The following is a 52,836-nucleotide window of genomic DNA, read 5'->3' on the forward strand; positions in this document are numbered from 1 at the left end:
TGATGATATGGAGCTTTTCCACCATCTCTTTCCACAGATGTGGTCAGTTTGATTCCTGGATATGCCATCTGGTGAGGTTTATGTGGATAGTTGTTTTTATGTTGTTTAATAAAGGCATTTGCAATTGACAAATCATTAGTCTTGCAAAATCCTAACATGCAATCTCCAGCGTTGTTTCTATTACCAAGGCCATATTTTCCAGCTACTGATCCTTCTTTTTGTTTCCAACCTTTGCATTCAAGTCACCAGTAATTATCAATACATCTTGATTGCATGCTTCACCAATTTCAGACTGAAGAAGTTAGTAGATTCTTCTATTTCATCCTCACTGGCTTTACTGGTTGGTGCATAAATTTGAATAAGAATGGTATTACTTGATCTTCCTTGTAGACATATGGATATTATCCTATCATAGACAGCATTGTGCTTCAAGATAGACATTGAAATGTTCTTTTTGATGATGAATGCGATGCCATTCCTCTTCATTCAAATTTTCATTCCTGGCACAATAAACCAAATGAAAGTCAGATTCAAAATGGCCAATACTAGTCCATTTCAGCTCATTAATGCCTGAGATATCAAACTTTCTTTGTTCCATTTCATTTTTGACAACCTCCAATTTTCCTACTATCGTACTATTTACATTCCATGTTCCGATTATTAATGGACAGTTACAGATATTTCTCTTCATTTTGAGTTGTGTCCCATCAGCAAATGAAGATGAGAAAGCTTTAATCCATTTGAGTCATCATGGTCAACTCTACTTTGAGGAGGCAGCTCTTTCCCTGTCATATTTGAGTGTCTTCCAACCTGAGGAGCTCATCTTCCAGTTCTGTATCTTGACAATATTCTGGTGCTATTCATCATGTTTCAATATTCAATATTCTGGTGTTATCTGACAGTGCTTCAGTGCTATTGTTAAGATTTTCAGTGGCTGAACATTTGAAAGCAGTCTGCCTCTCCTTCTTCCTAATCTGTTGTCATCTGGAAGCTCAGCTGAAACCTGTCCTTCTTGGAGGTACCCTGCTGGTATTGAAAATACCAGTGGCATAGCTTTCATCATCACAACAACGTGCAAGTCACTACAGTATGAGAAACTGATAAAAGAGTGATGGAGTGAAACTGATATATGTAAATGTAAGTTTGTATCAAGGAAACGGCTCACAGTTGTAGAGGTGGGAGAGTACCAAGTCCAGGTCAGATGAACTAAGTACGATCAACAGGTAGGCAGGTCTGACGGGCAGGCAGGTCCAGCAGACAGGCAGGCCTCTGAAGGCTCCCAGGATCAGCAGGTAATAGAACAGGCCATTGACTCAAATCCAAAGAACTGAAGGTTGGAAGACAAGCCAGATGCAAGATTCAGACTCAGCAGAAAGCATATAAGCTTTGCTTGAGTGTCCAATAGATTAGAAGCAAGCCACATCCTTGAGGAAACTTCCTTTCAGTTGATTGTCTGCTCATAACCAATCATCACAGAGTTAACTACACCTGCTCATAGACAATCATCATAGTGTTAACTACAATTATGCCAGGGAATAGCCACACTATGGAGTCCTGGGGTGGCACTGTGGGTTAATGCACCAAACTGCAAAGCCATTTGAACTGCAAGGTCGGCGGTTCAAGTCACCAGCTGCTTCTTGGAAACCCTTTACACGGTCACTATGGGTCAGAATCGACTCGATGGCACTTAACAACAACAAACCACACTATGGTGGTGGTGGTTATGTGCCTTAGGGTTAATTCTGACTCTAGGTTGTGAACTATGAGAAAAGAAAAACCTGTTCTTTCAAATCACCCTTTTACAATATATTTCTGTTATAACAGCACTAAGAAACTAAGACGTATGTAGTCCATAAAAGTACCATAAATAAAACAGACCCCTATTTGAAGAAATTAGAAAGTGACACAAGAGAATAAAATGATATAAACTCACTACCATCGAGTTGATTCTGACTCATAGTGACCCTGTATACGGTTTCTCAGGCTATAAATCTTTACAGGAGCAGAAAGCCTCATCTTTCTCCCACAGAACTGCTGGTAGTTTCGAACTTCTGACCTTGAGATTAGCAGCCCGACTCGTAACTACTACACTACCAGAGCTCCTTAATCACACTATAGGATTATGCTTGTTATACCATTGGAGTAACCACATGTCCACTGCCAAACCACTGGCATTTCTGACCAGGCCATTGTTACTCAAGTCTGAAGGGCTTTGAAATAGTTCTAAACTGGCTGGGATCATATCACGTGATACTGTGTCCCAGGATTCCTGTTAGTGGAAAGTGAATTAATGTTCCCCAAAGACCATGATAGGCCTAAGAAGGGGAGTCTAGGACAGCAGTGTGGGAGAGGAAGAAATTTGAGTGGTGATCATTTGAACATATTATCAAAATCTTTATTCCTAACACAAAATCTAAATGATGCAATCCTGATTCGTTTTGCAAAGAAACCAGTTTCATCCAACTCTTCCAGGCTTCCTGGGAGAGTTGAGAAAACCTCAGATGGGGTGGGGAGTAGGAGAAGAAAACAGTGATAACATCCTAAAGCCATACTGCAAAGGAAATCTCTCAGGCCAACTACAAAGATTTCATAGTATTTTAAGTGGGGATAAAGCAGATTAGCCCTATACTTAGATTAAGAAAAAAATGTTTCCATATGTTATAGGAAATCATCAATCGTATGACCAATGAGTATGTATCCACTGGAAATAATGTTGTAAAAGTCTAAGTAATGGCTCAGGAAAAGTCCCTGCTAACCTAGTTTCTCAATCTTGGTACTATGGATATTTTGGACCAAATAATTCTTTATTATGGAGGACTGTCCTGTGCATTGTAAGATGCTTGGCAGCATCCCTGGCTTCTATCTACTAGATACCAGTAGCATCTCCAGACACTGCTGAATGTACCATAGGGTGCAATATCACCCTAGCTGAGATTCACTGCAGTAGAATGCTGTGGTCCATTTGGGTTAAACAAATTGTTTAAAATGAACTATCGACTATAATTGTCTTAATCACTGTTAACTGTGCAACTGTTATATGCCAGACATTGTACTAAAGGCATTATAAACAGGCTCTGGCTTATTGTGGCTGGTGCTTCTGTTTTCTTCTTTGATCATCAGGAACACATAAGACAAGCAATGCTTGTAGTATCTTTTAGGTTCTTTATTTAGTTTGCAGGGGCTTCCTCTGCCTCCCACCCAATCCAACAAGGGGGAGAGACAGTTTGGACGGGGAAAAGGCATGATAGTGCTTCTACTTCTTAGGGATGTGCATTTGGACATGCTTGTTAACACTTCCAAGCCTCAGACTCCCTATTTATAAAATGAAGATGATAACTACTTTGTAAGGCTGTGAACCTTGGAAACAAGATCTGTGATAAGAGGGTTCATGCCTGCTTTGCTTACCACTATATCCTCAGAAGTATGGCTGGATTGCTCCTTAGAAGTAAGGATGGGGAGACTTTGTCTCTCAAACTTGGAACATGTTCAGGAAGGACCAGTGCCTGGAGAAGAACATCATGCTTGGAAATGTAGAGAGTCTGAGAACAAGAGGAAGCCCTTCAATGAAACGATGGGCATGGTGGCAGTAGCAGTGGGCTCAAGTGTAACAATTGTGAGGATCATGCAGGATCAGGCAGGGTTTTGTTCTGTTGTGCATAGGGTCGCTCTGAGTTGAAACTGACTCAATAGCGCCTAGCAACAGCAACAACATATCCTCAATGCCTGGCCACAGGACCTAGTTTATAGTAGATGCTCAATAAACGCTCCTTGGACGAACAGGTTGATGAAGAAATAAGTCTGCCATTGTACACATGTACTGGCACCAATTATGAGATCAATGAACAGTTGCTGGCTGACTGAGTGTCTTCAATGCAGGCAGACAAGGGTGAGAGATACCTGCAGACACTGGATGTGACAGGATTCAGGATAGCATTGCCTGTGCCCTTGTGGAGGTTATGGTCCAGGAGGATGGGAACAAAAATGAGCAATAATTACAACTCATTAGGTAATTGTAACTGTGAAAAGTACTGCAAAGCAGAGGTTCTGAGTCACCAGGTACTCATGTTCATACATATGCACAGTCTCATGCTCATGTGATCATGTGAGACCACTTGCCCAGCACCCTGGCCTGTCAGGTTGAGTTTATTCCAAAGACCCATGCTCTAGAGAAGTTTAAGGAAGGTTTTCATGGCCTTTTAAGCTTAAAACTATAAACTTGGATAAAGAAAACATTTCTATTGAGTGTTTAAACACTTCATTGGAGTTAAAAGCAACGAGCTTTAATGAAAGAGTTCGTTTTGTTCTAATTCAATAAGTGCTTTCTTTTAATAGCTCCATTGTCCTTTAAGATTTGGATTAAGGTTTGACTGCATTTGGAAAAGGTCACATTTGCCCATTGAATGATGGCCACATTCAGAAAAGCAGCTCCTTGCCCTGGAGAACTGGGCATTCAAACCCTGTCTGATTGGATACTTTCTGGTTGGATGCTTTCTTCCATTCTCATTTTAAGGCTCAATTTACTTATTTGTAAAATGGGGGTATCATTTCTACTGTGCAAGGTTCTGGTGAGAGGTATGAGGGGGAAGTTGTGTATACAAAGCACTCCCCTTTCTGAATCCTATTCATTCTGTAAAACTCAGCTCAGACAATTGTGTTGTGGGATGACTTTCCACGCTGGGCTGGGCTAGGATCTGTCCTCTGGATCTGTGTTCCCACATTCCTGGGCATGCTCTCTATCTGGCTCACTTGTAATGGCCTGAGTCACTCACCTATGTGTCCACTGTGCCATTTGGTCTGAGACCACTCCTCTCCCTTTTATTGTCAGCATTACATTACAGGTAACTACATTTCCCAGGATTCCTGGTAGTAGGCTTCAGACTGGGTTCCACAGATGGGCATTGGGGATCAAAAGTGGGAAGAAAGGGTGTTCATTTGCCTCTTCCTCGCTTTTCTGTTTTGGGTGTACTTTGGCAATGGCTACTTCTCCTCTGCCGGCTTCTCCCTCCAGGATCCAACCCTGCCTGGCAATACTGGGTTCTGGGCTCTGGTAAACCCATTTACTTTCTGTGTACCTCTCTCCCTAATGGAACTGACAGAATATTGCTGTTGTTAAGCTTTGAGCTGCTTTGCTGTCTCCTATTGGCTTCTCAACTTTCCTACCTTCTTATGTATCCAGTTCCCTGTATTAATTTCCCTCCATGTGAAGTGCCTAGCATAGTTTCTGTTTCCCTAACAAGACTCATACTGATGCCTTTTCTGTCACCAGCCTGACACAGGAACTCACCCAGAACAGGATTTCAGGAAAGTCTCTTTGGCCGAGTACAGTTTTGATTCTAATACTCTGAAAGAGTTGGAATTTTGCTCACTTTTTCCAGGTCTTCCCTCAATCTCTCCTCACTTTGCATAATCAGAGCATCCACAGCATGAGGAGTAACTAACATGAGGACCAGTCCCAGAAAATCCATGACCAGATCTTTGAAGTTTGGGAGAATTTGTCTATTTCATTTTCTCAAGCCCAGCTTCCAACTGTATCCATTTATATAACAAGTGTAATCAGTGAGCCAAAATTAAATATCCCCAACCTCTGCCCTGCTAATCAATCATAAATCATGAGTGAAAAGAGTAGGTTCAAGTAGAAAAATCAGCTCCCAGAGGCCCACTCTGTCCATCCGCACTGCAATGGTTGTTTCCACAGAAGCAGCAACTGGATCCCCAAGCCATGAGGATAGCAAAGGAGTCGCTTCTAATATATCCTATCTGCAACAGAATTAATCTTGAAGGAGGCTTCAAGTCAGTGCTGATTGAAGTAGAATTAAGTCTGATTTCAAAGGACTGAGAAGGAATGAGTCAGGGGTCTGGAGCCTGCTGGGCATGTCTGTGTGTCCAGGAATGGGGAAGGCAGTTTTTTCTCTGTCAGGGACCCCCTAGCTCAGCCTCTGGAGACAGACCCGCCTTGGCTCATGCTTGCTCCTTTTCAGCTCTGGGATCTTGAGTAAGTGATTGACCCAGTCTGAGTCTCAGTTTCCTCATCTGTGAAATGGCCACCTACACAATAGTGCTATGACGAGGAAAGCGTTCATATAAGGACAGAGGAGATGTTTAATGAAGACTCAGACCTATTACTCTGACAGTGTTCTTTGCCTTGAACATGAAATAAGCCCCCTTGAGTGTTTGTGTCTGCACTTCCTCTGCCTTTTCTGAATTGTTGCTGTTGTTGATAAGTGCCCTTGAGTTGGTTCCAACTCATAGCGACCTTGTATAGTGTCTCTGACTGGTGTATCTGAGCTGCCGACCTTGTTTCAGTCAGTGCTGATCCTACAACATCACACCAGGAATCCTTCTTTTGACTTAATTGTATTTAAACACACTGTCAACTTGATAGGCACTGGTGGCATAATGAATTAAGCCTTAGTCTGATAACCTAAAAGTGAGTTGTTCAAATCCACTAGCCAGCTGCTCAGTGGGAGAAAGATGCAGCACTTTGCTTCTGGGAAGATGTACAACCTTGAAAAGCCTATGAAGCTATTCTATTCTGTCCTAGAGGGTTATGATGAGTCGGAATCGACTCAACAGCAGTGGGTTTTATAATTATTTTTCAGTGCTTTAGAAATATAAAAAAGAAATGAGAGAGAGCCCCCGGAGTCAGCCTTAGTTGCCGCTACTCTGGCTGCGGTGGGCTCCTTTTTCCTGCTCTCTTCCTGAGGAGCAGAGTGTCAACAAGTCTCTCCTCCTCTCCACTCCTCTCCTATCTCAGCTCTGGCGTTTTCTTCTCCCTCTCTCCCTTCCCTCTCCACCTCTTTCCTACTCTCTCATCTCTCTGCTCCCTCCTCTTCTTCTTCCTTCTTCCCACCTTCTCCTTTCCTTGCCTCTAGTCACCTCATTGCCCCCAGGCCTCTCTGGTTGTCAGCTCTGGCCCCAGTTCCCTTCTTCTCTGCTCCCCAGCTACTAGAGGCTAGGAGATTCATACAGGAGTAACAGGCAGCCATTGAAGAGTGGTAGGGAGATGACAGATCCTGTGCCCCTCCACCTTTGGGCAGCAGGCCTACCCCAACCCCACCATCTTCCTTCTGCATCCCCATGCCTCCTGCCAATGCAGAGCTGTGTGGCCAACTCTTCTTTTCACCCTTCCCCAAACTCAATACTGCCTTGATCTCACCTCATCCATTGCCAGGCCCCTCTCATATTCCTCCTTTCCTTTCTATCACCACGCCTCAACCCTGATGGTTCTGCTCTGAATCACAACGTCCTCTGAACATGTGAACCTGAGTCTGCCCTGCCACATATCACTGTATGCTCAGAAGCCTGCATTGGCTACCCAGAACTTCAACTGGGGCCTAGCAAGGTGCTCACAACCCTCTCTCGTCTGAAACAACAACCTTCCCAGCTCTAACCCTCCTCCCTCCCACTATGTTGTTGTTGTTGTTATGTACCACGAAGTCGGTTCCGACTCAGCGACCCTGCATAGGGTTTCCGGGGCTATAAATCTTTACGGAGCAGAAAGCCTCATCTTTCTCCCGCGGAACAGCCGGTAGTTTCAAATTGCTGACCATGAGATTAGCAGCCCGATTCGTAAACACTCCGCTACCAGAGCCCCTCCCACCGTACACATGCCTAATTCCCAACTATCCCAGCATCCTTTGCCTCCATCTTTGCTCAAGCCGGTTCCTTTTTCAACTGTGCCCTCTGCCCACCATCCACTGATATCCTCCAGGGGCTAAATGGGACATCGCTTTCTTTGAGCTGCCTTGCTTTCATGTCTGAACTTGCCTTCAGGGTTCATCCGACGCAGGCAAGGGCCCTATACAGCATTAACCAGAAAGATGGTGAGGGGACAGGGGGATGCACACATGGGGTCTCCATGAGCTGGAATGGACTAGGACAACTAACAACAACTACCCCCTAGGAAGTATAGTCTTTATGCCTCAGTTTACAGATGAGGAACATGCAGTCTCAGAGATGGAAAGTAACTGCTACATAGTTACACAGCTGAAGAATGGTAGATGAACCAAGGACTAATGCCAAAGTCCCTGATGGAGCCATTCTGCAATGTTGATTATTTGTGAGCCTGGGTTTTCATATATTTCTTTAATTTTAAAGATCATGCTCCTGGGTTGAAAGCTTAACTCCAACCCTTTTCATGATCCCACCTGGAGATGGGGGTCTGAGGCTCTGGGAGTCCTTCCCACCAGCCACCTCTTCTTCCTGAAGAAGTACTAAAAAGTGAGGTCTTTGGCTCTATTTCCAGTCAGGCTTGTCAATGCTGTGTCATGGTTTGGTTCTGAAATGGGTTGAAGGAAACGAGGTATGAGGCAGGTGACTTGACCAACCTTATCCACAGTGAAGGCAGGAGTGGAAGGCGAGCTCTGGCTTTGAATACACACATCCATTGCCATGCAGTCAATTCTGACTTACAGCTACTCTACAGCCAGCTCAGAGTCCTGTTGCACTGTGGGCTAGGCAATGGGCTGCTAACCACAAGGTTAGTGGTTCAAATCCACTAGCCACTCTGAGGGAGAAAGATGAGGCTGTCTGCTCCCATAAAGATCTAGTCTTGGAAACCTGATCAAGCATCACTATAAGTAGAATTGACTTAATGGTAGTGTGTTTGGTTTTTATGTTGTTGTTGTTTAGTGTCCTTGAGTCAGTTTCAACTCACCTTGACCGTTTATCGTGTTTCTGAGGAGTGGCTAGTGAATTTGAACTGCCAGCCTTGCAGTTCAAACCAACCCTGCAGTACAGTGCTTATCCTAGAGTGCCACACCAGGGCTCCAACAGCACAGAGTAAAATTGTCCCGCAGGTTTTTAAAGCTATGCATCTTTATAGAAGCAGGCTGCCATATCTTCCTCACCAGGAGTGACTGCGGTTCAAACCATGAACCTTTCGATTAACACTGAACACTTTAACCATTGTGCCACCGGGTTTCCTTCTGGCTTTGAATAAGTATCTCCCATTCCCCTACTTCCCAGTTCATATGTATGTATCTTTGAAGAACCATCGGTAGGAGAGTGAGCATAGTCATGTCACGTCTTTGATACTACGTTGTTGTTGTTAAGTTCCATCAAGTCAGTTCTGACTCATAACGACCCTCTATAGGGTTTCTGAGGAGAAGTTGGTGGCTTTGAACCACTGACCTTGTGGTTAACAGTCCAGTGAGTATCCTATAGCACCATACCAGGACTCAGAAATCAAATCGTTTTGTGGACAAAACTTACTGAGAATATCCTACTTTGGAAATGGAAGTCTTAAGTTATACTGTTTATCCATACTCGATAAAGTACTCTTTGTGGGTAAGAAATTAGTGTGGTGTTTCCCAAACACTCTACAGACATGCAGCCCCCTGGTGGTGTTATAGGATAAGTACTGAATTGCTAACGATAAGGTTGACAGGTCAAATCCCCAGCTGCTCTGTGGGAGAAAATGAGGCTTACTGCTCCTGTAAAGATTTGTTGTTGTTGTTAAGTGCCGTCAAATCTATTCTGACCCACAGAAACCCTGTATAGGGTTTCCGAGGAGCAGCTGGTGAGCCTGAACCATCAACCTTGCAGACTAGTGCATTAACTCACAGTCTCGGAAACCCTATACAGGGTGGTTATGAGTGGGAACTGACTTCCTGACAGTGGGTTTGATTTTATTTTTCTCTGCAGACATGAACTTCTGTTGGGCGAAAAGGGATCCTGTGGGTTAAGTCAGGCTTCTTTGCTGCAGGATTTTTCAGAGCTTTAAAAACATGAATTATCATCATGAATTTCTAAGAAGAGGATAAAGTTCTCAACATTTTGAAAGTTCATTTGGCCATTCACCTTTTCACAGGATCTCTAAGGACTAACATCCCGTAGAATACATTTTGCAAAACCCAGGATCAAGCATTACTAATAAATACTAACGCCTTACGTCACTATAGTGCTTTACAGTTCGATCCTTAAAGACATCTAAGATCTGATCTCATTTCATAGTATTTTCTTGTGGGACAAAGGAGCAGATCATTGAGATTGGTGGGCAGGGATGGTGGGAGGAGCAGCAGGTGGAAGTCGGGTTCCTGGAGCAGCTTTGGGAAAAGGTGGGACAAAGGAACCCCTTCATTAGTTCCTCAGCTCAGCACCCCAGTCTGCCTCAGGAGATGGGGCCTGCATCTTCTAAGGAGTCTCCCGATCTTCCTCACTGCCTCTCACTGGCTTGACCTGAGAGTCCCCTAAGTCTCAGCTGGCACGAGGCTCCAGCCAGGCACTTTCTTAGACTTATTGGGCCAGGAACATAGGCATGGTTGTTGGGGGCCACAGCTTACGAGGTGGTCCTCGGAATGGCTTGAGCCAAGGCTAACCTGGCCACCGGGCTGGATTGCAGAAATTCTGTCATCTCCTAATTCCATTTAGGATGTCCAAGATCAGTGAAAGTGTGCCAGGCCTATGTGCCACTCTTCTCAGGGTAGAAGAGTGCTCTTAAAGGTGGTATTTATCTGATGATGGGATTCCAGGTCCCCTGCAGAGGTGTAAAGGAGATGGTTTTAACCTACAGTGTCTTCCCTGCACCCCAGCAAGTGCTCCACCATAAGTCTGTCCCCATTAAGTGCTCTGCCCTTCTAGGGGAATTACCTCCTTGTGTATCCAGCAGGAAATAACAATTCTGTTCAGAATAAGGAAGCTAATGTTCTGAAAGCACCGGGAGGCCTTAGAAGTATTAACCTGCTGCTACTTAGCATCTGCTCACCTGAATCCCTGCAACTGTAGAGGAAGTGACTCTGCATAATAAGCAGAGCTAGCAGGTCTTGAGCCTTTGCCCATGATCCAGGCTCGGCTCCAAGCACTTGATTTGTCTTAACTTGCTCAGTTTTCACAATGACCCAGTGGAGAAGATGCTCTTTCTGTTTTCCTCATTTTCTACAAGGGGAAAACTAGGACTGGGAAGTCCATAGTAATGCAGCTAAGAAGTGGAATGACAGGACTTGAACTCAGTCCACATGGCTCCAGAGTCGACAGAAATCTGCATGGGGCAGTGATGGAGAAAATATATCGAGGTCTCTGCAATGCAGCCAGTCTGCCCAGTGCTAAAGGCAAATGGCCTGCCTGGGCCAAGAGCAGCTGGCACGGCACAGCTGCCAGAGGTCTTCATGGACCCATAAGGCAAGTGTGGATTCTAAGGCATATGCTCCTTAAAAGAGAAACTTAGAGAAATGAATGCATTACTCAACAGAATAAATCTCAAATTGGGGATGTTCAAGAAACTGAAAACAAAGGGGAAGAAGTGGAGGAAGGGATGTTACATTGTGGGGTTATAATCAATGGCATGAAACACGATGTCTGTAAATTGTTGAATGGGAAACATGATTTGCTCTTTAAAGCTTCACTTGATACACTTAAAAAAAAGAATTTGTGGGGGATGCTGTGTGGGCCAAAGACTGTTTTCTAGGTATAACAACCTCCCAAACAAACATACTAACACAACACAAATAAAACAAATAAACAAACAACAGATAAACCATATAAAAGGTCAACATGCAATCAAGTCACCTCTTCTGCCTGTGGGTAGAACTGACATTGAACTCTAGAAATGTTGTTGATGTTGTTAAGTGCCATCAACTTGGTTCCGACTCATAGCGACTCTGTATAGGGTTTCTGAGGAATGGCTGGTGGGTTTGCACCACTGACTTTGTGGTTAGCAGTCCACTGCTTATCCTGCAGCACCACATCAGGACTCCTTAAACAATATTACTGTTAAGTGCCATTAAGTGGATTCTGACTCACAGTGACCCTATATAGGGTTTCTGACCTTGAACCACCGATCTTGTGGTATAAATCGACCTTGGATTCCAGTGCATTAACCCACAATGCCATACCAAGACTCCAGCTCTAGAAATAAAAGGCGGTATATCAGAGGGAGGGAGCCCTGATGGAGTACACAACTACGTGCCACTGCAGTTTGAACTCACCTAGTACAGTTCTGGTGTGGCACTATGGGCTAATGCACTGGGCTGCAAAGTCATTTGAACCACAAGGTTGGTGGTTCAAGCTCGCCAGATGATCCTTGGAAACGCTATACAGGGTTGCTTTGGGTCTGAACCAACTCGCCAGCACTTGACAACAACAGTGACTCTGTGGGAGTCCTGGTGTGGTGCTGTGGGATAAGCTCTTGACTGCTAACCATGAAGTCAGTGGTTCAAACCCACCAGCTTCTCCTTTGAAACCCTGTACAAAAGGACTTAGAAAGTCAGAACTGACTTGATGGCAATGAACAACAACAATTGTTCTTCAGGAGAAAGACCTTGCAGTGGGACCCTATAAAGATTAAGGTCAAGAAACCCCATGGGGCAGTGTTACTGTCATATGGGGTAACTATGAGTTGAAAGAATTTGGTGATGCACACCACCACCAATAGTTATAAAGGACTCCAAAATATAGGAGTGTTTTCTGTTTCTTTATATCTAATTTAATGACATCTTTCAAAGAAGGAAGACTATGTTTACCATGTTACATACATATCTATGTTGAAAATTTATTCAGACACTGTGATGGGGCCCAGGGTTGGGAGGGTCTCCATGTCTCCTTCCTGAAGTCGATAGAGAACTCTGAGTGGAACATGTGTTCAGCCAGCTTCCTGTGTGACATCACTTCTTCTTGAACACTTGACGACACACCTGGCCACTGCAGGTCAGCTCCTGTAATATTAAGAAAGCGGTGTGAGTAGGCAGTGGGCCTGGCCTTCCTTCTGCCTAGCCCCCTGTCCCCTTGGTGTCTGTGAGTGGGCTGGTGGGGGTGGCCAGATTAGAGGACGCTTAGTTATTCTGGGCAAAGTGTATTTTACAGATCCCATCAACTGACATGCCCTACAGGTAGCAGTAATTTGGTTTTGACATTTGAATTGAGCCTGAACAACTATAAACATGAAAATTGCTAAGGAATTACCCTCTTGGGTGGGATTTCACCTAGTCCTGTGATTAAAGTATGACCTAATTTATAATAAGCCATGAAGAGGGTTTGGTAGGAAAAGCATTTGAAAGTCAAGGGCTTGGGAAGATGCTGACTAGTGATCCATCCTCTACCCTGTGGGTTGTGTGGCCTCCAGGATTATTGGTGACTGAACCACAAAGACAGGGTCTGAGCTACTGCCAGTGTAAGACCAAGTCTTAATCAGATAGAGGAAACCATCTGTCTCATCAGCACCTCCTTATCAGTGGTCCTTTGAAGGAGGAGAGAAAAACGTGAGTGTGGGGACGCGCACCACGATCATGACAGGTGGCTATGAATCCATTGTCGCAGCCACGGAAACCAATGGCATTTGTACTGCAATTTAAAAAATCCATCATCTCAACCAGAGGAGCTAGGGAACAGCTTCAGTGGAGAACCACAGGGAATGTCTCACGTTTGTCACCAGGTGACATTACTTCTGAAAATAAGGACCTCAGGTACAGCATGGCTGGCTCTGAAGGGCACCATGGTGACCTGAAGACTGACATTGGAGTCTGACTCCACAGGTGAATGAGTGAATGACGATCCATTTACGAAGGAGCCATCCATTAAGTGAATAAGAAACTTAAGGCACGCATGAATGAATGCGTTTTCACTCTTTGAATGCGGGGTTCATAATTTGCCTTGAAGACTGAAGAATGAAAAATTAAGTTGTCTAGCTAGATGTCATTTATTTAAGGATACCAGCAATTGTTCCTACTGCTGTGTTTTACTACTAAATTTACCTAAACTATTTAGGGGTCCTGTGGACATACCTTATGATGAGAAGTCAATACCTGTGGTCTACACGTAATTCCAGACCCAGATGCTCCCTCCCTAGCCCATCCCTCCTCTCTTCCAGGCTCCCACAATTGTGAGAAGGCTGGGGTACTCTCTAAGGTGTCTTAGCTCTGGGTTCCTATTTCTCCCCAGCTGGTCTTTAGCAGGTTACCTGCATTTCTTCTTGGACCTTAGCTTCCTAACTCAGCATTTTGAATTTTCCTTTTAATTGCAGCTATTCACAGAAACAACCATATAGATTTCTTCCTGCAGAGCCCAGAGCCAGATGAAAATGGTTTTCTACCTGTATGACCACACTTTTGGTTGGAGCTCAGTGGAAAAAAGCAGGGCCATTTTTCTTGTCACAGAGTTTAGTGAGGTGAGCACAGTAGTTTGTTTGAGCACAGTGGGTAGGAGCTGGGTGGACCCTGGAACTTACCAGGTACAGCTTGTCCCCCTCGACCCACTGCTTCCAACCACGGTTCTCCTTCTCCCCCTTCTGCACACACACGAGGACATCACCTTCCCAGGTCACCAGGGACTGCAGCGACAGATCCACAGGCAAATCAAACAGATGTTTTGCAGTGCTGAACAAACCCCAACCTGTAGCTAGCTGCAATTCCGGCTGCCGTGCCAGGACTCCTGCTGGCCCAGGGGACAGGGTCTCAGCCTGGGCCAAGCCATGACCTTCCCAGTCTCATTCCACCTCACCCTCCATTCCAGCCACATGTAGGACTCCTTGGCTCCTCTGTGAGGAATCCTGAATTCCATTATTTTAAAAGGAATTCTACTCTTCTATTTTGTGGAGTCCTGGTGTGGCATTGTAGAAGAAGCACCGGATTGCTAACCGCAAGGTCAGCAGTTCAAACCAACAAGTGACTCCCTGGGAGCCTTATACAGGGTCACTATGAGTGGATGAAAATTAACAGTAATGCTTCATTTTACCATGTGGGTAAAAAGATAGCATTTCAAATCAGTGGTGGGTAAGATAATAAATTTGACTACGTGGCAATGTAAAATTTCTGGGAGGGAGAAAGTACCACAAAACCAGTAGGTAAATAATAATCTGGAAATAAAATCTGATTTCCTTATATCTAAAACTCAAACCCAAGCCCTCTGCCACCGAGTTGATTCTAACTTCTGGTGGTGGTTATATGCCATGGAGTCGGTTCTGACTCATAGCGACCCTATACAGGGTTTCCGAGGCTGTAAATCTTTACAGGAGCAGAAAGCCTCATCTTTCTCCCATGGAACAGCTGGTAGTTTCGAACTACTGACCTTGCAGTTCACAGGCCAATTCGTAACCACTATGCTACCAGAGCTCCTTAATTCTAACTCATAGGGACCCTGAATAGGACAGAATCGAGCTGTTCCTAAGGACTCCAGTGAACCAATAAGGAAAATCAATGAAGGACATGAACCAGTGGTTTACTGAGAGGACAAAACAACAACCAAGTGTGACAGATGACTTTTAAGTATAAGAAAGGATAGTTAACATCACTTTTAAAAAGAGAAATGCAAATTAAGACTTTGTTTTTCAGATGCAATTAGTTAAGTGACTAAAGATCAAAATGTTTGGTAATACATTGAGTTGCAGAGTGTTGAGAAACAAGCATTCTCCTACTTGTCTAGAAAAAGTACAATAAGCTGGTATCCATTTTTTGAAGGGTGTTGTTGTTAGGTGCCACCGAGCCCATACAGACTCATAGCAACCTTATACACAGCAGAACAAACCACTGCCCGGTCCTGGGCCCACACTTGAGCCCATTTGAAGGGTTGTTGTTGTTAAGTACTGTGGCGTTGGTTCCCACTCATAGTGACCCTGCACAGGGTTTCCAAGGCTGCAGATCTTTATGGGAGCAGAAAGACTCAACTCTCTCCTGTGGAACAGCTGGTAGTTTTGAACTGCTGACCTTGAGATTCGCAGCCTGATTCGTAACCAAGGAGAGGGTTTAAAGAAGTTGGTGGAAAACTGGAATGAAAAGATAATGGGATTTTCCCACAAAACTTTGAAGCCCTCTCATATCTACTCTTTGACTTAGAAATTCCACTTCTGAGAATTTAACGTCAGGAAGCACATTGTGAGGACTGTCCACTGCAGACAGTAAGAGAGGCAGGGAAGCTGCCCAGCTACGCAGGATAAAGTGGGTCTTCTCCTGGTCCCTGGCTTCCTCTGGGCGGTGATGCCAACTGCTTAGCAGCATAGAGGAAGCAGTAGAGATGCTGAGTCCATGTCCATGGGGTACAATGTACAAGCAGGCTGAGCTGGCCAGCAGGTTGGAGAAGCCACATTCCTACTGAACCCCATGAACACTCAAATTCATGCGCATGTTTTCACAAATTATATAATTCCTCGAAGTCTTCCTATTTCTTACTTCTCTCTCTCAGCATCTGCCTAAGGTCCCTGGGTGGCGCAGTTTACAGTTGAAACACTGGAATGACTGTAGGATAAGCAGTGGAGTACTAACCACAAGGTCAACATTTCAAACCCACCAGCCACTCCTCAGAGATCCTATATTGTTAAGTGCAGTCAAGTCAATTTCAATTCATACCAACCCCGTACAGAGTTTCCAAGGAGCGGCTGATGAGTTTGAACTGCTGACATTGTGGTTCAAATCGGCCTTGTGGTCCAGTGTTTATCTTACAGTGCTATACCAGGATTGTTATGAGTTGGAATCAACTTGACGGTGCTTAACAACTAATGTAGAGGTTGGGGTTTGAACACATACAGCAATACAACAGAAGAAAGGCCTGGTGATTTGCATCTGTAAATATTACTGTCAAGACCATCCTATGGGACAGTTATACTCTGTGCCGCATGGGATCAACATGAGTCAGAACTGACTGGATGATACTGGGTTTTGTGCTTGCCTTGGAGTCTATTGTTGTTGTTGTTGTTGTTAAGTGCCGTGGAGTCGGTTCCAACTCATAGTGACCCTGTACAGGGTTTCCGAGGCTGTAAATCTTTACAGGAGCAGAAAGCCTCATCTTTCTCCCACAAAACAGCTGGTAGTTTCGAACTGCTGACCCTGATGTTCGCAGCCCAATTCATAACCACTACGCTACCAGAGCTATAGGGGTTGCAAATAATTGATTAGCTCAGCTGTTAGCCAAATAGTTAGACGTTTGAGTCCACCCAAACACAAACAAACCAAATCTACTGCAACAGAGTCAATTCTGACTCACAGCAACCCCAAATAGGGTTTCTGAAACTGTGAATCTTTACGGGAGCAGAGCGCCCCATACTGCCCACCTTGTGCTTAGCGGCTCGGTCCGTGCTGCCCTTTCTCGAGGCTGACCCTGGCACTAGTTGATTTTCTTCCTAGTCTGTGCAAAGCATATTCCACCTCTATGAACAATATTATGCTACGGGCCAATTGTTTCCTTTCCTCTAGATCTTATAAACCCAACAATTTGTGATAAACTAGCCTATGTGTATCCTTTAGGTTTTTTGTTTTTTGTAGAAGCCTGTTTCCTACAGATTGTTAAATCTACCTATTTCTAACATAATATTTGACCTTGGCAGCATTTTATATTTTTTATGTACAATTTATTCCTTCTCATTTTACTCCCCGATGCATCGCAGCATTGTTGTTACAGCAGAGGACTGGAAGCCTCATAAATTCTGTCAGTGGGTGGCTGATTAAATATGGTGTGGTTCATCCTTGCGAGTCAGCCATTGCAAGGAGACAGCAGTTCTCCACTTATGGAGAAGAGCAGTCTCCATGGTGTATTGTTCATAAAAACAGGGAGCAGGGCCATGTGCACAATGCAAGAAAACAAGGACAGGGCAGGGGCTGGGGAGGGGGGAGGCTACATGTATGTTTGTATATGTAGGCAAGAGAAATACTTAACAACAGAGATCTTCAGAGAAGGAACTGAGGGAGTAGGGACAAGGATGGGAAGGAAACTTCGGATTTTACCGCTTTGATTGTTTTTAGACCATTTGTGTGTGTGTATCATTGTTGTTAGTTGCCATCGAATTGGCTCTGACTCACGGTGACCCATGGGATGCTTCCTGCTCCCACACCATCCTCATGGTCACCAGCATGCTTGAGTTCAAGGTAGTCTTCTGACCCAGGGGGCTCATCTTCTAGCACTATATTGGACAATATTCTGTTGTCATTGGTAACAGTGTGTTGACTGACGTATTTTTGAAAGTAGATCGCCAGGTCTTTCTTTCTAGCCTGTGTAAGTCTGAAAGCTCTCTTGAAACCTGTCCACCTTGGGTGATCCTACTAGTACAGATAGACCTCAACTTAAAAAGGGGTGCCATTCTGGTAATTTCATTATAAGTTAATTCTGATATCAGTTGCATCTCTCTCTCTCTCTTTCTAAAAAATTTTTTTCATTATTATTGGCATTTACAATCAGTATCGTTCTAAATCTGATATCTTAACATCTGAGTCGCTAGTGACCCATAGCAACCTGTATAGGATTTCCGAGGAGCAGCTGGTGAGAATAAACCACCTGTCTTGCAGTTCAAATCAACTTTGCAGTCCAGGGCAATAGCCCGTAGTGCCACATCAGAATGCCACACCAGAACTCTGAGAATGATCACATTAGTAAATTGCATGCTGTAATATTGTATGTAGTACATATTACTAATGCTCCTGCTGTTGTTAAGTGCTATCAAGTTGGTTCTGACTCATAGTGACCCTATGTAGGGTTTCTGAGGCTGTACATCTTTATGGAAGCAGAAATCCTCATCTTTCTCATGTAGAGTGGCTGGTGGATTCAAACTGCTAACCTTACTATTAGCAGCCTAACACATAACCCACTACATCCCAGGGCTCCTTTACCAATGATAAAATATGCCAAAAAACAACAACAGATGGTCATAAGTATGGTTCATCATAATTTGAGTAAGTCATAAATCGAGACTGGCTGAATTTGAACTACTGGTGGCATAGCTTCCAGCATCACGGCAACATGCAATGTGCCACAACAGGACAAACTGTCAGGCAGGTGGAAGCTGCGTGGATTACGATCCACCAAATTAATTTTCAAATAAAATTACACATGTTTTCAAAAGAAAAAATAAGTCTCCTCCTTCGGGGCCATTCTTTTTTCTTTGAATGCCTATAAGAAGCTCGATTCAAAGACTATACTTGCTCCTCTGGGAGAGAGATGTTGTCTGGAATATTCCCTGATGTTTTCCAGCATCAGTCTTGGACTCTGACCCAGTTCCCTCCCAAATAGATGAGAAAGCCTGGATGACAAGGATTTCTATCCACCCCCCAACCCTTATAGACTTACAGATCAGGAATTTCTACTCCCCCAACCCCGTATAGACTTACAGATCATGGATTTCTAGTCTCCCATCCCCAACCTCATATAGACTTACAGATCACAGAATATATGTTGATTGGATTAAAGTCTGACTCCCCCAATAAGCTGTTATTGTTGTTAAATGCTGTGGAGTCAGTTCCAACTCGTAGTGACTCTATATAGGGTTTCCAAGGAGCAGCTGGTGGATTTGAACTGCTGACTTCATAGTTAGAATCTAGTGCCTATCTTACAGTACAACACCAGGGCTTCCAGTTAGATCTATGAAAGAAGAGGCCATGTCAGTTGTTCTCGGTGCTTCCTCACACTCGGAACAGTGCCCCACATATACAAGGTGCTACTGAGTGTTGCTGAGTGAATCCATGATTGAAACAGAATCTTAAGGTAAATCCACAGAAGGAAATAAAGGAGCATGTGTCTTCTTCAATAATAATCATTGCTGATGCTATAGCCAGGCTCCTTGCCTTTGTTTCTGTGCATTCACCAGAGGGCATGCCCATCTAGCTGTGTGGACACTATGTGACAATTGTCCATCTACATGGCTATCCTCCCACAAGTGACTCATCATTTTATGTCTTGCTCCTGACATAGGCTTGGCATGTGCTAAGGGCGTAGTGACTTTTGTTGAAGGGAGGAAGGAGAAAAATGTTCGTGTGCAGGGGCCAGACCTCATCTTCTATTTTAATAATCCATACTGAGTAGCAAGATGAAAAGTTATTCTGACCCCAGAGTAAATTGGTTATCAATGAATCATGAAAATTCCTACCATAGTACAGCCTTGCTCCTCCATAAATAGACAGTGAGAAGCAGAGAGAAGAGACTTGCACAATTCAATTTGCTTTTCGTCGATGCCCTTCATCCCTGTATCAGAGGAGGCTTTAAAGAGGCTCAGTTGCCTTAAAGGATCCTGAGGTTGAGGATATGGATATAAGGAGGAAAGCCATGGCTTCTGAGTTGTGGATGAAGAGGAGAACAGCCCAGGGATGAATGGGCTTGCACACAGTTACAGAAGGAATTTGAGCCCACACTGGCATGTGTGGAATACCAGGAAACACTTCACTCTCCTGTCACAATGTCCATGATTAAAAACAGCTCTTTGTGGTAAATTGGATATGAATTTATCGACATCAATTTTATAGAAGTTGTTAACTGAGCTTTAGGGACAGGAATGGGGGTGGTGGTGGTTATGTGCCGTGGAGTTGGTTCTGACTCATAGCGACTCTGTACAGGGTTTCTGAGGCTGTAAATCTTTACAGGAGCAGAAAGCTTCATCTTTCTCCCATGGAACAGCTGGTAGTTTCGAACTGCTGACCTTAAGGTTCACAGCCTGATTCATAACCACTACACTACCAGACAGACTACCCTAATTCTTAGAAAATACATTCTAAATTATGTACGTGTTAAAATAACAAATTGCCCAGACAATAAATATACTCCTCCCCCTACACACACACTTATGTATCAGACAGAGCATGTGCAAATGATAGAACAAATAGTGTAAGATGTTAACAATAAGTAATTCTGGATAAAGGGCTATGGGTATTCTTTGTTATATGCTTGTGACATTTCTGTAAATTTAGAATCACTCCCAAATAAGATTTTTCTTTTTTTAAAAAAGGAAGATTGTTGTTAAGTGCCGTCAACTCACAGTCCCTATAAGAGTCCCTATATAGGGTTTCTGAGGAGCAGCTGGTGGGTTTGAATCACTTACTTTGAGGTTCAAACTGACCTTGTGGTCTAGTGCTTTATCCTACAGTGCCACACCAGGACAGTCCTTTGAATTAAGAGCATTGGGGGACACTATTCTGGTTGCCACAGAGTCAATTCCAATTCATAATGACCCTATATAACAAAGTAAGGTTTCCAAGGCAGACTGATGTATCTGTCTCCCACGGAGAGGCTGGTGGGTTTGAAACACCAGTTTTTTTGGCTATTAGCTGAGCACTTAACCACTGCCCCACTAGGGTTCTCTGGAGGATGCTATGAGCTTGTTGCTTAGTAGACAGTGAGTAAGGCAAGACTTACTCCTCCTGCCTCAGTGCCCTCGTTCTCCAGCGAACCATGAGTGCTTCCCCTCCTGCAGTCTCACCTGACTCCCTGGACGCTTCCTCTGGACTCCCATGTCTCTTCTGGACATCACACTGACATTTTTGGCTCTAACTGCCAAATTCTATATCTGCTTTTCCCCACCTTTACTCTCTTCCTCGCTCTCAATTACTTACAACTGACCTTTGAACAACATGGGGGTTAGAGGCACTGGTACCCAGAATAGTCGGAGAGTCTATGAATAACTTTTGATTCTTTGAAATGACTGCTAATCGCCTACTGCTGACTGCCAGCCTTACTGATAAGACAATGAATTATCATGTATTTTTCATGTTATATGTATTATGGGCTGCACCCACACAATAGCTGCATTTTCCATATGAGATGAACAAGTATTTCACAAAAAGTGCAAGGTTTTCACGCCTGCTGGTATAGCTGCGGCGATGGCTACGCAAATTTCCTTTTCCTTTTTACCATGGCTCCTTACAATGGGTTCATTTCTCCTGAAATGGCAGCTGCAGACCTCAATCTACAGTACGTATCAAGCAATTCCACTTTTTATTGCAAGGTCATGACTTTCTTCTGCTTCTTGAGATCACTTGCAGCATCACTAGTGACACTTCTTATGGTTCCCATGGTGATATTTAAGGTTTATGGTATTAACATTGAACACGATGAAAAACTGTGAGAGCCAGGAAAGATCACTTTTTACTGTGATGTGCAGTTTGCTGGAGAGATGTCCTGCTCTCGCAGAGATGATTAGCTTCACACAGTGTTTGGGTTTTTTAAAATTAGTGTATAAGTGGACCTACACAGCTCAAGCCTTTGTTGTTCAGGGATCGACTGTATTTTTAAAATAGAGATATAATTCAAATACCATAAAGTTCACCCTTGGAGAGTGTATAATTTAGTAGTTGCCCTTATATTTATAAGATTGTACAACCATCACTACAATTTAATTCTAGAACGTTTTCATCACCCCCCAAAGAAACCCTGTATTCCTTATTAGCCTCTCCTCCAGCCCCTGGCAACCACTAATCTACTCTCTGTCTCTATGGATTTGTTTTCTTGAACATTTCGTATAATGGAAACATACAATATGAGTCTGGCTTCCTCTACTTAGCATAATGTTTTCACGGTTCATCCACAGAGTAGCATGAATCAGTATTTCATTTCTTTTTATTGCTGGGTAATATTTTACTGTATGGATAGCAACTACTATCTTTTACTTTACTTTGGGGTAGTCTGAGTATTTAAAAAAAAACCTATGGAACAGTTCAGGGAGTGTGGCGGTTCTGTAGGATAAGCACTGGACAGAGAACCACAAGGTCAGCGGTTCAAGTTCACCAGCCACTCCTCGGGAGAAAGATGAAACTTTCTGCTCCCACAAAGATTTATAACCTTGGAAATTTCATACAGGATTGCTCTGAGTTGGAATGGACTCGCCAGCAACATGGCGCAGTTCTGCCTCTGACCCATAGGGGACCGCCGTGAGTCAGAATTGACTCAATAGCATTGGGTTTTGGTTTTGCATAGTTTGAAAAAGGCTTTACATCGTTTTCGTAAGAAGTCCGGATAGGAAGTTAGGGATGCGTATGAAATGCAGGAAGACAGAAAGGGGTTCCCAGGCCCCACAGTGTGGTTCCGTTCCAGCTTTACACCTAGCAGAGAACAGGGCACTGCTGGGCCCTGTTAAGTCTCTGCTACACACCCACCCAACACCTACCTCTCCTCCAAACTAACTGAGAATTTTAGAGCGGTTTCTGAGAGTGACCAAGAACTGAGAACCCTGGAGAACCAGAGTGTAAGGAGGCCTCCACAGGCATGCAGGTCAGGATTGACAATAGAAATGAGTCAGGAAGACAGACTCACCCACCCTCTGGCATCTTCTTCCAGCTGAAGAGGTGGCAGGAAGTAGGTAGAACCAAGGGACCCTGCTCTATTGAGAACCAGCCCTTTGTGGAGTCTGGGGAATCTCTGCCTGGGTATCACAGCCTCCACTACTGTTGTGTACATGTGACCGTGTATTTTTATTGACCTTGGCTTTTTGCTGCAGGCAAAGCAGAGACAAGATATGGACAACGGGACTCGTCTCTCTGTGGAGTTAACAGTTGGTCATAGATAGAGGACCAGTCTCAGGGGGAAGGATTGTGGAGAGGCAAAGGAAGAGTTGTTGTTGTTAAGTGCCATAGAGACTCAGTTATGACCCATAGAGACCCTGTATAGCTTTTTCTACGAGTGACTGGTAAGATTGAATCACCAGCCTTGCAGTTCAAAACAACTTTGCAGTCCAGCACATTAACCCACAGTGCCACACCAGGACACCTAGGTGTTATTAAAGAGTAGGTGTTATCAGACAGACTCCTTTAAGGGCCAGGAAGGGTTGGAAGGACATGATGTATTTCACACAAGTAAGTTCTCAACCATGAAAGATGATCAAAGGACAAGTCAGAATGGACCAATCTGCTTTTAAAGAGCATTCTGCCCCCCCCCCCCGCCCCAACACACACACACTGAAGTGCGAGGAGAGATGAATCATGTTGAACTGATTCAGTTAGGACAGCAAAGTGATGCAAAAATTCCGAGACAAATTTTCCAATCACTGCTGGTGTCTGATAGATCAGTCTTTCAGCTGCACAGTTGAGAAAAGCCCCACCTATCCATCATCCCCTTGGAGAAGGATGCTACGAGTGGATGGTATAGCCTGGTAACCTTATGTTCTCACTCCAAGACTGCTCTGATGAAAGAATTTCCAGTGCTTCACATATCCTCACTTTAGCCAAAAACACTCAGTGTAACTCAGCCTTGACTTGATGGCTGAGATTATCGATGTTTCAGAACAACTTGATTGAAACGTAAACTATGTCCCGCTCTCTTAGCTTTAGAGTCATCACCACACAATGAAAACAGCTTTCCCTCCCCATCCTGGGACTATAGCCAGCACACATGCTTCCAGCTTTGGGGGAGAGTTGAGAGCGCTTGTTTTGAGACATCTCCTGGAAGCACAGAGTTCTGCAGGTGGAGACAGTGGGCTTATGGGAGATGGAAGAGAGGGAGAGTGGAGGGCTTTTGGGTGGGTGTATCTATACCTGCTTCCTAGTGATGTCCCAAGTGGCTGACCCTTGCCTCCCTCAGTCTGGGAATCGACCTGGTTGCTGAGTTTGGCACAGAGGGAGTAGATGCTATGAATGTTTGAACTGCCTAAGCATTCCTCAACGGACAGTGAGAGATCAGTGGCAACCACAATCAATGAGAAGCTGGAAACCCTTCTAGTTTCTGAACCGTGCAATCCCTGCAATTGTTGCTGATGTGAAGGGTGTTGCTGCTGTTGTCAAGTTGACTCCTAGTAACCCTGTATAGAGTTTCCAAGGAACGACTGGTGGATTTGAACCACCCACCTTGCAGTTAGCTAGCGGTTAGCAGTCCAGTGCTTATCCTACAGATTCTGACATCATTTAGACAGGAGTCCCTGGGTAGCGCAAACATTTGATGAGTTTGGCTATTAACCAAAAGGTTGGAGGTTTTAATTCACTCAGAGGTGATTTGGAAGAAAAGCCTGGTCTACTTCTGAAAAAAATCACCCATTGCCTGTGGAGCACTGTTCTACTCTGACACACATGCAGTGTCCATGAATTGGAGTTGACTATGACGACGGTTTCATGTAGTCATTGACTGTTTTTGTTTGGTTTCCATTAAGCCAAGCCAAACCAAGTCCATTGCTATTGCATGGATTCTGAGTCACAGTGATCCTACAGAACAGGGGTAGAGCTGTCTCACAGGGTTATAGAAGGAGACGGCCACATCTTTCTTCCCCAGAAGGATTGGTGGGTTTGAACTGCTGACCTTTTAGTTAGCACCACCAGGTCTCCTTTTGGTTTGCTGGCATTTAAAAAAATCTTAAATCAATTGACATCATCTAAAATTTGAGATATCGCACATAAGAATCTCTCATTTCTCCTGAAAAGATGAAAAGCGGCATTATGAGGCTCTCATTCCTGCATGGCAATACTTGGCAGCAGCCGAGAAGTGCTGTTCCCTTTAAATGAAGCTATCTTATCCACTCCACACTTCTTGTACTAGCACATCTTGTCCTTGTCACTTTGCCTGCCTAGCCCATGTCAGTATATGAATTTGAATTCCCTGTTCTGGGGGAGCAGTGCTTAAGTGCTCAGCTGCTGCCTGAAAAGTCAGTCGTTCGAACCCACCGTTAGTTCCACAGGTGAAAAATGTGACAGTTTGCTTCCGAAAAAATGACAGCCTTGAAACTCCTGTGGCACAGTGTCTTATAGGGTCGCTATGAGTCAGACCCCATGTCAGTGGGTTTGCTTTGCTTTGGTTGGTCTTAGACAACCCTTTCATCCCTCCTTTGCTTATAAGCTCAGTGTAAAGCCATTTGGCCTCTTCTTACTAAACCTTCAATAATTGTTTGTTGTCAACATCATTAAGGAGCTCTGTGGCACTATGGGATAAGCATTGGACTGCTAACTGCAAGGTGGGCAGTTCAAACCCACTAGTCACTCCTTGGGAGAAAGATGAGATTGTCTACTACTACTCCTGTGAAGATGACTAGTCCTGGAAACCTGGGAGTCAGAGTCGACTTGATGGCAGTGGGTTTGATTGATTTGATCACCATTAAGTCTATTCTGGTTCCCCTTTCATGACCCCTGTCAGGTTATTTCTGTCATGTATTCCGTTGTAAAGCAAAATAGCCTTCCCTGCCCACAGAGCGTCTGAGTGACAATGCCAGCCCGTGTCAGTACCTTCACGTGACGGTTGTCCAGGCCCTTTGTGTGTTCATCAAACTCAACTCCAACAGTGAAATCCAAGTCATAGTTGCGGAACGTGCTGTTGGTTTTTGTCTTAAAGTTATCACCATTTTGATCAATGATCTTTGTCTGAGTCAGGCGTACTGCAATCTTGCGGGTGGCAAAATCAATATCTGTTGGCAAAGGGAGTTGTGGAGGTTATGATGTGCTCAGTCAGCCTCATTCATTTCTTTAACAAGGGCTGAACATTCAAGGACCACAGACACAGATAACAGGCAGTCCACATATCTTTGCTCAAGTGGGAGACAAAGGTTGTCTTACACAGGACTGATAAGGGTGTCTCCATCCATTGCATGGACACCTAAGAGTCTCCAGGAACCTCTTCCGGAGTGTCCCATAGTGAAGATAGTGGACAGGGCTCACTCCTGAGCTGTGTGTGACCTTCCATCACACACACACAGACCCACTCCCACACACAGACATACTCACATATACACATAAACACACACATTCACACACAATACATATACTCACATATACCGTAAAACATATCCATACCCACACACAGACACAAAGACACTCATACACATATATAAATTCACACACAAACATGCACACTCATACTCACAGTCAAACACACACAAACACACACATACACACTTCCACCCCAGTTACTCCATTGTCTTTGACATATTGGACTTCCCCCTATGACTTCATTCAACAACAACAACAAAATTAATGGTTTGTTTGGAAACCGTCAATCTAGGTAGGCCATGTTGTTGTTGTTAAATGCCCTTGAGTCAATTCTGACTCTTAATGATTCTGTATGGTGACTGGTGAGTTTGAACCACCACCATGTAATTCAAATTGACCTTGTGGTTCAGTGCTTATCTTACAGCACCACACTTTTGTTAATGACCACAGAAGGGAAGAATGGTTACAAACCTTCATTTCTAAAGCAGATTGAGGGTTTACTTTGATAAACTGGTCTGCATCACTTACTGCCTCTAATACATAATTTGGTAAATAACTGATCAGTAATTTATTTTGTAGTCTTTAAGGAAAAGATCAATAATTGTTTGGTGTTATTATGAAAACTTTTAAACAAACAAAAGTAGAGAGAAAATTACAATGAATTCCACATAGCCATCACCCAGATAAGACAATTACCAACATTTCCACATTTACTCTATTCACATTTTTTTTTTTTTTACTTTGATTGTTTTAAAGCAACTTTTACTAGTTTCCTAGATACTATTTGTAAGAGAAAAAAGAGCGCCCTTTTAACAAGAATGTCTGCCTTTTGCAATAAGCAGCTAAGTGTTACGTCCACCTACATGCTAACTTCCGATTGTGCTTAGATGTCCCTCAAACCAAACGGCCAAGGTCCTGTTGAATAGCTCTCAAGACAGGACAATTCTAGCTTTGTTAAGTTTCTGTCCTACTAGGAACATCATCACCAAGCTCTAGGTCTTTAGTCAAATCATATTCCTCACTTGTATGCCTGAATTCTCCAGCTCTCTTTGGATGCCAGTTTGAATCTTTACAATTTGTTTCCAAAGTCCATTTGACAAGTTGCTTTCAAACTCTGAGATTGATTCTATTACAATCCGAGGGATAATAATGACCTCAAGAGTAAGCACGCTGGTGTTCATTGAGTGCTGTTTCTCTGGGAATTTCATCTCATTTCTGTGCTAGGTGACTGAACTTCACAGTGTGCTGTCTGGCAGAGAGTAGGGGACAAGAGAGACTGGAGAGTGAAGTTTTTGCTGCCTGTGTTGCCTTCTGTTGCCTTCATCCTTTCATCCCACTTTCTCTCTGCTTCTTTCCTCCTCTCTTTGGTCATTATCACTTCTAAGAGGACCAAGGAAAGGTCTGAGCTGGCCACTTGAATCTCACTTTGGACCAGTAGTTTCACCACGGATGGGAACCTACAACAGAATCATGTTTGCATGGTGAAGAGTCCTGGCTGGTCTTTGGATCCTAAACTATATAAAGTCAGTTTTGAGCATAAGAGAATAATTTTAAATAACTTTAGCTAGACCCGGAAGTACAAGGATTATGTACTTTTATCCTAAGTTGAAAAATGAGTGCAAGCTGGCATCAACTGGTGTGTGAATGGCTGTTCCTCATTCTCCTATTTGCGAAGCACCTGCCATGTAAGGATTTACCAATGCGTCCCAAAGTTAACTGTGCATCAGGGTCACCTGAGATGTTATAAACTACAGATTTCTGGGTCTTGACCCAGATCTAGAATCTGTGGATGTAGAGCCCATTTGGGTTAAATCCTAGACTTCCTCTTAGTGGACTGTTTGTAGAAAAAGTTCCATGGTATGAAGAAATTGAAAACCACTGTTTAAGCACCTAATTTTCAATTACATAGAAGATGAAAGAGGGTCCGGAGAGGTTAAGTGATTTATCTAAGCATACACAGTGGAGGTAGTAGTAACAAAGTTTTGACAATTAGGTGGATCATTTGGAAGGAGATACCATGGTTTTGAGTTTGTGGGACGAAGGTGAGAACCAGAGATGTAAAACAGAGAACTAATTTTATGGAAAAGGTAGTGAGCTGAGTTTTAGGTAAAGTAAATAATGGGCACCCTTAATAATACTTAGGGTGACAATTAAGATGTTTCTTGGCATAGACTAGGAATGCTGCTTCATTAGTGGAACTTCCCTTGGGAAACGCCACTCATTTCATCCTCCCAACAAACCTACAAGGTACATACTAGATTCTCTCCATTTATCGTTGTGGAAACTGGTTCACAGAAATTGCACCATTTGTCCTGAGTTATATAGTGAGGAAGCAGTAGAGATGGTATTTGAACCCTGGACAGTGACTCAGCACTGTGTTCCACCAGTTCTGTGCTGACACCTCTCTTCAGAAAGTCAGACTGCACCCCAGTTTACCTACATACCATGGCTAGTAGCTTCTGACTTTTCTCTACCTTTCCCCTGGAGCCACTGAGAGTTTTAGATCCAGTTGGATAAGTTGTCCCTGTTTGGGGCAGTTTATGCTTGCTCTTATAAACTGCACCCACTAAGCAGCAATTGTTTTCTAGGCCCAGGGCTCTATAAATATGTTAGGGCTGGAACAATCATACTCAACTCTTTATATTCTTTGACAGCTCATTTGGCTTCACCTCTGTGACTTATGGAATTGTGCATGAGCACATCCAAGCCACCAGCCTGCAGGCCATGGGTGGTGAAATCAAGGCCCTCTTTCTCCCTACTGCCGTGTTGTCTCCTGAGAATACTTCCAAGCTTCTCAGCTGGTGTTCACAGAGTCCGGGTCTCCCCCAGTGTATTGACCACTCCATATTCTGTTTGGTAGCCAAAAGAGTGAGCTTGTGATAGGTTTTTCTGTTGTCAATGAGTGCCGTTGAGTCGGTTCCGACTCATAGCGACCTTGTATAGGGTTTCCAAGGAGTGACTGGTGTACGTGAATTGCCGACCTTGCGGTCCAGCGCATTAACTCCTGGCACCAGAAATGTGGAATTAAGCTAAGAGAAATTGTTTTCTACCCGGAGCCTTTAACATAGGAAAGATGTTTTGTAACTCCAAGACACAGCTTTTTACAATCTTGTGTGGCCCCAGAAACTGTCTGTGAAGGGACACCCAAATGGCTGAGTTTTCCATGATACACAATATGGAAAGGGCTTACGACCTCCCCCCACCCCCCAATCCCCGCGGCTTTGATCACAGCCACTTCGAGCCTGAAATCATGGAGATGTTTTCTCCTTCATCTTTCCCTCCTCACACAACTGGTAACCTGTGTGGAGGGAAAAATCTAGAATGTGGTCAGGTATTTCTGACTTAAAAATAGATCTTTCCCTAAAAGTGCCGTTGTTAGCTGCTGTGGAGTCTATGACATTCCAGCGTCGGTCCACGGAATTCTCCTGGCTTCTTTCTTTCTGAAAGTATATTGCCAGGTCTACCGCAATGTAGTTCGAAACTACCAGCTGTTGTTCCTTGGGAGAAAGATGAGGTTTTCTGCTCCTGTAAAGGTTTATAGCCTCAGAAACCCTACACAGGGTTGTAGGTTATTAGTCAGAACCAACGCCATGGCACACCCCACCACCACCACTACTTTCTGCAGTAGTTCTGGGTGGGTTTGAACTGCCAATCTTCAGCTTAGTGTTGTTGTTGCTAAGCACTGTCTGGTTGGTTCTGACTCATAGTGATGCTGTATAGGGTTTCTGAGGAGCGACTGGTGGGTTTACACCACTGACCTTTCAGTTAAAACCAATCTTATGGTCCAGTGTATAGTACAAATGATTTGTGACGTCTAACTAAACCAAATCCTCTGCTATTAAGTCAATTTCGACTCATAGCAACCCTTACTATTTCCAAGCTGTGATCTTTACAGAAGCAGACTGCCACATCTTCCTCCCATGGAGCAGCTGTTGAGTTCAAAACATCTGCCTTTCAGCTAGTAGCTTCATGCTTAACCCACTGCAATACCAGGCCTCCTTTTGTGCCATCTTGTTGTTAAATGATGCTGAGGCAGTTCCAACTCAAAGCAACCCTGTATAGGGTTTCCGAGGAGCATCTGATGGGTTTGCACCACCAACCTTGCAGGTTAGCAGTCCAGTGCTTATCCTACAGTACCATAAAAGCCACTAAAGAATGTCAGTATAAACACATGCCTGTGGCAGGTATAGGAACTAGACAGAAGCTAACCTGTTACACTTTGACTTATGTCTTTCCCAGAGACACAGGTTAGCCACAAGTGAGGTGGCATGTGTAAGTCTAACTTTGGTCCCACCACTGGCTGCTCAGATTTAGTCTAGCAGCAGCAGCGCTCACAGACCTTAAGTGGAGCTATTATTAAGCACATCAGCCTGTTGTGAGGATTACATTTGATGGTGTTTCTATAGAGCTTTGTCCAGTGACTGGCGGCTTGTGGCAATTGCTCTGTAATGGTAGCTGCCATCTTTATTATCATCATTATGGTCTCTGCTCTCAAAGGCCGCTTTCCTTGGAATGGTGTGCATTTTCTCAGATACTCACTTTACATTTGTTCCCTAAGTCTTTCCCCCAATCTCATAAGGCTCAGCTCCAGTCTAGCCTCCTTTGTCACCAGCTATCCAGACCACAGAAGACACGACCTACTATTTCCTCCTATTTTTGTGAGGGTATTGTTTCATTCAAAATCTCACTTCTGTGAGGACAAAGACAACGCTGGCTCCTTGCTCTGTGCCCCGCTGTGGAACCAGGCCCAATACAGTCTGTACTGAGAGATGCCTACGGATTGCTGGTGGATGCAGCATAGTCTAAAACAAGTCTTTTCAAGGTGAGGTTCCTAGACCAAAAGCCTCAGCAGCTCCTGGGAATCAGCTGTTGTTGTTAAGTGTGTTCAATTGGTTCCAATTCAGAGATCCTATATCAGATTTTTGAGGAGCAGCTGGTGGGTTTGAACTGTTGACCTTATTATCAGTCCAGTACTTATCCTACAGTGCTACACCAAGAATCCTAGAAATGCAAATTCTGGGGCCTACTCCAGACCTACAGAATCAGAAGCTCCAGGCCCTGCTTGTTTTTACAAGCCTTCATAATAATTCTGTACAAGAGTCCTGGTGTGAACCTCAAGGTCGATTTGAACCGCAAGGTGGCAGTTCAAACCCACCAGTCACTCCATGGAAACCCTACTGTTGTTGTTAAGTGCCGTCGAGTCAATTCTGAACCATAGTAACCCTGTATAGGGTTTCCGAGGAGCAGCTGGTGAGCTTGAACCACCGACTTTGCAGTTCAAATGGCGTGGCAGTCTGGTGCATTAACCCACAGCACCACACCAGGAAACCCTATAGAGGGTCTCTATGAGTTGAACATTGAAGATCAAAGAGCACAGCCTTCAGTATGGATTATATCTCAATGTAAAGAAAACAAAAATCCTCACCACTGGACCAATAAACAACATTCTTATCAACGGAGAAAAGATTGAAGTTGTCAAGGACTTCGTTCTTCTTGGATCAACTATCAACACTCACAGTAGCAGCAGTCAAGAATCAAATGATGTATTGCACTAGGCAAATCTGCTGCACAAGACCTTTTTAAAGTGTTGAAGAGCAAAGATGTCAGCTTGAGGACTAAGGTGTGCCTGACCCAAGCCATGGTATTTTCAATAACCTCATATACATGCAAAAGCTAGACAGTGAATAAGGAAGACTGATGCTTTTGAGTTATGGTATTTAAGGAGAATATAGAAAGTGTCATGGATTGCCAAAAGAACCAATAGATCCATTTTGGAAGAAGTGCCGCCAGAGTGCTCCTTGGAGGCCAAGATGGCCAAACTTCATCTCTCATACTTTGGACATATTGTCAGGAGGGACCAGCCGCTGGCGAAGGATATCATGTTTGGAAAGGTGGAGGGTCAGAGAAAAAGAGGAAATCCCCCAGCGAGATGGATTGGCCAAGTGACAGCATCGATGGACTTAAGCGTAGCAACAGTAGTGAGGTTGACCTAGGATCGGGCAGTGTTTCGTTCTGCTGTGTGTAAGGTAGCTATGAGTTGATACCGACTCGATGGCACCTAATAACAACAACATGAGTCAAAATTGATGCATTGCCACCCTGTATAAGGGTTTCAAGGAGTGGCTGGTGAGTTTGAACCACTAACCTTTTGTTTCAAAGTCCGATGCTGATTCTACAGAGCCACATGGAAATAAAATAAGGGTGAAGGGCAGAGGAAAAACCTTGTCTCTGAATTTCCCAGGTAGGTGACTTTGGAAAGTCACTTCCCTTTTCGGATTCTGCTTTTTCATGGTAAAATCAGGGGAAGAGTGGAAATGCTCACTTCACAGGGTTATTTATGGTGAGGGTTTAGTGGCAATAGTTGTAAAATGCTTTACACGGTGCCAAGGACCTTGTACTTTGGTCTGTACCCTTTGGCTGGCCTTGAATCTGAATTAGAGACCAGAGCAGCATTCATATCAGGTGAAACATTCAGGTCATATTTATACATCTCTCCAGCCATCTGTCACTCCATGCAGTCCAAGGGACTTGGGCAATGAAGGTACAGTCTGAGTAGCAGCTAAGTCCCTCAGTCTTAAGGACGTGGTTGGTCACATGGGTGTGTTAGCCTGCTCAGTGAAACAGTTCTTTGCATTGACCAGCTTTCTCACTTCACAGTTGGGCTGATGGGCAGAAATAACATTAGCTCTTGCTATAGCCTCCTGTGGAGTCCTGGTGTAGCACTGTAATATAAGCACTGGATTACTGACCACAAGGTCAGCAGTTCAAAACCACCAGCTGCTCCTTGGAAACACTCTAAAAGGTCATTATGAGTTAGAACAGACTCGACAGCACTTAGCCAATAACAACCCCTGTGCTGAGCCCTGTTGTTGTTGTTGTTAAGTGCCTGTGGAGTCAGTTCCAACTCATAGCGACCCTGTATAGGCTTTCTGAGGAGTGGATGGTGACTGAACTGCCGACCTTTCAGTTCAAACCGACCTTGCAGTTGAGTGCTTATCCTATAGAGCCACACAGGACTCCAGCTATGCTAAACCCTTCTGCTGCTGAAATCATACTTAGGTCAGGGGTATCACGGGGATTGGTGCCACCCGCTCCCTGTACCAGACCTGACAGAATCCTTCCTCAGGGTTATTAACAATTTTAATCATAGAATAATATGTGAAATAATTATACACTGCTGAAATGTAGTATTTCTTAGATTATCTGAATACCAACAACAAAATGGTTTTGTTAAATCTTTCTACATTGAATTCCAACATTATTATTTACAACATTATTGGTAACTCAGCAGAAGCCTGTTTTGTTTTTGTTTTTGTTTTTCTCTTCTTTTTCCTTACTTACTACTTCATTCCTTAAAAAGTTATTGATATAGGCTTACAAATTCTAATGATATCAATATTGTAGTTAAAATCCAGGAAATGTGACAAAATCAGTTGGTATAAAGACACCAGAGGCAATGCAAACAGCAGCTCGGTCTTGTAGTGCATGCAAATGAACCCATTGAGTTAAAGCACTTTTATAATTGGGTAACATTGACAGATCTGACCCTCTGGAGCACGTCCATTCTGTCCTCTGGTGTCACTATGAGTCAGAACCGACTTGATGGCAGGGTTGTTTTTTGGCTTTGCCTTGTGGGTGGATTGATGCATGTAGGCAGGGCTTATGAAAAATATTGTGTGTTTGCATTTGTGTGTGTATCTATGCTCTTTTTGGGGTAGGGGATAGGTAGGAGTGAGCAGTGAGGATTAAGATTAGGACTATGACTAGGTCTAGGCTAGGCCTGTTGTTGTTAAGTGCCATTGAGTCAGTAATGACCATAACGACCCTGTATAGGGTTTTCAAGGAGAAACTGGTTGGTTTGAACTGCCAGCCTTGAGGTTTGGAGTCCAGTGCTTTAGCTTTATCCTACAGCACCACACCAGACCTCTGGGCTAGGCCTAGGACTTCATTTAGTATTAGGGTTATGGTTAGAACTAGAGTTGGACCTTGGGGTTAGCAACCTGAGGGCATCTAGTAACACGATGAAGCAAAGGGGAGGGATCCAGGTAAAACTACTAAGGAAGAATTGGAAAAGACAGAGAAACTAGAACAAAAGCATCCCTCAGAGAACTAGTCTATTTTCACTCTACGGTTGTGAAAATAGAAGCCAAGAGAAGTTAAATGGTGGATTCAGTCATCCAGGTAGGCTAGGGCTCCCAAGGATTTCTCTACACATACGTTCTGTCTGTCACTCACAACTAAAGCTCCCCTAATACAAATTTCTGCTTGTCCCTGGTTCCTTAGAAAGGTAGAACACAGCTTAAAATGTATATTGCTGAGAGAACTGGTTTGTTCTGAAAATGCTAGCCCTAGTCAATCTTTCTGACCAGTGCTGGGGGAATCTTATTAGAAGTGCTATGCAAATGGAGTCAAGTATTGCTTCTCTTCCGGATTGAAAAATGGCTTGCCCTCTTGGCCACCCTTTAGCATTTGCACAGGTCAGTTAATCATGTCACTTCTGCTGCACCCCAGGGAAGAGAGCCAAATGTTCTCTTGGTGGATTCGTGATATTCCTAATCAAAAGGAAGGGTTTAACTGCAACTATAGAGCACACATACACATATAGATTACAAAAAGACTTCCTCTTTGTACTTTGCTGAGAAAACTATTTTCCTGATATGATATTTTAACTCCAGGGTTATCAAGTATGTTTTAACTGCTTTTCTGGATTAAAGGTATCTCACAGTCTGATTTACAGCCAGGTAAAATGAATTTCTATCTTGGATAAGAGGGTCTAAAGGCAAACTGTTTCTGAATAATGTATTTGCCTTGTAGCTGCTGCAGGGAAGCAAAAAAAATAACAACACTGAGTGACTTTATTAAAACACACTTTTCATAACAGCATTTTGAACAAAGCAAGCCATAAAGTTGAAATATGAGTATGCTACCCACCATTAAAATGTTGTGTAATGTGCTTGTGAAAAAAATAAAAAGCTAAAGTTGCAGGCTGTAAGGGCAGGCGCTCTTTGTAAATTAAAGAGCAGAGATGCACACACATATCCATTATAAGACATTTGAGATCCACTCCAAGTGCAGCTCCGATGGGCTTCGAACCTGGTCTCCTTAATTTTCGGTCCCTCGGTGTTCTTAGGCCATTGTGAGAAGCAGAGTGGAAGAACAAGCTTTTCCTTTATTACAGGCTGAGTCTCCCTCCAGACACCACAGGGAGAGAGGAATTAGAATGACACCCTGCCCACCTCCTCCTCTCACTCTCTAATGTTGTTGTTGTTATGTGCCGTGGAGTCGGTTCCGACTCATAGCGACCCTACACAGGGTTTCCAAGGCTGTAAATCTTTACGGGAGCAGACCGCCTCATCTTTCTCCCGCGGAACCGCTAGTAGTTTCGAACTGCTGACCTTGTAGCTCACAGCCCGATTCATAACCACTACGCTAATGGATACCCCCAATTATGTTTAAAACTACCCCTAGTCACCAGAGGCAGGTTGGAGGCCCAGGGTTTTGCCTCCCCATCCTACAGTGTAGGACTCATCACTGGGTGTCAGGGTGGAAGTGCTGACAATGCAAGCAAGGGGAGATCTGTGGGTAGAGATCATTAACGGGTCCGCTGCCACACCCCAGTGCTTTTCTCACTCAAAAGTCGCACCCCAGGCGCCACGGGCTTCAAGGAAAGACAGGCATCACGCATAACTGCGCTGGGTTGAGAGCACCAGCAGGAACCCAGATTTTATGAAGCCAATTCCTCCTTGGGTCGCTGGGTAATTTTTTTTCCTTTCTTTCCTTTCTGAGGGTCCTGCCTGTCTGCTCCAGATGTCCCCATCCTGACAAACCTTGCTCAGAATGGAGTGCATCCTTCCCTACTTCAGTGCTTCCTACCCCCAACTAGAACAGCGTCATGAGAAGAGCTAGAAACAAATGGACTGAGCTCCTGTGTAAGTTCCATCATTTCCCAGCCACTAGTAGCATAGTGGTTATGAATCGGGCTGCTAATCTCATGGTCAGCAGTTGGACACTACCAGCTGTTCTGCAGGAGAAAGATTAGGCTTTCTGCTCCTGTAAAGATTTACAGCCTCGGAAACCCTGTACAGGGTCGCTATGAGTCGGAACCGACTCCATGGCACATAACAACAACGACAAATGATCCCAAACAATCCCTTCTACCTCTCTTGGTTTCAGATTCCTTACCCCATAATATGGAAAGGATTTCTCCTGTGTCATCCCTGACCACACCCTGAGCTCTCGATTTTATAGCAACAGGACTATTTTAATCCTCCACTTGAATATGTAATGGGCATCTGAAACCACAATATGCAAAGCACAATTCTTAATTCATTCCCCTCTGACAGCATCGACCCCTCAACAACCTCTCCCCATATCTTCTCTGTTTCAGACGATGGGATCACCATGTTTTCAGTTACTCAGGCTAAAACCTAGGGAGTATTGCTGACTCCTCCGTTTCCTCTTACTTTGTATTTAATTCATCTGCATGCTCTGTTGGCTTTATCTCCAAAACATGCTGAATCCATCGTCTCTTCTCCAGCCTCCTGGGTACCACCCTAGCCCAAGTCATGACCCTTTGTTGCCTGGATAACACAGCAGACTCCTATTGGGCTTCCCTGATTCCAGTCTTGAATTCCTATGGTTCATTCTCCATACCATAACCTTGCTGTTGTTGTGTTAACTGCTGTCGAGTTGGTTCTAGCCCATAGTGACTCTGTATAGGGTTTCCATGAAGTGGTGGGTGAGCTTGAACCGCCAACCTTGTGGTTCAAACCAACTTTGCAGTCAGCGTATTAGCCCACAGTGCTACACCAGGACCACAGCTTTAGTAATCCTTAAAGAATATGTATGCTGTTGTTGTTATTGGTAAGTGCTATTGAGTCAGTTTTGACTCACAGTGATCCTCTATAGGGTTTCCAAGGAACAGCTGGTGGGTTTCAACCACTGACCTTGTGGTTAACAATCCAGTGCTAATGCTACAGTGCCACACCAGGACTCCAAAGAATATATATGTAAGATAGACTAAGTCTTCTCATCATCAGGCCCTGCGTGGTCTGAGCTTGGCTTACATTCCCACCCTCATTCTGTTTGTCTCCTTGCCTATTCACCACACCAAACACAACCAGCTGTGTTGTTTTGCTCAAAGCTGCTACACTTGCTGTCCCCTGTGCCCAGGTAACATTTATCAGCACTGAAACCTCAGCTCAAATGTCACCTCCTCAGACAGCCTACCCTGACCAACCACCCTCGACTTCATTCTTCTTTTTATTTTGTCCATCTGTTTGTTGATCTTCTGTCTCTCCCACTAGAAGGGAAATTCCATGAGGGCAGGGAACTTACAGCCTCCTCCACCACTACATCATCAATGCCCAGAACACTTCCGGGCATGCTATGGATACTCAACAAACATGTTGAAAATGAGTTAATTAGAGGAGATAATGTATATAAAGTTCTAGCTTGATATTCCTAACAGTATGAGAATAGTTTGTGTGCATGCTCACCCATGCTAGACTGTGAGTTCTAGGACAGCCAGGACAGATTTTGCATGCTGCAGGTATCGAGGAAATATTTCCTGGCAGAGACCACTCAGGTGTGAGCTGCCTGATGTCAACCTCCAAGGTACCACCTACCTGGTAGAACTGCCTGGAAACCCAAGCTACTTCTCTTTAGAGGTTGCTGCACTTTTTAAATCTCTGCTTGTTCATTTTAATTAATAAGACCGTCTTGTAGAAGCTGTCCCTCACCTTCTTTTGGGAATTAAGGGAAGAATTGGAGTTTTCCAAAGATTTATGATTTGTGGAAGAAAGGCTTACTAAAAGATGGCCTAAATTGAATGTTATCAGAGTTCTAGTGAGGAACTGTAAGATAAGCACTGGGTGGTGAGCTAAAGTCACCAGCCGCTCCTCAGAAACCCTATGCTGGGTCGCTATGGGTCAGAACTGACCTGATGGCACTTAAAGAGAAGAAACTTTAGGGCACACACCTTCTATAATACTTTCTCATTTTCACCAATTAAAGCTTTTCATTTTTCAGGCTGATCCATTACTGTCTCTTCCCACCCAGTCACTGAGTCTATTTCCTGCTCTAGACACCCTTCCATTTACCCCTGCCCTATCTCTGCCCTAGTCTCTGAGCTTCTTGGGAAAATTCTACCTCTGAGGGCACAATCCCTGCCACTGTGAGCAATTCAAAACATTGTTAATGAAATTGAATGATCTCTCAGTGACATGCATCACTGGCTTCACCCCTGCCTCAACCTTTCCTCTAGCATCCTGCCGCAGGAATGGGACCTCAGGCTCATATTTTCCCTACTAGAGCCTTCCTTTTAAAAATGAAGACCACCTATCCCACCTCTCATCCCCCCCGATCATACACAACATAATTCTCAGGGAAAAATAGTTCAGCAGCTGTTTCCTTGTTGCCAAGAAAGAGTCTGGAAACACCAAGAAGCAGGAGAGGAGCTATGATTGATCTTTGGCACTCCCACTGGGCACAATTAATGACTTTGATAACTTGGGGCAACCCAAAGGTTACCTGACATGTGGCTCTGCTGGGGTTGGGACCTGGTTCACATGGTGGACCAGTGTGTGGTGTGAGTCACTTAGTTAGTGAGAAAGCTATTGTGCCACCCAGACTACATCTCAACTGGAATCTGGCATTCCTTAGTGAACCAACAGGTGGGTACATAGAGAAAGGCAACTCCCCAGGGATGGTGATTAACTCCCCTGTGCTGGTGATGAAAGTGATGGTTCTTAGTCAGGAAATGGAGTTATACTTAGTGGCATTTACACATCTAGGGATTTACAAAGGTCTCCTCACATGTTCTTCCCAAATGCCACGGGTCTCACTACTCAAAAGGGCAAGGAAGGCAAGCTTCATTGACTTCTCAGCTTGGGGAAGACATTCACTGCCTGATGGCCAGACTGTGAAGAAATATCATAGATCTGCTGGGTGACCATCAAGAGGTTACATGGAGGAGGCTGCTCCATCTCTGCTGTTTCTGGCTGAGCTCCTTGAGACCTGTCTTCAATCACTTCTAACCCTGCCCTACCCATGTCCCTGTAGGTATGTGAAAGAGATCAGGCATCCTGTCTCAATGGCAGGAAAACAACTGTGGCTGAGGCATGTCTACACAGTCTGGCCTGGATCTGGGAAAAGTTCCCGGGCCCTGTGATGCTGTAGGCTGTCATCTGTTAGGTAAACTGAGACACCAAGCACTTAACAATAACAACCATCTCTAATATTAATCTTTATCAGAAACATGACAATCCGCTTCCTCTACTCTGCAGACAAAGTAGAGGTGCAAAGAGGTCAGTTTGTTCATTAGAGGGACATCAATGTAAAGAGCTATTAAATTGGACATTGTGGCTGAAACTCTAAGAGACAAAATGTACCCAAATCCCAGGAGAACTGAGATACTCATAGTGGAGATACCAAATACCACAGTGCCAACTCATGAACCCCACTCACATACTGAGTGTGTTCAGAGTGTGGAAAAATTTAAAGAAAGGATGTTTTTGTAAAGAGGATTTCTTAGAGCTCAAAGTGTGCCCATCCCACCTTCTCCCCAAAGAGGGAAGGTGGGCATGGGCGTGCCTGCCTTTACCCTGATGCCTAGCTAGAGTGGCTCCAAGGACTCACCCTGCAGAGCTATAAACTAAACACAGATGGATTTTATACCTCAGAATCACTCTTGTGGTTACCACTGAGTCAATCCTGACTCATAGCAACCCATGTGTGCAGAGTAGAACTGTGCTCCGTAGGGTTTGCGTTTGTTCTTTTTTTTTTATTATTATAATTTAGGTGAAAGTTTACAGAGTAGACTGGCTTTCCATTGAACCATTTATATACATTTTATTTTGTGACATTGATTGCAATAATCCCCTCAAGTTACAGCTCTCTTCCCCAGTCCTCCCTGGATTCCCCATTTCCATTGGTACATCTTTCTTGTCCTTTTGGTCTCACATGGTTGATTATACTAAAGAGTACATTCCCTACCATAGGGTTTTCATAACTGTGACCTTTTGAAAGCAGATCACCAGGCTTAGCTTCCAATGTGCCTCTGGATAGGTTCAAACTTCCTGCCATTTGCCTTTAGACTATGGTTTGTAGTGGTGTGCTTAACCACCCAGGGATTCCTAAAGCCACTGTTGTCATAGTTGCATACTATTGAGTTGGTTCTGACTCATTTTGGCCATGTATAGGGTTTTTGAGGAGTGGCCAGCGGGTTTGAATAGCCTACCTTAGCAGTCCAGTGTTTATCCCACAGCACCACACCAGGGTTCAAAGTCACTATGTTGTTATTGTTGTTGTTACGTGGTCCTGTATAGGGTTTCCAAAGTGGCTAGTGGATTTAAACAGTCCACCTTGTGGTTACCAGTCCAGTATTTACCCTAGAGCGCCACACCAGGCTTCAAAATCACCTTATTTCTTAAGCATTCTTGGGAGTCACAAAGCTTCAAAAACACTGATTGTGTTTCAGGAATCAGGCTTGTTCAGCATACTGCTGTCACCCAAAATAACCCTAATTTAATTCTTTCACTTGTTCTAAATGACAATTACATCCAACAACACCCAAAGAATCAAGTGAGCTTGGTGCTATGTGATTGATGAGGAAACAGCATCAAAAAGCCAAAGCCAAATAAATCGATAAAAACCGCTAGTGTCATACAGCAAGTCCTGGGCTGTGCTCCTGGTTATGCTCGTCCCTCTGCTTTAGTTTCCTTATCTGTCTAATATCATTCAGAATTACAATTCTGAGCTATACTCCAAACCATTTGCTCATGTATAGAACCAGAACTTCATTTCTATTGAGTACTACAGTTTGAAAAACATAGGGGCAGCATGGTTGGGGCAGAGTCTGGTTGGAGGATTTTTGCTTCTTCCTTTCCCCCCTGCAAAAATGAGGAGGCTTCAAATAGTTCATGGACAAATGGAATCAAAAGACAATGGAACTTTTCACGCAAGATTTTGGAAGCTTCCTTGTGTTTTGAGTTAACATTCTGAACAAATCCACTGCAAATGAGTCAGTTTGGACTCAAAGCAACTCTAGAAAGGGTTTCTAAGACTGTAAATCTTTACAGAAGTAGGCAGTCTCATGTTTCTCCCATCAAGCAGCTGGTGGGTTTGAAACACTGACCTTGAAGTTAGCAGCCCAACACTTAAACCACAATGCCAAAGAAAGCCATTCTGTATTAGAAACATGTCTAAGCACATAAAGAAGGCTCCAAACTCCATAAATTGTGAAACATGTCAGTAGAAATGTTCTGTATATAGACCACATCAAAATGGCAGTTTTAACATTTTTTTTTTTTTTTTTTTAGTTTTAACATTCTTAAGGGATTCAAATTATGCTCTGTTTAAATGTTCTTTGAGTTTTGAAAACCAAAAGAAGTTTGAAGGGGCAAGGTCAGGGCTGGAGGGTAGATGGGGTAAGGTTTCCCAGTATAGTTCTCATTAAAACAACCTTTGCTACCCTCAAAGAATGAACAGGTGTATTGCCATGATGGAAAAAAATTTCCTCGGCACAACTTTCTTGGTCCTTTTTCTCACCGATGCAGTTTTCAATTTTCTTAAAGCTTCTTCTAATAATAAGCCCCCATGATCATTCTGTGTTCTTTGAGAAAACCTATCAAGATTGCTGCTTTGGGATCCTGAAAGGACTTGGTAAAAATTTTTGGGCTGACCTCTCTGGTTTGAGTTTAAGGGACCCAGGTCAATTTTTTCATTGAACATTTTTTGTAAAGGTACCCCAGCAAGACTAAGACCAGTGCATGACTGAGAGAACGTGTCTGCAGCCATCTACTGATTACAGAGACATGTTTAAATATATTTTGTTTGGAATAAACCAATGCATGCATGAAGTGAAACCCTTGTAGCAGTACTTTTTGACTTATCCTCATACATGGCAAAGCCTCCCCTAGCTTTCAGTGGGCCTTATTTTTTCTAGGCTTGGATTCCTTGGCCACTCCTTTTCTGCTTCCCCACTACAAGGCTGACAAAAGGGTCATTTATGGATAATATCAGGTTTAGTTTCATTGGTTGCCAACGAGATCATGATCACAAGGCAGGAGATCAGCTGCATTATTTTGGTTTTAGTCTGTATGTGTGTATGTGCATGTGTGCGTATATGCGTTCATTTAGTATTTATTTTCTAGATACTATATTTGTTAAATATATTCTGGACGTAATCTAATTTATTGCTATTTCCAATTTACACATGAGAAGCTTGAACTTCAGAGAATTTGTATGAGCGATCTGATATTCCACAGCTAGTAACTGAGAATTAGGATTTGCACATGGTGATGGTAGTGGTAGTGTGCTGTGGAGTCGGCTCCGATTCATAGCAACCCTGCATAGGGTTTCCAAGGCTGTAAATCTTTACAGGAGTGGAAAACCTCATCTTTCTTCTGCAGACTAGCTGGTAGTTTCGAACTGCCAACCTTGAGGTCGGGTCGTAACCACAATGCTACTAGAGCTCATTGAGGATTTGCACTTGAGCCTGATGAAACCCACAGTAGCCCTGTCCAAGGGCTAGATCATGGTCCTACCAACGGATCCCTCCACCTCTCTGTACCCATTTTGACCTTACCCAGAGCCTTCATGTAGCCTTCAAAGTTGTCGTTACTTTCCATCTCCCACGTTCCATTCTGGTCCCTTGTCATGGTGGCGGTCTCTGGTTCAGCCTGGCTTTACGTAAGACGTCAAGGAGCAGGCTGCAGAGAGAATGTGTTGGTGTGAGCTGCTTTTATAGCCCAATGGAACAAGTTTATGATGGAAGATAATAGGCTCAAAGGTCAGAAGTACAACCCAAAGGCACTTTCTTTTCCTATTCACCAGGACAACGAGAAACTTGGGCACAAAGTCCTGAAGTCACTGGCTGAGGTGTCTAGGTGACCTCTACCATGCACAGGGCCCTGGGATGGCTCAGCTGGGGCTAGCTAGGCTCCCACAGAGTCCCTGGCCACACAGAGAATACTCTGTGCAGCCCTTGGGAAAAAATAACAGTCAGAAACCACCCCATAGGGACTAAGGCAAGCTGAATTAGCCACCAGCACACACCTCAAACCTGGGGTCTGCCAGCCATGTAGCCAGCATGTCTGGCCAGGATGGTGAGCTGACGAGATGGGAATGCATACCTGAGAAGTCTGCTCTGCTCTGTGCTGGGCAGTGCACACACTTCATCTTACTTAACCTTACAAAAGCTCTGGGAGCTATGTTGTATCATGTCCATTGTTAACTAGCATGCTCAAAAACAACAAGTTAGGGGCAGAGCTGGAATTTAGACTTAGGTCTGGTGACTCCAAAACCCTTTCCTTAAAAGCTTGCAGAGTCCAGTTGGAGCTGGACCTGGGAGACTTACTCTCCCTTGTTTCCCAGGAAGATTCTCTGAGGAATTCTAGACTGTGAAGTCTGAAAGAAGCTGACCCTGGAGGTAGGCCAAAAGGAGTGGGAATCAGCTTCAAGGCCATGGGAGCAAGCTGAGGATTGCCTGGTCCAAGGTGGGGGGTGTAGCTGGGCATTTGGACAAGAACTCTTGAAATAAGGTTCTTCTCTAAACTGGCTGTTCCAGTGACTCTGAAAATGGATGGGTTTACTGCTCTGAACCCCTATTGTGGGAGATGAAGTCTTACTCGGAAGAACATAAATGTGGACTGCGATGGAGAAACCATGAGTTCTCAAAAGCAAGGCCAGTTTTGATTCTGACACTTTGAGGCTCTTTGTTGTTAAGTGCCACGGAGTCAGTTCTTACTCAGAGAGGGTGCCCTGTATAGGGTTTCCATGGAGCAACTGGTGGATTTGAAACTGCTGACCTTGCAGTTCAATCTGACATTGAAGTTGAGTGTCCTATAGTGCCACACCAGACCTCTAATACATGTCTTCAAACCTTGTGAAATCTCAGTAAATGGCTCTGCCTGTATGTGGCTTGGTAGAAGTAAAACAGCACATTTATTTGTCAGTAAAAATATTGGAGTCAGTAGTGAAAAATAGCCCAGCTGTTGTCAAAAGGCCAATGTGGAAAAAAGGGAAGGGGAGAGTGAGGGATACCTTTACCATAAATGAAAAATGAGCTTAAGATACCAGAGGGGTTGGTCAAGAGCTGAGGTCCAGCCAAAAGCCATATTTCCTTCCAGGCACACAGTACAGACATCCACATCGCTCCTCTTGCTACAAACTGAGTCCTCACTGGCCTTCTTGGGTATTTCAGAATCATCACCAGACATTCATTCATTCTTGGTTAACATGTAAAATATCCAGAGATAAGTGCTATATTTGGGTAGTGATGGGTATATTTGACTTGGTGCTTGTTAGCTGTTTGATTTTCAGTGAACTATTGACTCTCTGGGCAATGAGAGAGAGGGAAAGAAAGGAAAAGATGAGGTGATCCAAAGGAGAGGGTGGAGCACTGATTGCTAAGGAGGGCACAGATAATGATTTTTGATGCACACTGGAGACTAGCTCTACCCTGAAGGAAGATCTCTTGGCACCTCCACTCGCACATGAATGTGCAGTGACCATTCTGTCACCATACTCTGATTCTAGACTGGTCCTCACTCTATATCTCCTATGGTAACCAGGCAGGCCTAACAGACGCTGACTGGGGTGAAGGGGAGAAACAGAAAAACAGAAAATTATGTGACCGGCTGTCTTTGGTAGTTTATATTCGTGCATTCATTTGTATAACATCTACTAGGTACTATAATAGATTCTGATGCTGAATTCGTTTTGTCTTTGAGAGTTAAGTATAACAGTTCAGTTGTGTAAGACCCCAGGAATACAAAGTAATTTATACATTTCCTTGCACTGAAACGGAGTCCTGGTGTGGTGCTGCAGCATAATGCACTGGACCACAAAGTCAGTTTAAGCTACAAGATCAGTGGTTCAAATCCACCAGTCATTCCTTAGAAACCCTATACAGGTTTGCTATGAATTGGAGCCAACTTAACAGCACTTAACGATAACAACAATGCACCAAAACAGAGGCTGGAAAACATTTTCTATAAAGGGCAGAGTCCTGGTGGAGCAGTGTTTAAGTGCTCAATTGTTCACCAAAAAGTGGGTAGTTAGAACCCATCAGGTACTCTACCGTAAAGATTACAGCCACATATATCCTAGTCTGTTCTACTCTGTTTTATAGTATCATAACTGACTTGACAGATGTAAAGTTTTTGTGTTTGGCTTTTTTTTTTTTTTCTTTTTGAGTAAACATTTTAGGCTGTGGGCCATATGCTCTCTATGGCAACAACTCAACTTTGCCATTATAATATGAAAGCAGCTATACACACTGCAGAAATGAAGGGGTATGGCTGAATTTCAGTAAAATCTTTTTCACAAAAACAGATGGAAGCCTTACTAAAATAAACTGTCCTGAACACATGGGACCACCACCAAAGTCAAATGGCCCAAGAGAACAGTTAGAGAGGGGATCAGGGACACCCCTGAGAAAAAAAAGACTTCTTATTGTGTTGTTGTAGATGAGTCAATTTCAACTCATAGCAACCGGATGAATAACAGAACGGAACACTGCCCGGAGCCTTGCCATCCTCATAATTGTTATTATGTTTGAGAGTGTTGTTACTGCCACTAAGTCAATTCATTCAGGGTCTTCCTCTTTTTCGTTGACCCTCCATTTTATCAAGCATGATGTCCTTTGGAAAAATAACAAGTATGCCCTTTTCCAAGATTCTACAGTAATAAATTCCACCCATTCTTCCAGTCCTGACTCTACTATCTTTGCTACAGAAAACAATGACTGCCTGCCCTATTCTCGGCTCTGCTGCCTTCCTGAGTTCCTACCTCTTTAAGTATCTCCTACCTCTTCAACTATCTGTGTCTCTCCACAAGATCCCTGGGAGAGTCTCCTCTTGTCATGCATCATCATCTAATTGTGCCATATATACCAGTCTAGACTCTCCTACTAGATTAAATATTCCTAGAGGGTGAGTGCTGTCCTCCATCTTGGCTGATCACCTGTTAAGAAAATCCCGTACACCCGCACATACCCAAGATATTAAGAGACATAACCCTTGGAATCCATGGGCTGGAAAGAAACATACAATATTCCCATTCAATAAAGGCAGAGTAACACAGGCAATCCTTCTCGGCTGCTAGGCCAAGCCCCTGAAGAATACACTTGTTCTGATATTAGGGCACTAGCTCTGGTAGCGTAGTGGTTACGAATCTGGCTGCGAGCTGCAAGGTCAGCAGTTTGAAACTACCAGCTGTTCTGAGGGAGAAAGATGAGGTTTTCTGCTCGCGTAAAGATTTACAGCCTCGGAAACCCTGTACAGGGTCGCTATGAGTCAAAACCGACTCCAGGGCACACAACAACAACAGCTAATATATTATGGCACTAGCTAATAATAAATTTCTTCCCAGTCTCATAGTAATTCAGATAAGAAATTAGAAGGAGACAGGACCCTAACTGTTGAGAAGGAGTCTGAACCTATAGGAGATCAAGAACAGAAGTCTGGTGATTGATTACTTAGGTCTTCTGGAGTGAGTTAGTAGAGACTGGCCCCAGACTTGCTGTGTGTTTGCCAGCTCTGGCTTAGCAAGAGGGCAGGTGTGGAAGGTCTAGATGAAAAGGTGATTGAGAATATATAACTTCCATTCCTTGATCCAAATCCCTAGATTTGACAGTAAAGATAAAAAAAGAAATCTGCAAGTATTAGAAGAGACACACTCAATGGGTGCTGAACTATGAGGAATTCCAGAATGACAGAAGGCAGAGAGGGTCAAATTAAAGAAAGAAGCCACAGTCCAAAACACATACAGGGCAGATATACAGAAGGATGGGTGTGTTCCAAGCTCTCAGGTGGTACTTAAGATGGGTTTCAAAAAGTTCATGGAAAAATGGAATTAAAAGATAATGAAAAATTTTCACAAACTTCTATGGTAGTGTAGTGGTTGGGAGTTGGGCTGCTCACCTCAAGGTTAGCAATTCGAGACTACCAGCAGTTCTCCGGGAGAAAGATGAGGTTTTCTGTCCCTGTAAAGATTTACAGCCTCGGACATTCTATGCAGGGTTGCTATGAGTTGGAACCAATTCCATGGCACACCACCACCACCATACCGGAGTCTGTAGAGTAGAAAGAGACTCTGAGGCAAAAATACGAAGTTTGACTGAGAGAGTATATCAGAGAAATTTATCATCTCTCTGCTTTTGCCTCCTTGGGTCAAAGCAATAGCCCTGGAGCTAGGAGCAGAAAGTATGGTAGCTGTGAAGATTGGCCACATCAGAGGAAATTATTACTGATAAATATAGTATTTCTAGTCAGTTCTACTCTCTCACATTGGATCGCTGCAAATCAAAACTCAATTTAATGGCATCTAAAAACAACAGTAACAGTGAGGAAACCAGAGAATCTGAAATAAAAATATTTACTAAAAGCAAAACAAAAATCAAACATTTAAAGAAGTCTAACCCTATGAAGCCACCACGTTTCCGTCAGTTTGTCATACTGTGGTGGCTTGTGAGTTGCTGTATGCCATGGGTATTTTAAATAGTAGCAGGGTCACCCACGGTGGACAGGTTTCAGCTGAGCTTCCAAACGAAGACAGGCCAGACTAGAAAGGAGAGACAGACTACTTCCAAATATTTAGTCGCTGAAAACCTTATGAATTTCAGTGGAACGCTGTTATTACAGAATTAGAATATTGAATCTTGAAACATGTTGAAGAATCTAGGATATAGTGCCAGAAGATGAGCCCCTTGGATTGGAAGGCACTGAAAATATGACTGGGGAAAAGCTGGATCCTCAAAATAGAGTTGACCATGATGAATGAAGTAAAGCCTTTGGGACCTTCATTTGATGGGGACAGAACTCAAAATGAAGAGAAACAGCCTTAAGCATCCATTAATAATAAGAACATGTAATGTACAAATTATGAGTTTAAGAAAATAGGAAATTGTCAAAAATGACATGGAACCCATAAAAAACAATATTCTAGGCATTGGTGAGTGGAAACGGACTGGAATTGGCCATTTTGCAACTGACATGCTGGGGATGACAAATTAAAATTCATCATCAAAAAGAGCATATGGGATGTAGAAAAGGGATAACGTCATAGATCTCTCTGATGACTGGCTCCTTGCAGCTAATCAGTTATTCTAGGTTCCGGTCATTGTATTTACTCATATTCCCCAACACTGTGATGGATACAGTGGCCAAAGAGGCTGGTAGGGGGGCAGTAGCAGGACAGTGGGTGTGCACGCGGTCCGGGCCCGAGGTGCACTTGGCGCCCGAGAGAGCTTGTTGTTTAAAGGCGGAGGCCGTGGAACCTTTAATCGAGATGGAAGTGGTGGTGGCGGTGGCCGCGGTAGCGGCAACAACCATTTCCAAGGTGGCGGCAGTAGTGGCGAATTTGGACAAAGGGGTGGCCATGGAAGTTTTAACAAATTCCAAGACTAACGTTTTGTTTTGTTTTGTTTTAATATAGACCCATATAAGTTGCTGCCACTGCAGAAGTTTTTACCTTGACCTCCAGGTGAAAAAGAGCCTGCAAGAGGTGGTGGCAGAGGAGGCCCAGGAGGAGGAGGATAAGCAAGAAGAGGAGTCAGAGGAGAAGGTGGCAGATGTGGAGGTAGGCTAGGGTGGTGGATATAGAGGTGGTAGAGGAGGAGGTGGAGGCTTTTGAGGAGGAAGAGGGGGTGGTGGTTTCAGAGACAGAGGGCATTAAGTGTAACAGTAGACAGACAGACTTCACCATTTGACTGTATTAGCATGCATGATCTACTTCTACCTGTTAATTAAGCAAGTCTTGAAGAAGTGGTCATTTTATGATAGTGGAGTTACATTGTCACCGTCATGCAAAAATGAGTGCAGTAGAGAATGGTCAGTCGTGCTCTAAAACAGCATGACCTAAATCTGTGTTTTGTATGAGTCTGGCACTCCATGGGTGCCTAGTAAATGGACAGGAGTTTTTGATGTCTATTTGAATTTTAAAAATAAAACTTTTTAGTCCTTAAAAAAAAAAAAAAATCGAGTTCTGTTTTGAAGTGCAATACTGTCTGTGATAGGATAATATCCATCCACCTACAAGGAAGACCAGTTAATACCACTATTATTCAGGTTTACCCACCAACCACCAAAGCCAGTGTTGATAAACCTGAAGAATTCTACAAAGTTCTTCAGTCTCAAATAGATCAAACAAGCAATCAATATATATTGATAATTACTGGCAATTGGAATGCAAAGTTTGGAAATGGATCAGTAGTTAGAAAATATGGGGTTGGTAATAGAAATGATGCTGTAGATCACATGGTAGAATTTTACACCACCAATGACTTCATTGCAAATACCTTTATTAAACAACATAAAAGACAACTGATGGTGGAACTGGTGGTCACCTCACCAAATGGAATACACAGAAATCAAATTGACCGTATCTGTGGAAAGGGACGGTGAAAAAGATCCATGTTATTAGCCAAACCAAGGCCAGGAAAGTCTGTGGAACAGACCATCAATTGCTAATATGCAAGTTCATGCTGAAGCTGAATAAAAAATTTTAAAAGTCCACAAGAGGCAAAATATGATCTTAAACATATATCCCACCTGACTTTAGAGACCATCTGAAGAATAGATTTGGTGCATTAGACACTAATGGCCAGTCCAAAGGCCAGAAGAATTGTGAAAGGACATCATACAGGAAGAAAGTAAAAGGTCATTAAGAAGACAAGAAAGAAGGAAAAGATCAAAATGGATGTCTGAAACTTGCTCTCTAGTGTAGAGATGGCTAAATCAAACAGAAGAAATGAGGAGAGGTAAAAGAGCTGATAGAAAATTTCAAAGGGCAGCTTGAGAAAACAGTCAAATATTATAATGAAATGGGCACAGACCCGGCATTAGAAAAACAAACGGGAAGAATATGTTTAGTGTTTCTCAAGTTGAGGTGCCTAAATAAAAAATTCAGCCTCAACTTGCAATATTGAAGAATTCTATGGGCAAAATATTGAATGATGCAGAAAGCATTAAAAGAAGATGAAAGGAATACACAAAGTCACTGTACCAGAAAGAAATTGTTGATGTTCAACCATTTCAAGAGATAGCATATGATCAAGAACCAATGATATTGAAAGAAATCCGTGGTGTATTGAAGGCATTGGCAAAGAGCAAGGCTCTGGGAATTGATGGAATACAAATTGAAATCTTTCAACAAACTGATGTAGCACAGGAGGCACTCATTTATCTATGCCCAAAATTTGGAAGATAGCTACATGGACAACTGATTAGAAGAGATCCATATTTGTGCCCATTCCAAAGAGAGGTGACCCAATGGAATGCTGAAATCATCAGACATCATTAATATTGCATGCAAATAAAATTTTGCTAAAAATAATACAAAAATGGTTGCAACTGTACATTGACAAAGAACTTTCAGAGGTTCAAGCTAGATTCTGATGGGGATGTGGAATGAGGGATATCACTGCTGATGTCAGAAGAATGTTGGGTGAAAGCAGAGAATGCCAGAAAGATGTTTACCTGTGCTTTATCATCTACACAAAAGTTTTCGATTATGCGGATCATGACAAACAATGGACAACATTGCAGAATATGAGTATTCTGAAACATTTAATTGTGCTCATGAGGAACCTGTACTTACACCAAGAGGCAGTTGTTGTTGTTTTTATCAGAACAGTGGAACACCTAATGGTTTAAATTTAGGAAATGTGTGTTCCAGGGTTGTATTCTTTCACCATACTTATTTAATCTGTATGGTAAATATATAATCTGAGAAGCTGAATTATATGAAGAAAAACATGGCGTCAGGATTGGAGGAAGACTCATTAGCAACCTACTATATGCAGATGATACAGCCATGCCTGTTAAAAGCGAAGAGGACTTAAGGTACTTACTGATGAAGAGCAAAGACTATAGCCTTCCGTAAGGATTGCACCTCAAAGAAAACAAAAATCCTCACCACTGGACCAATAAACAACATCCATATAAAATGAAAAAAGATTGAAGTTGTCAAAGACTTAATTTTACTCAGATCAATGATCAACACTCATGGAAGCAGCAGTCAACATTACAAGACATATTGCATTAGACCAATCTGCTGCACAAAGTCTTTTTAAAGTGTTGAAGAGCAAAGATGTCAGTTTTAGAACTAAGGTGCCCCTGACTGAAGCCATGGTATTTTCAAAAACGTCATATGCATGTGAAAGTTGGAGAGGGAATAAAGAATACCATAGGCAAATTGATGCATTTGAGTTACAGTGTTGGAGGAGAATGTTCAAAGTGCCATGGACTGCCAAAAGAACCATTCTATGTTGGAAAAAGTATAGCTAGAATGCTCCTTGGAGGTCCCCATGGCCAGACTTCATCTCTCACACTTTGAATATATTATCATGAGGGAACAATCCCTGGAGAAGGACATTATGCTAGGTAAAATGGAGCGTCAGAGAAATAGAGGAAGACACCCAAGGAGATGGATTGGAACAATGGCAATAGCAATCAGTTCGAGCATAGCAAAGATTGTGAAGTTGGCATAGGACGCGGCAGTGTTTCATTCTATTGTGCACAGGGTAGCTATGAGTTGATGCCAACTCAATGGCACTTAACAATAAGGAGTCATAACTGACTTAACGACACTTAACAACAACAAATGCAGGCTAGGTAAGTGGACTGAAAGGTCGATTTTGAACCACAAGGTCAGTGGTTCAAACCTACCATCCCCTCCTTGGAAACCCTATACTGGGTAGATATGAGTCAGAAGCGACTCTATGGCACTTAACAATAACAAATTGCTAGGTATATAATTCTTGGTTGGGGTTTTTTTCTTTCGCAATTTTATACAAAATGATTCAAAAAGCTCATGGATTAACTGAATGAAAAAAATATTAGAATTTTTCCATAAACGTTTGGAAGCCCCCTCACATATGTCATCTCATTGCCTTCTTGCTTGTATGATTTCTGCTGAGAAATTAAACTTTAGTCTTAATGATTCTTTTTTTAGGTAACATGTTGTTTTCCCCAGCTGCTTTCGTGACTTTTAACTTGTCTTTAGTTTTGGAAACTTTGATTATGATATGTCTTAGTGATCTTTTTTTTTTTTAAAGCTTTTATTGTGAATTGAGTGATAGTCTCCATGGTTGAACATCGGTTTTGCACTCAACCAATTGCATCTTGTTTCATTGCAATGATTACAATCCTTTCCATTCTCCATCAGTTAATAGTACTTGCCTCTATTCCCCTCCCTCCTTTTTTTGATGTACACAAAAACACATAGGAATATATAATCTTTTAAACAACCAAAGGACACATTTTGCAGACCAGTACCCTGCTTGTCAGCCTTTAATGATGATCTTTTGTGATCTATCCTATTTGGGGTTTGTTTAGCTTTTTGAATGTATATCTTCGTATCTTTCATAACATTAGGGAAGTTTTCTTCCAACAAATCGGTGACAGTTTTTTCTGTGTGTGAGTGTGTTTTTGTTTCTTCTTATTCCTGGTTTCCAATCACATGTGAGCTAGTCCTCTTGGTGATGTCTCACATGATTCCTAGACTTTCTTCCCTTTTTTTCATTCTTTTTTCTACT

At 43.3% G+C, this 52,836-nt stretch overlaps 1 protein-coding gene across 1 annotated transcript; it reads right to left on the reverse strand.

The window, feature by feature from the left end:
• Positions 1-12,599: 12,599 nt before the first annotated feature.
• Positions 12,600-43,012, reverse strand: RBP2 (retinol binding protein 2, cellular). The gene is made up of 4 exons (XM_006846617.1): positions 42,883-43,012; positions 25,815-25,993; positions 14,159-14,260; positions 12,600-12,650 (listed from the first exon to the last, which is right to left on the reverse strand). The coding sequence occupies exons 1-4, from the start codon at positions 42,953-42,955 to the stop codon at positions 12,600-12,602; spliced, it is 405 nt and encodes a 134-aa protein (XP_006846680.1). The 5' UTR covers positions 42,956-43,012.
• Positions 43,013-52,836: the final 9,824 nt, after the last annotated feature.

The sequence above is a fragment of the Chrysochloris asiatica genome, unplaced genomic scaffold (genome assembly GCF_000296735.1).
Source record: "Chrysochloris asiatica unplaced genomic scaffold, ChrAsi1.0 scaffold00028, whole genome shotgun sequence".
NCBI classification, from domain to species: Eukaryota; Metazoa; Chordata; class Mammalia; order Afrosoricida; family Chrysochloridae; genus Chrysochloris; species Chrysochloris asiatica.

What these genes read in the sequence shown, in the direction of transcription:
- RBP2 (XM_006846617.1), bottom strand. Translation starts at nt 42,955, where the DNA reads ATGACAAGGGACCAGAATGGAACGTGGGAGATGGAAAGTAACGACAAC. An exon ending in AGGCTACATGAAGGCTCTGG is followed by an intron (nt 25,994 to 42,882) that starts GTAAGGTCAAAA and finishes CTTTGCCAACAG; the next exon opens with ATATTGATTTTGCCACCCGC. An exon ending in TGGACAACCGTCACGTGAAG is followed by an intron (nt 14,261 to 25,814) that starts GTACTGACACGG and finishes CTGTCGCTGCAG; the next exon opens with TCCCTGGTGACCTGGGAAGG.